Source organism: Octopus sinensis, linkage group LG1, assembly GCF_006345805.1.
Source record: "Octopus sinensis linkage group LG1, ASM634580v1, whole genome shotgun sequence".
NCBI classification, from domain to species: Eukaryota; Metazoa; Mollusca; class Cephalopoda; order Octopoda; family Octopodidae; genus Octopus; species Octopus sinensis.
The window spans coordinates 86,553,165-86,616,571 of NC_042997.1; the positions used below are offsets into that span (position 1 = coordinate 86,553,165).

Here is a 63,407-nt window from a genome sequence, read left to right on the forward strand (position 1 = left end):
AAGATATAATTTGGCTTTAAAAATACAGACAAGTTTGCCACACCTTTTTGGACACTCAAAGCATAAAAGAATAAAATACTAGAACGAATACCATGAGATAATTTGTCTAAAATTCTAACAAGATTTTAGACAAAATATCTCATGGTATTCATTCTAATATTTTATTCTTTTATGCTTTGAGTGTCCAAAAAGGTGTGGCAAACTTGTCTGTATCTGACAAGATGGCATCTTGAAAGGAGGCAACAGAAAATCACACCTGAATTTCTTTTTGCTTTGTCTTTTACTTGTTTCAGTCATTAGACTGTAGCCATGCTGGGGCACTACATGAAAGATTCAGTTTCTTTTGACGAGCTGCTAAGTAGTAGGGATATAAACAAACCCATATGGTTGTTAGTGAAGGGGGGACAAACACAAATATACACAACAAACACCCAAAACAGGCTTCTACACAGTTTCCATTGACCAAATTCACTTATGTGTTGGTTGGGGGTTAAAGTAGAAAACACATGGCTGCAAAGTTAGCTTCTTAACCAAACAGCTATGCCTATGCCTGCATGAATAGTCATACCAGTGTCTATACAATTATACCTGCCCACAAAAATTGTATGATAATTACATAGTATTTATCAAGGAAATCATCAGAGGATCATTTGTTGATATAATAATGCAGAAAGAAAACACATGCCTAAATTGCTGCACAGTGGGATTGAAGCAATAACCATATGATTGAGAAGTCAACTTCTTAAAAGGTAGTCATATTTCAATTTATTTAAGTTATAATTTCAGTATTTAAGAAAAAAAAAAAAAAAAACATTTTAAATGCTGAAGTATCTTTTATTTGATCAGTCAACTTGGTAGAAATAGCAGCCAAAAATATCTTTCAAATACACTTTGATGTCTCAAAAGTAAAATAAATATGGGAAAAAACATTGGGTAATGTGGTTCTTGATCATAGATCTGCTTGATCTGGAGCTAAGCAGGAACAATTGCAATCTTCCAACTCATTTAACATCTGCCTTCCATGCTGGCATAAGTGGGACAAATTATTTATTATTATTTACAAATGGCATGGGTGTGTGAATAAAAATGTCAAACTGTTACTTCCTGAGTAGGAGCTGATATCAATGAAACACAGCATGGTTAAGTGGTTAAAAAGTTAACTTCACAATCATGAGGTTATGGGTTTGACCCCACTATGTGACATCAAGGGTAAATGTCATTTATCATAGTCTTGAGGTGACCCAAGCCTTGTGAGTGAAATTGGGAAGATAGAAACTGTGTGAAAGCCTGTCAGGTAGACTGTACCAGTAATTTAACATGTTTCAACATTTTCATAGTCATACTGATTCTAACTGAGAATTATGTCAAGAGTATATGTATCTGTGGAATACTCAGCCACTTAAATGCTAATTCAATGAGTAGGCCATTCTGTTTGGTCAAACAACTACATGCTAATTGTTGAAATTAATGGAGAATTATTACCTGATGTCAGCTGTACAAGTTTCACCGTCTTTGGGTACTTAATTTGTTTCAGATTTTGTAGGGAAGAATTCTAGTCAGGAGAGGAACTCCAAACTGGAAAAAAAATATACTCCATATATTATCAGCAATTAACATCTGTTTTCCATGCTGGCATGGGTTGGAGGGTTTGACAAAGAGCTGATAAGGCTGGAAGCTGCACCAGGCTCCCTTGTCTGTTTTGGCATGGTTTCTACAGCTTGATGCCCTTCCTAATGCCAACTACTTTACAGAGTGTACTGGGTGCATTTTATGTAGCACCAGCACACACACAGGAGTGTATGTGTGTGTATGTAAATCTCGATTTTCTATCTTTCTGATTTTTTAGTAAATTAAATATATTAAATAAGGCACTGCAAGATGAACAAAAGATTCTCATCAGCAAAATGCTCAGGTTTTGAGAAATAACCACTCTCACTTCACACATTTCAATAAATATGATTCATCACAAAATGTTTTACAATTAATCCCAGAACACCTCTCCAGCTCTAAGCAACAAATTCGTTGATCTGAAGCAAATGAGCTTCCTTTCTTGGATTTCTCAACCCTTTCTCTTTAACTGACAAAATAATGACTGCCTGGCTAAAATGGAGTTTGACTAAATTGACAAGCTAATGGACATAACAAATGATGACAGGATGAAACTGATCCTTGCTTTAAAACAACACTTCATGTGGATGGAACCCTAAAATGATGGCAAATATAACAAATGAGCTACAAAGGCCCAACAAATGTTTCTGACCTTTCCAGTGGCATAACTTAGTTAGATATGTCTTTAATGCTGTAATGGATACATTGACTAAAAAAGGAGGATGTCTAAACATTTGTTAATCATGGAGATCTTTGAGCAAAACTAACTGGATTTGTTTCATGATTTTCTAGTTTAGTTATTCTGTGTGCAGACAAAAGTTGGCATCAAATTAAATGGAAGTTTTGTGCTGCAAGGATTTCAGTACTTCAATATTTTTTTCTTTGGGTGATAAAAATGCACTTTTGACTTGGCATGTAAACACACTCATTACTCTCTCGGAGTAGTTGGCATTAGGAAGGGCATCTAGCCATGCCAAATCAGACTGGAGTCTGGTGTAGCCTTCCAGTTTGCCAGCCCTGGTCAAACTGTCTAACCCATGCCAGTATGGACAATGGACGTTAAATGATGATGATGATGATGATGATGATGATAGTTGAATATTAAATAACATAGAAATTTTATGATCCGCTGAAATAAGGATTTTTTTCCCCCATTTAATAAAAGAATTAATTTTCTTTATCAAAGTTTCAATTATTACTACCAAAAAAAGTGTAGTGGTAAAAAAAATTATCGGATGGCAATTCAAGACAGGGAGAAAATGATAAAATCTGAGATTAGAAAAGGAATGTGGCCAGGGACTCTGAAAATCTCTAACCTAGTCACTTGAATGCCATAATCTCATTTTATAACCACTATTTTGTCCACTTAGTTGAAACAGACATAAAACACACATAAACATACTCCACTACATTGATCCCAAATTCTCTGCTGGATTGCTGTATAAATCTAGCACATCTGACATAGAAATTGAGTGTTAAAAGTTATGGCAGTAGATTTATGTCTTTCATTTACAGACATAAGATCTTATTTCGAGAGTTTTCAAAAACTTCCAACATGCTTTCCAGATCTTGTTCAGCATCCAAAACCTAGAAAAAAAAAATGAAGAAATATTTGTATTAATTGAAAACTGAAAAGTAAAGAAAGTTTATACAATAGGAAAAAACAATATAAACAGGTGTCTGAGTGAATGCATATATAAATGTGTGTGATTGTGGTAACCCAGTATGACTGCAATCCAATGCATGAAAAAAGTAAAAACAATTCACAGGATTATGTACACAGACACAGACACACACACACACAACATACGTACCAGGACTTCTGCATGTTTTCCATAACAACCACGTATGAGCCACTCTTCTTGTTGTTCATGTAAAGATTGGAGATATTCCTAGAAATGAATTTATAAATAAAAGATTAAGACACAAAAGTAAAAATATATAGATGTTAAATATGCATTGCAGAAACAGAATTGTCATAAATAAAAGGTTCTTCAGATTAATTTTTCAGAGAACTACTAAAAAGGTTACCTTTTCTTCACCTGGTTTTTCCCCCAAAGTTAGGAATGTTTAAATTAATTTGTATGACTATCCCTTTCTGTAAAGGAAAATGGTCTTTGACTAAAGAGTTGGTTGCTTAACCTGCAAGAATTATCAACCAAGTATATCGCTGCGTTTTATCCCCTCTTTTGCTCTTTTCTAATGAGTTGTAGTGCAATTGAACACTGTATACAATAAGTTCATTATTGCTATTACTACTATTAACTTAATTGTCAATTATATTTACTATTAAGGTGATGAGCTGGCAGAATCATTAGCATACCAGGCAAAATGCTTAGCAGTATTTCATCCAACTTTATGTTCTGAGTTCAAATTCTGCCAAGGTTAATTTTGCCTTTCACTATTATGGAGTCAATAAAATAAGTATTAGTTGAGTATTGAGATTGATAGTAATTGATTTACCCCCACCTCCAAAATTGCTAGCCTTGTGCTAGAATTTGAAATCAATTATCTTTACTATTCCATTGACCTGTACTTCAATTCCTGGGCCAGTCAAACAGTATATATGTTGGTTCAGGTGACATTACATGTAGGGGAACAACTAAAAAGATAATATCCCTGCTATGGACAATAAAATAAAATTTTAAAATCCACTCCTGGGAATGAATAAAGGGTTCAGTTAAAAATTCGGGGAACATTACTAAATTATGAAACATCTAAAAGTGGCTGGGACATACAACTGCTAAAATATTGTGACTGACTATAACAACCAAGATGAGAACACTACTCCAAATATGTCCATGTGTAAGAATAGAATCATCTTCTGCTAATATTAGTAAAACAGATAGAGATTTTAAAGTGCCAATCAGCCTATCAGTCAGAATCAGAAGTGACACAAATAATAAAAAATGAAAACATATTACTGAAATAAAATTACAAACCAAAGTTATATTTAGTTCCTCTTTTCTATTTCGTTTCTTAATTCTTTCAAGTGCTGTTTCTGGATGGCATCTAAGATAAACTGGAATAGCAAAAATGTTTAATAAAATTAAATGTTAAATACTGTAATAAACTAAAATTCTATGCAGAGTTTTTTAAAACTATTCTCACTACATTAACTATGGTAACAATGACTTTACTACAGGTCAGAGTTAGTTCACTGCAAACTAAAATATTGCCTTTCAAATCTGTTTTTCAATACAAAGGGGAAATGGTAAGATTGCAGGATTTGAATTTTAGAAAAAAACAACAAAACACCAGAGTAATGGACCAAATATCTTTATAACTCTAGGTTTTGATTTCAAAATCCAACTGAGGTCAACTTTGGATTTTTACTCCTCTTATCACACAAGACAAAATCAATATTGGTTGATGCAATCAACAGTAACACAGTATCTTTAACAGTTAACATGTAGTTATGCCAATGAATGGGCAGGGACAAGGTAGATAAAGTAGAGCTCTAACCAAAACACTTTTGAGCATCTATTTTGCAGTTCTTCATTTGAGATGATTGGATTCCATCTTTCTTTACTCCAGTGTCAATAAAACCAACTACTTATCATGTACTGGAGTTGAATCAACCAATACACCCACCCACCCATCAAATATGTGGCCTTGTCTCCAACTAAGAAATCATTATTAATTTCTCCACATGAAAGGAGGAAGAGGAGGAGGTTGTTATCATCATCATCATCATCATCATTTAATATTCACTTTTACATGCCTACATGGGTCAAGCAGAGTATATTTGAGGCAGATTTTATACAGCTGGATACCCTTCCTATCACCAACCCTCACCTGTTTCCAAGCAAGCTAATATTTCCCCATGGCCAGACATATTTTTCCAGAATATTGGGAAAGAATGACACTGCTTGTATGACAGTGACACTCATTTACAACAACTATCACACAATGCCAAGACAAGGATACATGTACATGCAATCAAACTATTATATATATATATATATATATATATAATATATATATATATATATGTAACAAGGATGTCCAGATATCAATAAATTACAGCCATTTAAAGCAGCTCCATTTAATTGATCAATGAAAACATTACATCAATTTGAAAGAAACTGCTCTCCTCAGTTGTAGATGACCATATAGATTTCCAACAAAAAGGATAAACCATTTTTAACAAATTTATATCAACACTAAAAACCAAAATAATTACATTGTTTCCTTATGTTATATTTGTGGCAGAATCTGCCACCTACTGGATATAGCAAACATACATTTCTAAATACCAATAAAGGAGATGTAAACCACAATGGAAAGCAACAAGTACAGCCAAACTGTGATAGTAGAAATGATTATGATATAGCTAACATGGTAACACTGTCAGAAAATGAAGTCAGAACTGCCATATATACAAATAAATATAAATGCTCATGCAGAGAGAAATCAAAATGCCCACTGACGAACCTCTGTATGAGTACAAATCTTGAGCATAAATGTACTGTGCACACAAGGGGAAGATCATATGTTTACATTGGGCAAATGGCCAATTGATTTAAGAATCATTATTGCAACGATGTTGCCAGCTTGAAGAGAATCAATAAGAGACATTTAACATCTTTGGCTGATTTTGTGTGGCAACTGAAGGAAGATAAAATTAAGCATAGCATAACTTGTCCATAGTATGGCACGTAAAACTATACAATATCATTTCCAGGAGATGCCATCTCTGCTCCAAGGAATCCCTGTCTATGCATGTAATTGGGAAGCAAGCTTCTTACTTCACGGTCATGCCTGAGCTATGTTTCACTACATATCTTTATGTTTCAAGCTAAAAATTTTACCAGTTTTTATTTTGTCTACTAGCTCAACATAGTCAGTTCACAAGTATTAGAAACATACAGAGATCAGTGCAACAGAATATATTCAATTCCCTAGAAATTTGTGATCATGTACCAAGTTATAAATCAGATACAATTAATTCTGTCAAAAGATTATAAGATCAGTACAAAAATATAATAACTTACTAATTCGATCAACATGAAAGTCAAGATGGTTGGTAGCCCAGTTAAACCACTCAGTTAAAACTTCATAGTCCACACTTGGCATTAAACCACTGTCAGAAAGAGAATTAACAAACATGAAACACAGCACAATGGTAACATTAAATAACAAGTTATTGTACTTATTGGTTTTACAGTGGTATTTGAATGGATTATTTCATATTCTTACTGATTAGCCTCATCCTTCATCAAGCAAATCTGATATTCTAGCCTTTATCACCCATCTTTTTCAATGACAAAATCAAATGTGTGGTTCCTATTCCAAGATGGCAGAGTGTGATCTAATGGTAATTTGACTGTTATTCATAGAAGAATGAGCAACCACAAAGAGTATTGCCTAATTCTCATTGTTGATGCTTAAAATGACAATAGGGTGTCTGGATCAGTAAAGCATTAAGTTGAATGACATACAAAAATCAATTTTTAATTCTACACAAGTTGATTTTGTCTATCTTCCTTCCAGGATCAATACAATAAGTATGAGATAGGTTTGTTAAAGCTGGTCAAACCACTACCATACACATCTACAACATCATAACACTGTGAGAAATAATTATTCATTGTCGTTCTTAAGGTGGAGGAATGACATAAACACTTCAACAACACAGGACCAAATGCTGTGCAGCTTTTAGTTTCTATCCTCCATTGTGGTTGTACTTGATTTCAGTCTTCATATATTAATAACATAAGTACTAGTAATATACTGAGCTCAACTGAACTGCAGTAGGTTCAATTTATATAAATTTATTCTTCAGCTGGGACTGATCAAAGAATAAATTTAATGTAAATGTAGACATTGGATACATAAGGTCTGGAAAAGAAAAAGGTGAGCTTTAACCCTTTGGTGTTCGCATTATTCTACCAAAATTAATGCTTTTTCATCCACATTGTCTTGAACTAATCATGCATTATCTTGTAGCTTTGAGATTTTGATGAGGTAGCTGTTAATTTTTAAAACGATATTGTAGGGTTGGTGTGAGAGACCAGATCTGGCCATTTTGAACATAAAACAGGCAGAATACTTTTGGCCAGATATGGCCGGTTTAAATGCTAAAGGGTTAAACCCACCACATCATTCATAAAGTGATTAGTAAGAGATATACATTCAAGTACCTTCATAAACCACAATTTTTTTTCACTATTTATCAAAATATCCCACCCATTTTATGTTCACATTTACATTTAATATTAGAGAAATGTAGGTGTAAGCTGAAAAAAAGTGTAGAGAGCTGAATCAAATCTTTATTATATTTAGTTTCATACTTCAATGCTCTGAGTTTAAACCTTGTTATAATTAGGTCTGTCTTTCATTCTGCCAAGATCAATAAAACAAATATTCATTATAAAATAGAATTCATTCCCAAGAAATGTAACTTTTTCGACTGATAACTGTCAATCTATTGCACCCAGTTCAAACATCTCAAAATGCAGTGAAGACAGTTGCAAACAAACTCCTTCATAATTTTGAATCTCTCTCTCTCTCACTTTTCACTGAACATCAGTATGGTTTCTGTAGTATCAAAGTAAGTGAAACTTGCTCTCGTTTGTCATATATCAGTAAGAATTTCAGTAAAAGTGGGAAAAGCAAATTACATTAGCAAAGCATCAAGCCATGTCTAGCATAAGAACTTTGTAGATAAGCTGTCTACCTATGGGCTTTATAAATCACACACCTCTTCAATCGGAAGTTTCCTAACAGATCACTCAGTTGCCACTGTCAGGGTTTACTCTGAAATATTCTGTCCCTTCTGGTGTACCCCAGAGTTCAGTTATATTGCCATTAGTTTTCTTTCTGTAAATTGACAACTCATTCGATCTTTCTTCTAATCACATACATACACATGCAGCTGATTTCACCTGTCATTTCTTTCTCAGTTTGTACAAAAGATTTAATCCATAATCGACCTCCTCATCTCATATCTTGTTCACAGTGTTTCCAGAATAATGTAAACCCATGATTCTTCAACAGAATACTTCAACACAAATACACAATTATGACACATACAAGGGAAAATGTCTTGCATTACATCCTCCATGCTTATAACCAAACAGCTAAAGCTTTCAGATTTACTTTAAATGACAATCCTTAGAATCTTTGATAATCTTTTAAAGCAATTTTACATATACAATATTGCCAAAACTATAAATAAACCTGGTTCCTTCGGGGATGGCAAAAATATTTCAGCTTGATCAGTTGGTAACCTTCTCCACAAAAGCAAGGTGCAACTCACAAGAAAGTTCTGTAACTGAACTCAACTATCTTACACAGCAATCAAAAGAAAACCATTTGACAAGCTTATTCAAACAGATGAGGATAAAAAAAGGGTTTCAAAGTAGAAAATGTTGCATGAACTACCTTTTGTACAAATTCTCTACAAAAACATATTTTGCACTATAAATAGACCTCTCCATCATTTGTACTGGTTTGGCCTGGAAAAAAAAATAGATGAATTACTTAGAAATGAAAATCTAAGTAATATATATAAAAAAAAAAACGTTTGCACAAAGAGCTTAGTTTAGCAAATATGCTTCAATTTTGTGGACAGATTTTAATCAGCAAAATAAAAGTGATTAATATTTATCTCTTGTACAGGTGCAAAAGACAAAGGCAAGTTTTATCATCAGAGGTATACATCAATGAAAGGTATAACCAATGAGTGATCAAACTTTCTGACTATTCGTTAGATAATGAAGTAGATAGTTTTTGTAAACCAGGTGACTAAATCCAGTAGTAGCTAGAGGAACAGAGAAGTGAAAGATATTCAAGGTGGAAATGTTTCTGCTTGTTTCCTTCCACATCTTTCTTTGTCTTCCTGATACTGAAAGTTAAGCATGAATGGTAAGGACAAGTGGTGTCACAGGACTGGAAGGAAACAATTACATGACAGTTAGCAAGGTAGGTTATTAAAAACTTTGTAACTTAAATATTAAGTTTGGCATCAAAAACTTGCAGCAAGTGTGAAGCATATTTAGTATTTACTTACAGATTTACTCATATGATTTTGTAGCATTGTGAGTTGGACATAAGACTGGAAAGTAAATCCCCAACGATAAGGGTCCTTGTACATCAGATCCTGAAAAGATGAGAATAAGAAATTACAAAATACTGCAAGTTATAAATGACTAAGTTATTTGGATGCCTGCCTACCTACTACCACAAGTTCATGGCAAATGCATTGGACACTCCTTTAACTCTTTAACATTTAAGCCAGCTATGTCCAGCCTTAATATTCTACTTGTTTTATGTTTAAATCAGCCAAATTTGGCCTATCACATGTATCCTACTATGTCATTCTAAAAAATAAACAATGAGGACATCAAAATCTTGAATCTACAATATAAACCATAATTAATTGAAAACAATGTGACTAAATAAGCATTACATGTGGCAGAGTAATCTGAATGCTAAAGGGTTAATAAACCCAGTTCATCTTGCCATAATTAGACATCTTGAAGTGAAAACACTTTAGTTCAGAAGCAGTATAAAGTAGCTTTCATTAGCCTGGAGTTCTGAACTTAAACTGTTCCAATAGGTATAACATGAGCCAAATATGCACCCTGTTGAAAAGGGGAAATGTCCCCCCTACCCCAACCCAGTCATTTTGTACAGATGAAATAAGAAGCTAAAACTGAAATATTTTAACACATAAGCTGCAAATGATGAAAAGTAGGTGGGGAAAGAAAAGAAATAATTTTTTAAAAATCCAATAAAAAGTAGAAAAGGAATTTAAAATTATGGATATATTCATTTTCTCTCAAAGAAGTGTTTCACACCAAAATGTATAATTTTCAACATATATCACTTCAAAAGACACTAAAATATTCCTTTATTCTTTTTTTTGCTTTCCTCATTCTCACTGCATACTTTTTAATGCTCACTACATTAAATGTATTAATACAGACATATTTATAGTTAAAGCTAAGGCAGCTGTCTATATCTGACTATAAGAGTACAAGAATACTTGCTCCATCAATATGGAAGTTCTTCAGATGCAACTTCTTCAGAGAACTGCAATAAATTTATTGTGCTACATATTACAGTCATTTGTCTATGTAAACATTATTTTATTATTACTTTTCAGTGGCTTAGTTCTACATACAGTATCGGAATCAAATTCAATGACTGGCATCCGTGCTAGTGAGCGCTAAGAGCACCATCCGAGCGTGATCGTTGCCACAGCAGCTAACTGGCTTCTGTGCCAGTGGAACATAAAAAGCACCATTTGAGTGTGACTGTTATCAGTATCACCTTACTGGCACGAGAAAAAACATTCGTGCAAGGTCATTGCCAGTGCTGCTGGACTGACTCCTGTGCAGGTGGTACATAAAAAACACCATTTGAGTGTGGCCGTTGCCAGTACCACCTGACTGGCCTCGTGCCGGTGGCATGTAAAAGCACCCACTATACTCTTGGAGTGGTTGGTATTAGGAAGGGCATCCAGCTGTAGAAACTGCCAGAAAGATTGGAGCCTGGTACAGCCATCTGGTTTGCCAGTCCTCAGTCAAATTGTCCAACCCATGCTAGCATGGAAAGCGGACGTTAAACGATGATGATGATGAAGTAGGGAGGTAGTCACCTTCAAATCAGAGGCCCTAATGCTTGGAAGAGTGTAGTCTCCACCAAAGGTACATAAAATTATGTGGTGATACACCAAACAAGATTTAACTCTACCACCCAATATACCTCTGTTCACTATACTTGTTGGCTGTTGATATTTGTTGCCAGTGAATGCACACTAACAAGAAATCTCTTCATAGTAGAATTTTAAATATTTATTGTAGAAAATTATCTTTTGTAAATAAAAGGAATGTTCAAGGAATAATACAACTATGTTTTTACAGAAATATTTTTTTTATGGTTATCTGAAAATTCACAGTCAAAGTAATGAAAAAGTTTGGACATATCCATTGAATATATATATATATATATATATATATATATATATATATACACTTTTGCTTGTTTCAGAGGCTGTGGCTGTACTGAGGTATCACCATTCATATATATATATATTGTTCATATATGTCAAAATGGATATTAATTTGACTAGATTTTCTTGAAATAAAAAACTTTCAAAGAAAAGTAAAGATATTGGTTAAAAGTTTAAACTTTACCAGCATATTATGACCATTTACATTCTGCCATTTCTTGACATGTTCAGAGATAATCTAAAAAAATAAATAAGAATAAAAAAGGATTTTTAAAAATCTAAAATTCCTTTTGTACACAAAAGTGTACAATATGTGTGTGTGAAGTGATACACACACAGAATTAATATGTAAATATTCCTATATATGTATATACTACACACACACATGGGTTGGACAAAATAATGGAAACACCTAGCATCATAGCATAATAATTTTGAAATATCCATAAAACCATCAAATGCTTGTTTATTTTTATGTTTTTTGATTTACTATTAGTGTTGCTTAATATGTTTTGCTAAAATTGCTGTTTCTTTTCCGATATCATCAGAAAAAGGTAAATAAAATTCATTAAAATGACAGATCTATCAAACTTTCAAAGAGGTCAAATTGTTGGTGCTTGTATGGCAGGTGCTAGCATAAAAAAAAAGCAGCTGCAATGTTTGGTGTATCAAGAAGTACTTTCTTGAAAGTAATGACAGCCTTTGAGAAAGAGGGAAAAACCTCCTTGTCAAAACAAAACTCTAGAGGAAAACCAAAACTTTCAGATACTCTTAGGCGAATTGTTAGAAAGGATCACAAAAGTACAGCTCCCAAAATTACTGCAGAGCTTAATGACCACCTCAAGAACCCAGTTTCCACAAAAGCTATTTGCTGGGAGTTGCACAAAGCTGGATTTCAGAGGAGGGCTGAAATCAGAAAACCACAACTTTCAAAAACAAAAGTTGCAAAGCATTTAGAGTTGAGTAAAAACCTATGGAATTGGTCCCTAGAGCAGTGGGAAAATTTTCTTTTCTTGGAAGAGTCATCCTTTACCTTATTTCTGACCACCGGCCGCGTATACATGTGGAGACAGCCAAAAGAAGCATTTGACCCTGACTGTCTTCTTTCAAATGTTAAACACGGAAGATGATCTGGGGAGGTTATATCTAGGAAATCCGCTGGCCCAGTGGTTACCTTACATGGCAGAATTAACAGTCAAGACTATTTAAACATTTTATCTGATCAAATTCCTCCTATGGTTGCAGAACTGCTTCTGGAGGGAAACGCAATCTTTCAGGATGATAATGCACCAATTCACACAGCTAAAGTTATTACTGAATGGCATGAGGTACATTCTCGTGAAGTTAAACATCTTACCTGGCCACCACATTCCCCAGATCTCAATATTATTGAACATTTATGGGGCATTTTAGAAAAACAGGTAAGGAGTCGATATCATCCGCCAAGAACTGAAGACTGTTTTAGCTGCAGAATGGACAAAAATTCCTTTGGAAGCAAGTCAAACTTTGTACATCTCCATACCTTGTAGAATTCAAGCTGTAATTACTGCCAAAGGCAGTACTACCCCATATTAAAATAAATTTGTTCAAACTTTTAACATGTTTCCATTATTTTGTCCAACCCCTGTATATATATATATATATATATATATATATATATATAAATTCTTCTTATCAGAAAAAGAGATGACACAGAAAAAACAATGGTTATGTTATAAACTTCATTAGCTTACAGCTGTTTCTGCTAAAAGATGCAATGGACTCATAGTTGAGTGCCTGAATACCATCCTTCAGCGTCATTGGAACCTCAAATTTGAAGTTCAATTTATTTGGGAAAGAAGAATTACATTTTTGCAAATTACAGGGAAGTCATTACCAATGAGATAATCATTACTGATGTATATACAAAAGTGTATGTCCAAAAAGCAATTAGATTTACAAGTAGAAAATGTAGAAAAAATATATGTACAAGGTCTGATCAATAAGTATCTGGACTGTTGCCATAGTAACAAAGCTAAAGCATGCAAAGTGAAGCTGCTCAGCAAAAATTGACCTTGAACTCTGTTGTGCATGTGCACTAAGTTTTAATGTTCCAGCTCACTTCGCTGTTTACAGCAGTGCTTGGTGTGTAGTGTGTGATCATCACATTGACCAAGACAGAGAAAGTTGTCATGGCAATACCTGCTCAGAGGCCTACACAATGTTGCAGAAAGTGTATAGAGGGGAGTGTATGAGCCACACACAAGTGTACAAGTGTTTCAGATGTTTCCAAGATGGCCGAAAAAATGTTGATATTAATGAAATCTCTTGGAGACCCACAACCAGCAGAACTGAGAAAATCATCACAGATGAGCATGCAGCTGTGAGGGGAAATCATCAAATCACCATCCAAGAGTTATCAGAGGATGTGCAGATTAGTTACACTTCAGTTCAGTCCATTATCACTGAAGATTTGGGTATGAGATGCATGTCTGCCAAGTTTGTGCCAAAACTGCTTTCAGCTAACCAAAAGGACACTCAGGTTTCAGTTGCACAAAATCTCCTTGATTGTGTCAAGAATGATGAGAACTTTTTGAAAATTTTGCGTAGGCCTCCGAGCAGATATCGCCAAGCTTTTGGCAAAACTTGATGCAAATTCTCTGCTCAACTTTCAGTCATGGTCAATGCGATGATTACATGCTATACACGTTCCTTCCAAGCACTGCTGTAAACAATGGAAGTGAGCTAGAACATTAAAACTTAGTGTGCATGCACAGCAAAGTTCAAGGTCAATATGTGCCAAGCAGCTTCACTCTGCATGCTTTAGCATCGTTACTATGGCAATAGTCTGGATACTTATTGATCAGACAACGTATATATACACACATGCACAAGCACTTGAAAAATGCATGCTCTACACAGACGAACATATACACATTACATAAACACACAGAAAAAAGAAAAACAATGGAGACAAACCAAGAGCGATCCACACTCATACACACACAGACATATATTCTTCTTGATGCCATGTAAAAAGCACACAGTCCACTCTATAAAGTGGTTAGTGTTATAAAGGGCATCCAGTTGTAAAAACCATACCAAACAGACAGTGAACCCTGGTGCAGTCTTCTGCCTAGCCAGCTCCTGTCAAACAATAAATTCTATGCCAGCATGGAAAATGGACATTAAATGATGATAATATCCTTTGTTTTTCACATAACATATCACTTTATTTTATGTCTTCGCAATTTTGTTTACAGCTGTTAGTTCATGTCAATTTTAACATGGAGTGCAAAAACGAACACTTTTGCCATATTTTGCTTCTTTATTTCCATAAAGGTAAGAAAGCTGCTGAGGCTCACAAAGAGATGTGTGAAGTTTATGGTGTTGATTGCTTAATAGAACGCACATGTCAGAAATGGTTTTAAAAATTCCGTTCTGGAGATTTTTCACTCAAAGATGACCAATGTTCTGGTTGACCTACTGAAGTTGATGATGACTGAATCAAAGCCATAATTGAATTTGATTGTCATATAATTGTGCAAGAGATTGCAGGGAGGTTAAATGTATCACACACAACAATTGAAAATCACTTAAAATGTCTTGGACTCATTAAGAAGCTTGATATTTGGGTTCTATGTAAATTGAAAGAGATTCACTTAACACAACAAATCAATATTTGCGATATGCCTCTCAAACACAAGGAAATCAACCATTTTTTGAAACGAATTATCACTGGTAATGAAAAATAAATTGTCTACAATAACATCAATCAAAACGATCATGGTCCATGTGTGTAGTAAAACAGAGTGATCTGCTTTAATGATGTATATCAAATCGCAACCAACAATTCAGTAAAACAAATAGTTGTCACTGCCCTCCTCCTCCTCCTCATTGTCTTCATCATCATCATGACGGTTATTATTATTATTATTTCATAAGGTGTCAAGTTGGCAGAATTGTTAGCACACCGAGCAAAATGCTTAGCGATATTTCATCATCTTTACATTCTGAGTTAAAATACAGTTGAGGTCAACTTTGCCTTTCAATCCCTTCAGGGTCAATAAACAAGTACCAGTTGAGGACTGGGGTTGATGTAATTGACTATCCCCCTCCCCAAAATTTCAAGCCTTGTGTCTACAGCAGAAAGGACTATTATTATTATTTCAATGTCTATTTTTCCATGCTTATATTAGTCAGATGAAAGTTCATGGAGGCTGAATGTTTATCTGGTTGCCAATTCACACTTATTTCCAAGTGAAGTAACATTTCCCCATATCTATCAAACAACAAACAGCTCAGACATACTCTCATGGAGCATTGTAAACAAAAGACAAAATTTATTCGAGCAGTGTCACTTTGTTTACAATCAGTGCACACATGTCAAGACAAGAGGAATACACACACACATATATGTATGTATGTATATATATATATATATATATATATATATATTATATATATATATATATATATATATATATATACACGCACACATACACACACACACACACATAGAAGGTTTCTTTACATGTATCAAATTTCATTTGTGATGTAACTGGTCAGTCTGTGGCTATGGTAGAGAACACCAGCCAACAGTGTCCATGCAATGAGAGCAAATTCCAAACCACGTCATTCTGAAGTCAACTTCTCAACCACACAACTATATTTGTATCAATTAAACAAATTGTTAGAAATTCTTTATATTCACACATACCTCTATTGTAGGGTCTTTAGCAAAAAAGTTAAGCATTTCTGATTTACCAGCACCAATGTTTCCTTCAACACAGATCTGTGAAAATGTTGAATAAAAAAAAAAAAAAAAAAAATTATTCATTATGTACGGTTACTGTTTACATCTCATTCAGAGACTTATTATTAATTTATATATTATTTTTGTTTAGTTGTAAGTATTTTTCTACGTTTTTATGGATCAGAGATCCTTTGCAGAAAGCAATTCTTGTTTATAATTGAGAGGTCGTCCAACCACACAACCTCCAAATAAGAGTGGTAGTTTGTCAGGCAGGTAAACTGGATCAAGCAGACGTTTCAAGTAGAGCTGTACATTGGTATAGATGCAGACTACCACTTACTTCCTTGGATCCAACTGTTTCACTGTGATACTCTGTATATAATTTATCTGGATTTAATTTTTGTGCTGAGAACATTTACACAGTGGGACTAGAGAATCGATGTAAATTGACAGTTGCCTCCCTTGTTAATTGCACGATTAAATTTTTTTAAATCTTTTAAAGGAAATAATTGAAAGTTGGAGAAAAAATTAAAAAAGGATCAGAATGATGCCAACTGAGAAAAATATAAGTGAAGATGCATCATCATCATCGTCATCGTCGTCATCATCATCATCGTTTAACATCCGCCTTTCGTGCTTGCATGGGTGGAACAAACATAGTTAATGTAATGAACTAGTAAATAATGTAAAATTACACCAGTAATGAAGAGAAAAAGTAATAAACTTAGAACAAATTTATATCAGAGAAAATGAAAGAACAATAACTGCTTGATTATTTATATGGCCATTTAATCATCAACATCGTTTAACGCCCGTTTTCCATGCTGGTATGGGTTGAACGGTTCGACTAGAGTCTGGGAAGCCAGGAGGCTGCATCAAGCTCCAATCTGATCTGGCAGTGTTTCTACGGCTGGATGCCCTTCCTAACGCCAACCACTCCATGAGTGTAATGGGAGCTTTTATGTGCCAGAGGCTGGCATCAACCCGTTTGGATGGGGCTTTTGCATGTCACCAGCACGGGAGCCAGTCAAGGCGGCGCAGGCATTAGCCACAATTGGATGGCGCTTTTTACGTGCCACTAGCACAGGTGGCCAGTCGGGGCGATGGGTCTGGCACTGACCACATTTAGATGGTGAGTCATTACAATATACAAGAAACATACAGCTACATTGAGTTGTTTGTTTATTTGTACACACATTGTCATTTGTTGACGCAATAACATATTCTCTGGTTCCACAGGTCATTGTGTGTTAGTAATCCAGTTTCATCTCGGTTACTACTAGAGAAAGACAAAATAAAAGAAACAAAGATACACAGAAATAATGCAAATTCTATGTTTGCACACACAGTGAGAAATTTTTGCTCTTCAGCCACTCAGGGGCCAGCCAAAAGAGGTTGACTGATATTTGCTTGTGTTTTTATAACTTGCTGGTAACTGAATTAGGTCAGCTAGAACAACAGAGTTCTTTCCTTATACTAGTTCTGATTGAGGAATGACTCAAGAAAGATCAAGGTCAGTACATTCCCATTAGTCTCTGAGTGCAAAAAGTTAAAACAAGAGACTGAGGATTTATTTGACAACATATAAAAATGTAGATTTGGTTTCAAATCCCAACTTAAACTTAATGATTAATTCTGAGTGACAATGATTTCAAAGTTACACATAAAGCTAGCCATTTTGAGGGGAGGAGGGATTAGCCAAAAACCATTGTCTCCACTACTTGACCAGTACAATATTTTATCAATCAGATAGATGAAAGGCTAAATTGACCTCTGCAGGATTTGAATTCAAGGTGTAAACAGTCTGGACAAATACTGCAAAGCAATTCTGACTTTCTGATAATTCTGGCAGCTCACCAACAATTTAAATCAATAAAAATTAGTTAATGCCAAGGGAAATATTATTGGCTCCATCTAAATATGCAATCAACTTAGCCATTTATACATTTGCCTGCAGTTTAACCTTAATCCTAACCCAGACCAAATCATTTCAAGGTATAGACTACAGATAAGTGAATGCAATATGTACTTTTGCAATATGGTATGATATGATCTGAGGGAGATTTGATTGCTTTTTCTAGCAATCTGAGAAACCACATAAAGATTCACTGCCTCACAGAGACAGAAAATGATGAATGTAATAATTTTCTGCTCTCTCAAACACAACACCAAACTTTCAGGAGTAAAGTTCCTTCCTGAGTTATATAAACTCATAGGGCCAGTCTCCCAGTTTCCATGGCATATATTCCCCACCTGGACGGGAAGCCAGTTTGCTACACGATTACTCACTTTTGCCAGCTGAGTGGACTGGAGCAATGTGAAATAAAGTGCTTTGCTCAAGAACACAACACATCGCCCAGTCCAGGAATTGAAACCACAATCTTACGAGCATGAGTCCAACACCCTAACCACTAAGCCAAATGCCTGCACCAGTAATAATAAACCGGTATCATTTATACTAATGTACAGGTACTTGTATTTCATCTAATTATTTATGTAAATTTAATATTTACTGGATTTAGAATGTGTTGACCAAAGTAGTTACCCTTTGTTCAAAAAATATCAGTAATCCATAAAAATATTGGGGGAAACGAAATTTCCGGAAAATCGCTGGTGTACTTGTATTGGTATGTCCCAATATGTATCTCTTCGCCAGACTACCATTTTGTTTCTTTTCTTTCTTTTTTATTTTGAGAACCCTTATAATAGACTACTACTCACATAAAACTCTCACATGACCACAGTCATAAATATAGCAGATGCCATAGCAAAATGAAAGTATATTATTAAATTTACTGTTATCGAAGTGATAATCAAGAATATTCTTAAATATATTTCTTTACTACCCACAAGGGGCCAACTAGTCACTTATATCTCAAGGAAGTGACTAAAATCATATCAGGAGTTGCTTCCCATGCTTACCAGACTAATCAAATATTAAGCAGTGTGTTCCTCATTGAATATACATTTCTAATAGGCTTTTGAGACTATTTTTATCTTATACTTTACTTGTTTCAGCCATTAGTCTGCGGCCATGATGGGGCACGGCCTTAAAGGATTTTTAGTCGAATGAATGGGCCCTAGTACTTATTTATTTATCTATTTTTCCTTTCGTGAAGTCTGGTACCTATTCTATTGGTTTCTTTTGCCAAACCATTAAGTTACGGGGATGGTAACACACTAACCCTGGTTATCAAGCAGTGGTGGTGGAACAGAGACGAAGGCACACACACACATACACACAAGCACACACACACACATACAATGGGCTTCTTTCAGTTTCCGTCAAATAAATCCACTCACAAGGCTTTGGTCAGCCCGACGCTATAGTAGAAGACACTTGCTCAAGGTGCCACACAGTGGGACTGAACCCAGAACCATGTGGTTGGGAAGCAAGCTTCTTTATTTCATAAAATTGGCTATGCAGCCTTACAAAGATGAAGAAGCTGCAGGCTGGATAAAGACATAATGATAATGGAATGAAAAAAATGGTTGGTGGGAGGAGCAGACAATGCCTGCCAATTGTCGCTTCTCACAAACGTTGTTCTTTTTTTTTCCAATAAAACAAAATGAGGTATTGAACCTCTTACCTTAGTTCAAAGAATGGATGCAATCACCCTTACAAATTGAGGCACTGAGCCTCTTACCAAAAATACAAATTCAAATTGAGGCACTAAGGCCTCTTACCTTTCCTCCCCAACCAGGCTGTATGCCTCCCGCAGGCAATCCTGCAGTTCCAAGTCGGGGCTCCAAAAAGCAAACCTATATTGGTTCTTTGGAAAGGAGTCCATCACTCTGAACATATCAAGTTCTTCTTAATATGGCCAGATTCCAGGCACAGGTGACACTTGATGGGGGGGGGGCATCTCTCAAGTATCACTGGGTATTGCAACCAGCCATTTTCAGAAAATCTAGAAATACCAGATCTTTAGTGACTTATTGGGACCACAGGGTCAAAATCGCTTTTGACCCCACCCAATCAGCCAATCAGGGTTCGCATTAGGCAAGAAGTTGAAAATTCTTTTGGCCCATGACACTCCATGGACCCTAAGTAAGGCTTGTGCAAAATTTGAATGAAATCAGTTGGGCAGTTCTCGAGTTTTAGTGATGCAGACAGACAGACAGACACACATTCTCTGTTTTATATATATATATATATATACAGATTATTTTCACTTTTCAAATATTGCTTTATTTAATTTTATTTGAAGGTAATAAATATTTTCTTTTTGAAAATTAGTATTCATTTCATCATTTTATATAATCAGTAAGAAATTTGATAAAAGTTAAATTATAGTTATAGAATGTATGCCATATTTCTTGATATTACCCATGGTGACAAAGGTATACTTCCAAAGTCATCTGTCATAGGATAAAAAACACTTCAGTACATCAAATATATTACATGAGAAAACCTGTAGTGTGGAAAATTAATGTAAAACTGTGGGCAAAATTTTTCGCTCCTATATTCAATGCACCTTCGACAGTGACATGTGTGCTGGTGACGCGTAAAAGCATCTGTTCTAGTGATACATTAATGGCATTCATGCTGGTGACATGTTAATATCACCCAGTACATTCTACAGTGGTTAGTGTTAGGAAGGACATCCTGCCATAGAAGCCAAGCCCAACCAAACTGAAGCCTGGTGCAACTCTGGTTCACCAGTTCCAGTCAATCTACCTAACGCATGCCAACATGGAAAACGAATGCTAAATAATGACAACAACAACAAATAACTTTTAGATGCTGAAGAGTTATGGATGTCATTTGTCTCACAAATGATGACACAACTATAATGAAAGAGACATACACCAATAACCTTGCCAAACTGGAGTGACTGAAGAATTTTTCACCATGATGAGGACTTCAAAATATGGAATAAGAGATGGCTGAAGTAATTGAAACAATGTAAAAGTCAAATTACTGGGAGAAATCTATAGGCTTTTTACCTACAGATGAATGCATTTAATTAAGGAAAGTAAGCCATTATATATTTATCAGGAAAAAAAATATCACATTTCTTTTATAATTAGTAATTGCTGCTTAATCCCAGGTCAACCAGCTTCTCAAAGGAATATGTGGAGCTTGCTATCAGATTTCAAAATCCACTCTACAAATCATAAGTAGGTTCACATAACTTTGCAGTACCCTCTCAAAAAACTCATCCATGTTAATGAAGTTAGCAGTAAAACAATGCCAGTTTTGCTGTTGATAAGCTTTGCAAGAACATTTGAACAGAAAGGGTCTCAGCCCTCTGAACCATGTTGAATGTCTACAGTGCCACTGTTCTGTCAACTTTGCTATATGCTAGTGATATATGGACTGTTGACAGCAAGTAGACCATTCCATCTTAAGTGTCTGAGAACAATGCTGCATAGTCATTGGTATGAAAATATCTCAGACACCAAAATCTTTAATTACACAGTATTGTTTAGCATTCACACTAACTTATGCAGACCTTGGCTTTACTGGTTTGATCACATTACCAGAATGGACAACAAATGCTTTCCAAAATATCTTTTCTACAGTTAACAAGAGAAGGGACTAAGAAATTCTAGAGCTGCTAGCACATAATGATGTAGCTCTAACTATGAATGTCCAATGTGTAAGAGAACATTTTAAGGTGTATTGAGTCTTCAAACCCATAAGTGATATCATATAAGACACTGGAGTAAAATCATTATTATTGTATTCTTTGATGTATACTTACAGATATCGTCTCCATACTGGAATGTTGGTGGCTTTGAAAATCTGAGAATTAAGAAATTAAAAAGTTAAGTATAGCTGAATAAATGAATAAGTTTAAAGTATAGTTTCCTTTACAATAATCGAGGTATTTAAAATGTCATTTTGTATAATAATAATAATAATGAAATTATTGTATACAGTGCTCAGGTGCACCACAACTTGTCAGAAAGTGCATATAAAGTACATGCAGTAATGTAAAAATGTCTGGAAAGCGAACAATGTATGAGTCAGACACATGCTTGTGTGTGTAAGGAGGGGAGAAAATCAGGTGTAGTGTTGGTGAATCTCAGAAAGCGTGGAAGTTTTGAAGGATGCAGTGCTCCGACAACTAACAACTGATGCCGGCAGTTTGTCCCATGCTTCAGCAACTCTCAGCGTGAAAAAATGTTTCCTGAAGTCATGGGAGCTGTGCTGTTTTCTGACTTTGTAAATATGTCCACGGGTGTTAGATGGGTGGAGTTTGAAAAGGTGCTCAGAGTTATTGTTTGTACGATGGTTGATAATTTTATGGGTGTCTGCCAAGTCAGCTGCCAGACGTCGGAGTTTCAATGTGTCCATGCCCAGGGAAGTAAGGCGTTCAGGATATGGCAAATGCCTGATTCATTTTAAGTTTGAAAAGGGCCACAATATATCAATCATCATTATTTTACATCTGTATTTCTATACATACACATGTGGAACAGATTTACATCTGTATTTCTATACATACACAGGTAGAACAGATTTTTCCAGCATAGCATCTGTGATCCTTTAATATCTTCTTTGTGAGGCTCAACTTCTTGAGATGAGCCTACACTGCTTTTTCCCCATGTCTTCTTCTTCCAAAGGTTTCCCCTACTTGGATCACTTGGCACTTCTTTATTTACCTATTATCCTTCATACACATCATGTGTTCATACCAGCACACTCTCCTCTCTCATATACGTCTCATCTAATTCTTCTTATACCCAGTTTTTTTCGGTTCATTCACTAACATAGCATCACACATCCAGTGGAGTATGCTGGCCTATTTTTCTTTCTATCTTTCACATTCAATGCCTATATTTTACTACCACACAATATTGCACATTATACACAAGCATTGTATACAATCTGCTTTTCACTCAGTGATAAAATCTCTTTGTCACCATAAGAGGTAGTATCTTGCTGAACATTCTCTACACTGTTCTTGCTGCCTTTGCTTTCAGAATACCGACATCCAGAGCTAATTCAGTCATCTAGGGAAGAAAGCAGTCAATAATATCTTGGGATCCTCGAAACACTTCAAAGCATTTATTTCATTGGTGGCTGTGCATCTGCAACACACGAAGTTCCTCTCCACCAAATTGTCTGTGATCCTACTGCACCTCTTGTGCACCCAAAATTTGTACTGTACTGAATCTCTACCTACTCCTTTTCTGCACATCAAGTACTGCCAGTATCAGATGGCTGTAGAGTCTTGTTTTTTGAGGGGTTTTTTTTAATATGAATAAAAGCTTTTGTCTCTGCTAGATTTAAGAACTTTCAACTTTAGGCTTTTTTTTTTGCATTTCTAATTTCTTTAATTCTTTCAACAGGTTCAGCTATAAGAACTAGGTCATAGGCAAACAAATGTTTCCACAGACAACCAGTCAAACTCCTCTGTTACTTCCTGGAGGGCATAATAAACAGAAGGCAGAGAACCAAACCTTTATGGACACCAACCAGCATATCACATTCCTTGCAGAACAGAACACAGCACCTTATCAAGTACTTCTCACAAATCATCAAATGCTCGGTTTAGTTGCTTGCTCTTTACTAAAAACTTCTGTAGTTTCTCTATAGGAAAAGGTGATACCCTCTCCTGACACAACTCTGAACCAATGTTCTTCATAATTAGTTGTGCTGTAACTCTTTCTGCCACATTCATAGACTGATCTATCAGTTTGATGCCTCTGTAATTTCTTCTTCCTAGAGCATGTACCCTTGTAGCAGTTAGTAAGGACACTGTTCTGCCAGTCACTGGGAATGAATACTTGCTGTACTACTTGACGGAAGAGTGCATTCTATTTCCTTAGATATTTTCAGCATCTTATCAACTGTCTTCTGTAATCTGAGTGCTTTCTCTGCCTTCACAGCATAAATCTTTTGGGTATCAACCCATCTGAAATTGTCTCTAACTCAATAAAACAAAACCTAGAGTTTTGAACAGATCATATTTAAATCAAAATCTTCAAAAATAGATTTATGTAAGATTTTTGTTAAGATCCAAGCACTGAATTGTTGATAATACTGTTTATTTGACCAAATTCCTGCTTATTTTCATGTTTGGTACTTATTCTATCAATCACTTTTTACCAAACTAGTAATTTACAGGGTTGTAAACAAACCAACATCGATTATCAAGCAGTGATGAGCAACAAACACAAGCACACATATATACAATGGGCTTCCACAGTTTCCATCTATCAAATTTACTCAAAAGGTATTGATTAACCTGGAGCATAGAAGACATTTCCCAAGTGGAACTGAACCCAAAACCCTGTTGCAACAAAGTGTACTTAACCACACACAATGTATGTGTGTTACATACATTGTTACAAGGGTACACATCTCTCTAAGTAGAGAAACTTACTTCTTGACTATTTTCAGGTGAAGCCATGGTGCTGTGGACGATAGAGCATCGCATTTGCCTATAACAGTTACATGAAGAATAACAAGTTTGTCACAGCAGCTCAGCATGAGTTTCAGCACCACTTCAACATTCACCAAAAGCAATAACACAATCTTATATTGGGTGAACGCATTTTGTACACAAGGTACACTAATGAATAGGAAACTGGTAGGGGTAGTGAAGAAGACATTTGTTCAAAATGCCACACAATGGGACTAAACTTGAAATCACATGGTTGCAAAGTGAGCTTCTTAATCACACAGCCATGCTTGCAATTCTTAAATGACACAAGGAAATTTCTAGGGATCCTTTTGCATGAAGGATATATATGTAAGTTAAACAGCAACACAAATGCGCATGCATACACACACATATGTGTGTATGATGTATTAATAGAGTCATTAGAACACCAGGAAAATTATTCATTAAGCTAAGGCAGTGAGCTAGCAGAATCGTTAGCACACTAGGAAAAATGTTTAGTGGCATTTCATTCATCTTTACATCCTGAGTTCAAATTCCACCAAGGTTGACTTTGCTTTTAATTTTTTCAAGGTCAAAAAAAAAAATAATAAGTACCAGTTGAGCACTGGGGCTGGTGTAATCAACTTAATCTCTCCCACAAAACTACAGGCCTTGTGTCAAAATTTGAAATCAATATTATTCACTATGCTAAGGTAGTGAGCTGGCAGAATTGTTAGCATGCTAGGAAAAATGCTTAGTGGCATTTCATATTTTTATCTTCTGAGTTCAACTTGCCTTTTTCCTTTCAGGGTTGATGAAGTAAGTATCAGTTGGACACTGAGATAGATATAATCGACTTACCCCTCTCCTGAAAGTGCTGGCCTTATGCCAAAATTTGAAACCAATATTATTTTTCCACAGGCAAGGAACGCAGGTACAAGATTTTCTGGGCAGGGAACACTGACGGGGTTGGTGGCGTGGGTATACTTATCGCTGAGAAATGGGTAGATAAAGTAATTGAGGTAATCAGAGTAAGTGACAGAATACTTAAGATTAGATTAGTGCTTCATCATAGTTTAGCAACCATTATATCAGCCTATGCTCCTCAGTCGGGGCTACCCGATGGACAGAAAGACCGATTCTATGACACTCTACTGCAGACTACCTCATTGGCGAACGACAGAGACCTTATCTTTGTGGCTGGTGACTTCAATGGTCACGTTGGACGACATGCTGGGGGCTTCCATGGCGTACATGGAGGCTATGGCTATGGCTCCCGCAACGAGGAGGGAACCAGGCTGCTGGAGTTCTGCGATGCAAATAATCTTATGATTTGCAACACTAACTTCAGGAAACCTACCAGCCACCTAGTCACTTACCAATCGGGCCAACATACCAGCCAAATTGACTACATCCTTACAAGGCAAAGGGAGAGATGGCTGCTTATAAATGCCAAAACCTTCCCAGGTGAAGAATGTACCCCACAACATAGACTGGTAGTTAGTGACTTTAGGATCAGGACTAGGAGGACAACCAGAAGACGACAAATATGGAGAAGAAGGATCTGGAAGCTTAAAGATCCTGCAAATGGACAGAGATTTAGGGACATATTACTTGAAGCCTCTGACGAAGTAGAAGGGGATAGAGCATCACAGGGGGTAGAAGACAGCTGGACGTTTCTAAGGGACAACCTGCTGAGAGCCACTGACCAGATCTGTGGCTGGTGCAAAGTCCCCTCTCGACCTAGAATAACGTGGTGGTGGAACAATATTGTAGACAGGGCTATTAGAGAAAAGAAACAGGCTTGGAAGGTCTGGAAAAATGGGGGTAGCAGGGAATTGTATCAGACTGCCAAAAGAGAAGCTAGGAGACAGGTTTATTTAGCCAGAGGGGAAGCAGATAAGAAAAAATTTGCCAATGTTCTGCGCCGTGAGGACCAAAGACTGGAGGTGTTTCATGTTGCAAGACAGTGTTTGAGAGAGAATCGTGATGTGGTAGGAGAGAAGTGTGTTCGCATGGAAGATGGTTCACTTGCGCTAAATGAGGATGCGAAGAGAGAGGTTTGGAGATGCCACTATGAAAGGTTGCTGAATGAAGAAAATGAATGGGATAAAGAGAGTCTGCCGAATGTTGACCCAACAGAGGGACCAGCTATCCGAGTTGATAGTTCTGTGGTAGCTAAGGCAATTAGAAGCATGAAGACAGGGAAAGCCCCAGGCCCATCAGGAATCACTGCAGAGATGCTCAAAATGTCTGGTAGTGTCGGCTATAGCCTAGTCACCCATATAGTTAATCAGGTGATACACAAAGGGGTCATACCCAATGACTGGTGTAGCAGTATAATAGTCAACTGCTACAAAGGTAAAGGTGATGCCCTAGATACAAATAACTACAGAGGTATCAAGCTGTTGGACCAGGTGATGAAGGTTACGGAGAGGGTCATAGCCCAACTAATTAGAGAGAGAGTTAGTTTAGATGAGATGCAGTTTGGGTTTGTGCCAGGGAAAAGTACTACTGATGCTATATTCCTGGTAAGGCAGCTGCAGGAGAAATACCTAGCCAAAGATAAGCCCCTGTACCTGGCTTTTGTTGACATGGAGAAAGCCTTCGACAGGGTCCCCCGATCCCTTATCTGGTGGGCAATGAGAAAACTAGGGATAGATGAATGGTTAGTGAGAGCTGTGCGGGCCATGTATAGGGACGCCGCTAGTAGGGTGAGGGTTGGAAATGAGTACAGTGAAGAATTCCGGGTAGAGGTAGGGGTCCACCAAGGCTCAGTACTCAGCCCCCTCCTATTTATCATAGTCCTCCAGGCAATAACGGAGGAATTCAAGACAGGATGCCCTTGGGAGCTCCTCTATGCTGATGACCTTGCTCTAATTGCTGAGTCGCTATCAGAACTGGAGGAGAAGTTTCAGGTGTGGAAACAAGGATTAGAATCGAAGGGCCTCAGAGTCAATCTAGCTAAAACCAAAGTCGTAATCAGTAGGAAGGTAGACAAATCACAAACACCTTCAGGTAGATGGCCCTGCTCGATCTGTAGAAAAGGTGTAGGTAGAAACTCTATAAGATGCACCAAGTGTAAGCTATGGACACATAAGAGATGCAGCAATGTCAAAGGAAGGCTAACTAGGAAGATGGTTTTTGTATGTGGCAGATGCTCAGGAACAATAAACACTGAAAATGCTCTGAGACCAACTTCCGTCACTTTCCAGGGAGAAAAACTAGAAATAGTTGATAGTTTCCGTTACCTAGGTGACCAAGTCAGCAGCGGGGGTGGGTGTGCTGAAAGTGTAACTGCTAGAGTAAGAATAGCTTGGGCAAAGTTCAGAGAGCTCTTACCTCTGCTGGTGACAAAAGGCCTCTCGCACAGAGTGAAAGGCAGACTGTATGATGCGTGTGTACGAACAGCCATGCTACATGGCAGTGAAACATGGGCCGTGACTGCTGAGGATATGCGTAAGCTCGCTAGAAATGAAGCCAGTATGCTCCGATGGATGTGTAATGCCGGTACTCACACTCGGCAGAGTGTAAGTACCTTGAGAGAAAAGCTGGACCTAAGAAGCATCAGTTGTGGTGTGCAAGAGAGACGTTTGCGCTGGTATGGTCATGTGGCGAGAATGGATGAAGATAGTTGTGTGAAAAAGTGCCACACCCTAGCGGTTGAGGGAACCTGTGGAAGAGGCAGACCCAGGAAAACCTGGGACGAGGTGGTGAAGCACGACCTTCGAACTTTAGGTCTCACTGAGGAAATGACTAGAGACCGAGACCTCTGGAAGTGTGCTGTGCGCGAGAAGACCCGGCAGGACAAGTGAGTCCACAACCCGTGGCCTTCTACATGGGATGGAGCCAGCCTACGTATGCATACCTTCCCTTCTTGGGACACAAAACTCTACTTGTGAAGACGTGTTGAGGCAAGTGAGGATCAGAATCGAAATCGATCAATGGAAATTGCGGATGTGCTACCAGTGCCGGTGGCATGTCGAAACTCTGCTTGTGAAGACCCATTGAGGCAAGTGAGGATCAGAATCGAAATCGATCAATGGAAATTGCAGATGTGTTACCAGTGCCGGTGGCATGTAAGAGAACTTTCCGTTTCGCGACCGTTGCCAGCACCGCCCCGTTTCGTGTCCGTTGCCAGCCTCGCCTGGCCCTCGTGCCGGTGGCACATAAAAAGCACCATCCGTTCGTGGCCGTTTGCCAGCTCTGTCTGGCACCAGTGCGGGTGGCACGTAAAAAGCACCCACTACACTCACGGAGTGGTTGGCGTTAGGAAGGGCATCCAGCCGTAGAAACACTGCCAGATTTGACTGGGCCTGATGAAGCCTTCTGGCTTCACAGACCCCAGTAGAACCGTCCAACCCATGCTAGCATGGAAAACGGACGCTAAATGATGATGATGATGATGATGAAGTTAACAAATTACTTTGGTGCAAATAGTGAAATCTTGAATACTTATCATTGAGAGTTCAATTTACAAAAAAACTGTCTGCTGTAATTTTAAGGTGGCGAGCTAGCATGCAAGGCAAAATGCTTAGCAGCATTTCGTCTGCCTTCACATTCTGAGTTCAAATTGTTGAAGTTGACTTTGCTTTTCATTCTCTTGGGGGTTGATAAAATAAGTACCAGTTGAGTACTGGGGTCTTGCCTTACTCCTCCCACAAAAGTGCTGGTCTTGTGCCAAAACTTGAAACTAATGTTATTTATTAATCTGTCTGCATATTGAGTTGAAATCTTACCTGGGTCAGGTTGCTTTTAATCCTTTCAGAGTCAAACTACCTGATACTTTGGCACCATATGGTTAGATTGGCTGAATTGTTAGGGATTCAGGCAAGATGCCTTACTGCATATGTTTCAAGTGTAACAACTAAGGCAAATCAAAAATGGTGCTGGGAAGAGTCATGAAGTAAGTTTCCCCATTTGGAGAGACATCAATAAAATTTTATACAAATACCTTTCAAAAAGCATAGATTATGATTACAAAGAAATTTGTAGGCAAACATTTTTGCAAGGGTGCCAGGGGAGGAGTTTCTGAAGAACAGTTTTGGATCAGACAGCCCATTTAAGTTGGAATTTCTGTTTTGATGGGGATTTTTTCCACTATTTTTTCACTACAGCTTTCAAAATGATCCAAAAATTTTTGTAGTTAGGGTTAGGGTTAGGAAAAAAAGCAAAAATGAAGAAGGTTGGGGGGGGGGACGAAATTTCAAAATGCCGATTTTTGGTAATTTTCCGGAATCTCCATATCCGAAAACGAGGGTTTTGGGGGGAAAAAAAGGAGGGGGGAGTGGAAGGAAGTCTTTCCAATGTGCCTCCCATCATTCTGAAAACTGGAAAAGGTTCCCGTCAAAATTCCTACGTATGTGGGCCGTCTGATCAGAAGCTCCTCCTCCGCCACCTAACAAAAAAGTGGTCTAATCGTAATCTATGCCGTTTGAAAGTTATTTGTATAAAATTTCATTGAAAGATACCCATTCTCCGGAAAGTAACGAGGGGGAAAAAGTCGTGTCCTGTGAATTTTCCGAAACCCCTCCTACCACCTCCTCGGATAAATATTTTGCACCAAATCTCTACATACATTCAATTTACCGATCTAAGCGGTATTTGTTAAAAATTTCGTTAAAAAGTATCCATTTATCTGGAAATTATGAGGCAACAAAGACGGTGAGGTACACATCTGTAGTTATGCCCAATACTCCGCCCCCAATGATGATGCACCTAAGGGTGTTCCATAGATGAGATTAAGGGAAAAAAAGTTCGGACTGTCCGTATTTTAAATCTGAGTTATATATATATATATATATATATATATATATATATAATATATATATATATAAAGGAGCTCCTTTAGAAACGCACCCCTCCAAGAAAATGAAATGCAATTATAAAAAAAAAGTTATGAAAATATATACAAAATAAATTATGTATGCAAAAAATTAGAAAGATTCATCCATTTTTAAATATTTCATACTAAATATAAAACAAACAGAAAACGGGCACTGGTGAATATAAACAAACATGATGGACGGATACAAGGGTAGGTAATTTACTTTTACCAGTCAAGTAATTATTAACGATTCTAGGAGCCCGACAATATCCTTTGAAAATCCTTGATTGTTTTTAATCAGATTTTTTTCTTACTGTGCACACTTGTTAGGGTTAGGTGGTGTGCACTCGCTTTACCTTCACCCATTCTATGATGTTGTGATATACGACAGAAATAATTATAAAACAATAGAGTAAATATGTCTAAGACGTATGCAAGTTTTGTTATTTTTATTTTCGCTTTCAGTCTACAGAGGAAATGAACATACTAGCACCATAGCCCGGCGTTATCAGGGTATATACGAAACTTTGTTGATAAGCATCTATGGATGTCCGAATAGTTCGTTGGTCTGGAGTTTCGGCAGATCGGATCATGGCTTTGTAAGCGGCGTCAGCAGCTTGGCGGGCTCTCTTCTGTTGAGGTGTTTCGGCAGATCGAGCCATGGCTGTGTTTGCGGCGTTAGCAGCTTGGCGAGCTCTCCTCTGTTGTGGTGTTTTGGCAGATCGAGCCATGGCTTTGTTTGCGGCGTCAGCAGCTTGGCGAGTTCTCCTCTGCTGTGGGGTTTCGGCAGATCGTGTCCTGGCGGTGCTAGCGGCGTTAGCCGCATTCCGAATGGCCCTTTGTTCGGGGTTCTCGCGAGCTCTGCGGATGGCAGCACAAAGAGAAGCCCGCATGTTTTGGCTGAACCGTTGCTCTTTCGTCAACCTCGAGCGGAGGGAAGATCTGTACGCTGCGGCCCTTGCAAGTCGGGTAGAACGGTCGCTAGTAGTTTCAGATGCCTGAGCAGCGGCAGAACGGGAAGCATTTTTCGAGAGGCGCAAGGCGGTTTCCTCGTGGGTCTCGCGTGCCCTTCTAGCCCTGGCAGCCGATGCCTTGGCCGTCCGAGGGCTGAGGAGGGTCCTTCTCTTCTTGGGTGGAATTTTGGTGGATAGCAATGTGTTTGGCAAAGGTGTAATAAAAAGGAACACGTGGGGTAAGTATCCCAAAATGTATTAAAATGTACAAAAACGGGAAAAAAGCGGGTCAGAGTGAGGGTACAACCTGACAGACACACAGACAGACAAACTGTCTTTTATATAGAGAGAGATAACTCACTATTTGGCCTCTCGTATCTTTAATAATATGACTGGTAAAAGCAAATTACCTCCCCTTGTATCGCCCAATATGTTTGTTTATATTCGCGAGTGCCCATTTTCCGTTGTTTTATTTTTTAGTATAAAATATTTAAAAATGGATGAATCATTTATTTTATATATATTTTCCATTTTCATAACTTTTATAAAATGGCATTTCTTTTTCTTGGAGAGGTGCGTTTCTAAAGAAGCGTCAATTTCCGTGAGCATAAATCCTTAAATCCTTAAAAATGTTTTAGCCCGAAGGCCGCGGCCATGCTGGGCACCACCGCTGACAAAACTTCGAGGTACTTGTCTATTGTCGTGGTCCCGGTTTCTCACACGCGAATTCGCGCGTGCGCGCGCGCCAGACGTAGGTACTCGATACTCGAGATCCTACGAGGTGACATGCGCAGTGCAGAATTCGCGCATGCGCGTTACCCCCCCCTAAAAAAAGGTGTTGGATTTCACTAAAAATATATATGTGTGTGTGTGTGTGTGTGTGTATATATAACATTTTCAATTTTACACAAAAAAATTACATAGTCGCTTTCCTCGCGGATTTACAGATAAATGAATTAATTACTATTTTACAGAATAAAATAATGAATTAATTATAAATTAAATAATTCTTGAAAATTAATTAATATTAATAATATTTTTTGAACAAAGTAAATAATTTATAAAACTTGGTTAATAATTTTTTTTACACAAACGCGAACGTATATAATTTGTGAAACTTTTTTTTTTTTTACAGACGTATATAATTTGGTAAACTTAATGAATTAATTTCTTCTCATCATCATCATCGTTTAACGTCCGTTCTCCATGCCAGCATGGGTTGGACGGTTCGTCCGGGGATCTGGGAAGCCAGAAGGCTGCACCAGACTCCAGTCTTATTTGGCAATGTTTCTACAGCTGGATGACCTGTTTCAATTAGAAAAGCAACATTTCTAGAAAATAGTAAATTGAAGTGTGAACACAGCACCTTACAGAGTATAAGTATATGACATTTATCTGGCAATGTTTCTACAGCTGGATGCCCTGTTTCAATTAGAAAAGCAACATATAAGTATATGACATTTATCTGGCAATGTTTCTACAGATGGATGCCCTGTTTCAATTAGAAAAGCAACATATAAGTATATGACATTTATCTGGCAATGTTTCTACAGCTGGATGCCCTTTTTCTTTTTTTTAAATTCAAATATACTACAATCATTATCATATCGAAATATACTAGTAACTCCATCAGATTAGTCTTATGTAAGCAACCAATCATTGAAATCTTGTGTAACCTTTTTACAGAGCTATGCTGAATCAAACAAGACTCTTTACACAGTTACATATTTTGAATATACAAAAATTATTATTTGTTTCTTTGAAAAAATTTACGATGTTCGTGATATTATATATATATAGTTTACTATCTCATTTTAAACTTATGGCTGTAATTCGAAAAAGGACCACCGACACAGATCCGAGCCATAAGATCGAACCCGGATAAAAGCGGTTGCGCACTTTTCTTAACCACAGACATACATACTTTACAGAGGTAAGCAGAATGCTTAGCGGCATTTCGTCTGTCTTTATGTTCTGAGTTCAAATTCCGCCGAGGTCGACTTCGCCTTTCATCCATTCGAGGTCGATAAATTAAGTACCAGTTGCGTACTGGGTCGTTCTAATCGACTGGCCCCCTCCTCCAAAACTTCGGGCTTTGGGTAGAAAAGAATTTGTCACCGTAATATGAAACCTCACCACTCGTTTCCTTTTAATTACAGCAGTAGCGTGCGATGATATACATATTTGGCTGTTATATCTAGCAGGTCGAACGACACGCAAGAGTCTCTCTCGTTCGTACATGTTATTTTATATTTTCAACAAAAACAAGTGGTTAATATTAAATTTAAACTTAATATTAACCGAACAAATTATAATGCATATTATCTACTGACGATATTTCTTTTTTTTTTTTTCTTTAATTTCAAAAATATACACGAATGGAAATAGTGAAAATATATTGCTTACTCCTGATGTATCCAGAGCGCAAAATTTTCGCTGATCGCAAATACAAGCGACAAGCTGAGATATGTTTTGCAAACATTATTTATGCTTAATATGTTACTGCTTGTGCTAATGTTGTTATTTCTCTCTTAAATACAATGTTGAATAAATAAAATGAAAGAAAATTCCATATTCCAGTCGAACAGCTCCACGATATTCAAAATCTAAAATAGTCAACACGTCACTTCCTGTTTGTGCTAATAACAGATGCCGAAAGGTCAAGAGATTTGTTTTCCCTAGTTTCGAAGATTTCAGGATACAGTATCTTAAGTTTCAGTCAGGTTAAGCTTGCAGTGGAAATGAAAGCTCCTTTATATATATATATATATGAAGCAAAAATGAAAGTAATTGAAATATGAAAAAAAAAAATAAGGCATCCCTGCGTAGTAAGCTTATTTCCCAATCATGTGGTTTCGGGTTCACTCCATCTGCGTGGTACCTTAGGCAAGTATCTTTTAATACATCCCTGGGCTGATCAAAGTCTTGAGAGTGGATTTGGCTGACGGACACTGAAAGTAGACCGTTGTGTCTATCTATTTATCTATCTATCTATCTATCTATTTGCATACATATAAATAAATAAATTAATTAAAGATGGAGATGGAAATAGCACAGAAGTAAGCCTAAAACATTTCAATTTAAGAGGGAAATTAATATAAATGATTCTAAAAATTGCATAAAGAAAATATTTTCACTTTGACCGGCAGATTTAAAATATAATTTCTTTGGAACTAAACGCTTTTAAACTTCGTATACTGGTAGAATATGTTACATAAAACATCTTTTTCTCTTGGCTTTCATGAGAAAATTCTGTAGTTTGTAAGCTATTTGTTGTTAAATTTCTTGCATTTCGGCAATTTCATCCAATCAATGACGTCTATTGAGGTGAATACAATTACTGCTGTTGTTTGTCAACAGTTTTGATGGATTTCATCTTATCAAACAGCAGTAAAAACTTATAAAAATTTGAAAAACAGTTTATCTCCAGTCTGGGAGTCAAGAGAAGACTTCAACAAAAAATCTCCAGACATGTTCTTGACTCCCAAATTTTTATGGATATTTGATAAGATGAGATTCATTGAAACCGGTAATATTTTATTTATATAATTTTTAAAATCATTTTTATTAAATTTCTTCTTAAATTGAAATGTCTCAGACTTACTTCTGTGTTATTTTTACCTTCATCTTTTATATATAAAAATTTGAGTTTTATAGTACTTTAAATTTTTTTTCAACTATATATATACAGTTGAAAAAAGATTAGAGATTGGGACCGATACGATAATAAGGGAATTTTTTAGAAATTTCTGTCGGCTTACTTCGAGACATATGCATATAGTGATAAATTATATGGTTATGGACGATTTGTCTATTTTTGGCGTTAGAATTTTTTCTTTTTGCCCTTGTTTATAAGTTGTTTATAAATTTAACCTTTAAAGGTATTTTTTAATATGCTGGCCATTGATAGAATTTTTTCCGAAAAATTTTATCTTATATTAGATGTAAAATGAATAGTGTTCACTTCCGGACTCTCTCACTCTATGAGAGCTTTCAGTCCGATCGCATGTGTCTCGAGGTGTGCTGGAGAATTTCTATTTTGGATATATTTAGGATACTTAAGTGTGCTCATAACTTAGTGTTTGCTTCTTCCATGGGTATAGGTAAGTATTTTATTTATTTCAGCGTATTTATCGCTGATGAGGAGAAAATTCTTATGAATTAACTCTGAAATTGGGACCGATACAATAATAACGGAATTTTTAGAAATTTCTATCGGCTTGCTTTCGAGACGCGTGCTTATAGTGATGAATTATATGGTTATTGACGATTTGTTTATTTTCGGCATATTTGGCATTGGAATTTTTTCTTTTGCCCTTGTTTATAAGTTGTATATATATATATATATATATATATGTATGTATATATATACACATATATATCATCATCGTTTAACATCTGCTTTCGGTTGGATGATTTGATTGAGGACTGGCAAACCAGATGGCTGCACCAGGCTCCAATCTGATCTGCCAGAGTTTCTACAGCTGGATATCCTTCCTAAAGTCAACCACTCCGAGAGTGTAGAGGGTGCTTTTACGTTCCACCGGCACAACGACCAGTCAGGCGGTACTAGCAACAGCCATGCTCAAATGGTGTTTTTTTACATGCAAACTGCACAGGAGCCAGTCCAACGACCTCGCTCGAATGGTTTTTCACATGTCACTGGCACAAGTGCCAGTAAGGCGATGCTGGTAATGATCACATTCAAATGGTATGGCACAGAAGCTAGTTAGCTGCTCTGGCAACGATCGCGCTTGGATGATGCTCTTAGCACCACACTAGCACAGATGCCAGACATCGAATTTGATTTCGATTTCATATATATATATATATATATATACCTTTTGTTTCAGTCGTTTGAATGTGGCCATGCTGGGGCACCGCCTTGGAGGGTTTTGGTCAGACAAATCGACCCCAGGACTAAATTTTTTAAGCCTAGAACTTATTCTATCATTGCTTTTGCCAAACCGCTATGTTATGGTGAGGTAAGAATGCCAACACTGGTTGCCAAGTGGTGGTGGGGGACAATCATAAATGCACACGGGTTTGTTTTCCTGCCACTTGATTAAGATGATAAAGATTACAAATAAAATAATCATTTCTCCTTTTAAGAAAACACACAAAAAAAATCACGTCAAAAATGCTTACACTTCAAAGAGTTGTCATCTGTCCTTTTTGCTTTCTTTTTTCTCCCCTTAATCATTTATACAACTTTTGGAGTGCCATGGACTTGAAAGATAAAAATTCTCCCTATATTTTTATGAGATATTTATGAACCACAGGTTCTCTTTTACTCTCTCTCTCTCTCTCTCTCTCTCTCTCTCTCTCTCTCTCTCTCTCTCTCTCTCTTTTACTTGTTTCAGTCATTTGACTCCAGCCATGCTGGAGCACTGCCTTTAGTCGAGCAAATTGACCCCAGGACTTATTCTGTGGAACCTAGTACTTATTCTATTGGTCTCTTTTGTTGAACCACTAAGTTACAGGGATGTAAACACACCACCATCGGTTGTCAAGTGATGTTGGGGGACAAACACAGACACACAAACAAACACACACACACACACACACAGACACATATATATAGATATACGACAGGCTTCTTTCAGTTTCTGTCTACCAAATTCACTCACAAGTCTTTGATCGGCCCGAGGCTATAGTAGAAGACACTTGCCCAAGGTGCCACACAGTGGAAATGAACCCAGAACCATGTGGTTGGTAAGCAAGCTACTTACCACACAGCCACTCCTGTGATACTTGATTTTTTTAAATAAAATTACTATTTTATTTAAAACTAGCAATTCACCCTGCTTTACCTGGGTGTTATAACCTACAGCCACACTGTATTATCTGTTCCTTTCTTATGGGCAGAATTGGCACATGAAGAGTATGAAGCAAACAACTATTCTTTATAAACATGTTTTTTGGTCATTTTCTGATGAACAACACTGAAGTATCCATCTACCAAATTCAGTCACAAGTCTGTGGTTGGCCTAGGGCTATAATAGAAAGCACTTGCCCAAGGTACCATGCAGAGGGACTGAACAAGTGGTTGGGAAGCAAGCTTCTCAACCACACAGTCATTCTTGCACTTAATATCTCTGAGGGTGTGTGTGTGTGTGTTTACATTTGTTGTTAAATCAAGTACTGTATCCCACTATGTCTCAAAGTTAGCAGTTCATCAAGCAGAAATCTATAAAATAAATGCCAGATTGAAATACGTACTGAGGTCAATATGATCAATAAAATTTTTGAAGGTGAACCCCATCATGGCGACAGTGGAAAGTCTAAACCCAGTAAAATAATAATTAAAGACTTAATGGGTTCAAATTTAAGGTAATGGATTACTAACCACAAGGTAATGCATTCAAAACTTCATATTGAACTTCCACTCTATACGATAACACTATATGTATATCTCAGTCTACTTGACTTTGTAATTTGAAGTTGAATGGTTAGCAGTAAGAAAGATGTCCAGATTTCTTTAAAAATTATTGAGTAAAATATTCTGAGAAAAAGTTCTTTTGTCACCATAACAAAACACACACACATACACAGGTGTCTTTGTGGTAACTTGAGTTACTACAAATAGCAGCCAAATCTCTCTTAAAACACACTCTTTCATCAAAAGGAAAACACAGATTTACAGGATTTCTGGAAAAAAAAAAGTATGTATGGGTCTGCTACATTAGAGGCAACTCTAGGCTAGACAAAACACAAACAAACATACTTCATATTGAAAGATTATCTACTAAATAATACTAATAGAGTTGATGGTATATCTTTGAAGTTTCATTCCCTGGTGAAACTCCAGGTATTTTAAACATTTTCTCATTATGCTCTATGTAAGACAAAAATTGTTCTGGCAGAGTTGCCTCCCTTAGCTAAAAGACCGTAAAATTATGTGACCCGACCTCATTTTCAAGGTTACTTTTTGTAAAAATGAGTTGTGCAAAAAACGTACTTTATTTGGTAACCAAAAGATTACTGAATCTTTTGATACCTTATACATCAAAATCGGCAACTTAGTTTTCGAATCCATAGGGAACACACACACACACTCACACCCCATGCTTGCGTACACACACACACACACAAACACACATTATATAAGACAAAATATTACTGTATTTTCTGGTGTATAAGCTGCTATTTTTTACCTGGGAAATTTAGTGTGTGGCTTATAGAAAGATGTGCCTATTGTGTATTTTTTATAAGTTTCAGGAGGAAAATAATTTGTATATGATGATCAAATGATTCCACTGATTTTTTTCAGAGATAAGGTTGATCACTGAACAACGTGAAAGACTACTGCTACAGTACATTGGTGCCTGGAAGAAAACAAAGCATATTTGTTTTGTTTTACCTTCATGTTTTGATAATGTTATTTTTAATCAAATAAAGACTTTTGCATTGACGAAATGTGTTTGTTGTTGATTATAGTAAGATAAAATCATAACAATAATGATACATCTCATAGTTATAAAATAAGGCATTTTGAAACTACATACACGTCAACAACAAAAAAGCTAGCTTTTAAATACCAGTGTGCTTTAAACACTGGTGCGCTTTATGTGTGGATAAAACCAAAATTTCCCCCAATGTGAGGCAATTATTGAAATCTATTAAAAATTCTCCTCTATGGCAGAATTTCATCTAATACAGATTAAGCCAAAACATCAGGACAACAGCAGATCAAAGGAAATTTGCAGCATGGCTCTTGCATCTTGGCAACGGAACATATGCAGCTCCAGAAGATCCTAATCTTGCAGTTGATGACATATAAGGGTCTCAGATTTCATGCGTTGATGGCTCTCTGGTGGATGATATCTTCAGCAATAGATCTGAGGAACAAAGAAAAAGCAGAGTAATTCTTTCACCAAAGAACTCAGACTGCCTCCTGATCAATGAAGAAGTTTTGAGACAACTTCCAGGTGACTGCCGCACCTATTATAGTACAGATAAAGTTTTGACAGATGATCCTGCTAAGGCTGAGCGCTATCCTCTTGAATTTCTAAATGTTTTGACACCATCAGTAATACCTCCTCATAAATTGAGTTTAAGACCTGGCTCAATAGTAATGCTTCTTCATAACATTTCTACCCAAAATGGACTCTGCTGTGGTACAAGACTGGAAGTGGTAGCCATGCATCAACATTCAATCAAGGCTTCCTTGATTAGCGGCTCACTAATTGGCAGATGTGTCCTCATCCCCAGAATAAAGCTGGTTCCAAGCGACCCTAACTTGCCATTCACCTTGGAGAGAACCCAGTTTCTTGTCCGTTTGTCATATGCCATGACTATTAACAAATCACAGGGGCAGACATTTGAGAAGGTGGGATTGCTCTTACCTCAGCCACTGTTCAGTCATGTGCTGTTGTATGTGGCATACTCTAGAGCTCGCAAACTCTCAGATGTAAGGGTTAAGGTGGTGGAGACAGACAAACAAGGAAGAAGAGAGTGAACCGTTATTAAAAACATTGTCTGCAGAGAGGTCCTGACTTGAAGGAGAGGAGTGTTTTCAGAAATTCTGGAGACCCTTGCAGGCATTAGGTATGTTGTTGGTTTATATGTATACATACATACATATATATATATATATATATAATACATACATATATATATATATATATATATATATTACGGAGATGTACTTGCATAGCAAGTGACCTGATCTGAGATTGTGTGCTGAAACAAATACAATTTCAACATGGAAGGTGTTTATAAACCATTTAAAAACACACAAAAACCATTAGATTCACTTCAACATTTAAATTTAATTTGTTAAAATATTTTTGTTGCTTTGAGACCATGACCTGATCACTGACAAAATTCCATGCAGCATGGAAGTGAATCTAATGGTTTTTGTATGTTTTTAAATGGCTTATAAACACCTTTCACACTGCAATTGTTTCTGCATATATATATATATAATACATACATATATATATATATATATATATATATATTACGGAGATGTACTTGCATAGCAAGTGACCTGATCTGAGATTGTGTGCTGAAACAATACAATTTCAACATGGAAGGTGTTTATAAACCATTTAAAAACACACAAAAACCATTAGATTCACTTCAACATTTAAATTTAATTTGTTAAAATATTTTTGTTGCTTTGAGACCATGACCTGATCACTGACAAAATTCCATGCAGCATGGAAGTGAATCTAATGGTTTTTGTATGTTTTTAAATGGCTTATAAACACCTTTCACACTGCAATTGTTTCTGCATATATATATATATATATAAATTAAATGAATATTTTTCAAAAGAGGGAACTATAAATATGTGACATGTATTATATAGTTTTTGTACATATATAAGTCTATTGCTTTCTTTATTCATATTGGAGGAAACTAGCATGGCTCTATGTTGGGAGCGGGGAGTACCATGGACTAATTGGCATTGGCAATCTTTGCACACATGGTGGACACTTCCAAGTATATCTATGTGTTGTTTATTTTCCTAGCTTATGAGTATTGTATGTTAAAGAAGGATAGAATTAATAGCTAAACTTTATGTATTTGTAAACAGAACTGTACAAATATATGCAATTTTAGTATTTGCTGCCTAAGTATCTCATTCTATTATATATGTAGAGATTTTAATTACTCCTTTCTTCAATGCCTTATTTTTTTACATACATACACATATAGAAAAAGTTTATTATTTACTCAACATTCTATTAATCGGTTTGTGGAAACTCCACAGGTCCTGTTAATTATAAATAAACCATGGGGTTGATGTGAGTGACTCAACACTTGATGATCTGCCCCAGCCTAACCACAGTCCAATGGTTGATTGGCCAAAACAAGGAAAAGGATAAAAATAAATATAAAAAATTTACATTCTAGACTTTTCAGAATGCAAAGTTTATTTCCGTCTATTCTAAAACAGAGCCAAGATCAGCCAACCAAAACAAAATCCTTTTCCTAGTAATGTAAAATAATCTTACTGGTTAATTCTTATCAATAGCAGTTTTGTTTTATATTTCAAATTATAATGTTTAGATCTCCTTTACGAAACCCAACACTTAAATGGAATATGAATAGTAAAGTGCATACTTAGATTAAAGCAAATTTTTCCCTAACTAAACTTCAAAGGAAAGCTCTCAAGTTTATAAGTATCTCCACTTATTTCCACAAATTGAGACTTTCAATGTTCAGATCTATTTTTATTTTTTATTTTCTTCTTTTTGTTTTTTTTTACTCATTGCACCAGCTTTTGTTTTTCAGAATTTAATAAAGTTTCAGTTGTCTTGGGTTGAAGCACCTGATACAAATTACATCGTGCCATAGTTTCCAGGAATTCTGTTACTTCACTTTTCATAGAAAACAAAATTATCAAAGTAATTCATTTCCAAATGATTTTCTTAACTACATGAAATAATTTTATGGATTTAATAATATTTAACCCTTTAGTGTTCAGATCATTCTGTCAAATGTAATGCTTATTTATTTACGTTGATTTGAATTAATCATGCATTATCTTGCAGCTTCAAGATTACAATGATGTGATTGTTACCTTTGCCAAGGAAGGAGGTTATGTTTTGATTGGTGTTGGTTTGTCCATCTTTGTGCAAAATAACTCAAAAAGTTGTGAACAGTATTCGATGAAACTTGCAGACAAAGTTGGTAAGGACACAAAGAACAGGTGATGAAATTTTGGTAGTGATCCGTGAATTTTTATGGATTCTTGAAGGACTTGTAACAGGATGGGTTATCGATTCACTGAAAGGGTGTCGATCCGATCCAGTCACATACAATTTTTGTAAGACAATACAGACGAAGTTAGGTTGTAGGTAAAAGACAGCAGTTCGTTTATTTATTGCGATGGCGTATGTGTGTCTGATGGGAGAAGGACAGCCTCTGATGTACAGCTTCTTGTTCGTTTTGTTGAAGAGGTTCAATGGTCGTTGGCGGCTAAGTCGGTGAGTTTATCAGAGCCTGCGAAATGTACGTCCGATCGCGTTGGCTGACTTGCCAGAGAGAATGATTTGAGTTTGGCGGGCCTGAGGGAACGTTTTCCCGCACATGCGCATGGGGAAGACTTCCGGTGGCCACCCGGAAGTAGTCCCATTCTGCGCATGCGCGCTGAGCCCTACACATTAGCATCACTACAAAGGCTCCCCCTCGAGTGCGAAAGTACGACAACAAGAAAATTTGTGGTGGTGCTGCAGAAAAACAGATGGCTTGCCGATCCCCCAGAAGACTTGGTACATAATATCATACAAAACAAGAAAAATTTTATAAGAAAGTTAAATGTAGATTGTCTTTGAAAGTTTCTTGGGCCAATGCACTGTTCTGCCCGATCGTGTAACATACGGTGTGCTCGGGGCACCCGTTGACGGCGAGGGTGGTGTTGTAGGAGCCGGTGAAGGCAAAGGCGTCTGTGCAGGTGAAGGTGTTTGTGCAGGTGAAGGCGGTTGTGCAGGTGAAGGTGTTGTTAAAGGTGCATAGGTGGGTGTGTCAAGGTTGTCATCAAAAGATGGAGGCGTCTCAAAATGTGCTTTTTTTAAACGGTCTCCGAGCGACCATTTATTTCAATCGTGAAAACCTTTGGTGTGCGAGAAAGCACACGGAAAGGTCCTTTATAGGGAGAAACAAGTGGGCCCTTCACAGAGTCGTCTCGAACAAAAACATGCGACCAAGTGTTCATATCCGGTGGAAGATGGGATGGTGGAGATTGCTTTCTGGGAACCATGGGTGGAAGGTTCGAAAAATATGCACGCAGTCTGGTGACATAGGTCACCGGATCATGGGGCTGGGAAGTGTCTGGCACCAACATCATGCCAGGCAATGCCAGTGTGGTACCATACAGCAGCTCTGCAGCAGAAAACCCCAGGTCTGCCTTGACAGCAGTCCGACAGCCGAGAAGCACAATGGGCAGAAATTCAATCCAGGACTGTGGGTCTGAAGAGGCACGAAGAGCGGCCTTGAGCTGTCTATGGAACCGCTCAACTAATCCATTAGACGCTGGATGGTAGCTTGTAGTGTGGATATGGTGCATACCCAAAACTGACGTCCACGATCAGTTGTCAATCGGGACGGGACTCCGAAGCGAGAAATCCAGTTTGAAACAATAGCTCACGCAACAGTCTCAGCAGAAATGTCTGCTATCGGAATGGCTTCTGGCCAGCGGGAGAAGCGATCGACACAAGTTAACAGATAAGAGAACCCGCGACTCACAGGCCATGGTCCAACCAGATCGATGTGGACATGGCGAAAACGGGCCTCCGTGGGGGGAAATTGTCCAAGCGGGGCACGAGCATGCCGTTGAATCTTGGACCGTTGACAATTGGAGCAGGTGCGTGTCCAAGAAGTAATAGTGCGACGCATATTCGGCCAGAAAAACCGAGCAGTGATTAGTTTAAGGATGGCAGCGATGCCAGGATGTGATAAGGAGTGCAGTGCTTCAAACACTGAGTGTTGATGGTTCTCAGGCACCAGTGGCCTGGGAGAACTAGTGGAAGTATCACAAAGAATGATGCCTTCGGCTGACGGAAGCGGAAGGTAGGAAAACTGGCAACAGGAGAACTTGGGAGAAGTTAAGTCTAATGACGCCAAAGGTGGCTGCTCCTGCGAGATGGCAGCAGGAGACGAAAGGGCGCAAACTGGAAGGCGAGAGAGAGCGTCAGCAGGAACGTTCTCTTTTCCAGGTATGTGTCGAATGTTGCTAGTGAATTGAGAGATAAAATCCAGGTGCCGAAAAGCACGGGGTGAGAGTTTGTCCGTTTTTTAACACAGGGCAAACATAAGAGGCTTGTGATCCGTATAGATCACAAAATCTCGCCCTTCAAGTTGATGCTGGAAATGACGAACCGATAGATAGATCGCTAGGAGCTCACGATCAAAGGTGCTGTATCGTCGTTCAGCTGGTTGCAGTTGATGGGAAAAGAAAGCTAGAGGTCGCATATGATCATCCACTGTGTGTTGTAACACAGCGCCAATCGCAGTGTCCGATGCGTCTACAGTCAAAGAGAGAGAAGCACCAGGAACTGGATGTGCAAGTAAAGAAACAGAAGCCAGCTCCTTCTTAATGGACTCAAAGGCTGTCACTGCCTCAACAGAGAGGGTGACTTGACTGTCCTTTCTAGGAGAGTCCTTTAATAGCCTGGTGAGAGGTAGTAGCTTATCTGCACAACCGGGAATAAAACGTCTGTAGAAATTGATCATCCCTAGATAATGCCTGAGCTGGCGCAAGGAAGTGGGGGGTGCGATGCGTTGAATGGCATCGACTTTTGACGAGAGAGGGCTGATTCCACTCGAATCAATATGATGGCCTAGAAAATCTAGGGAAGAGCGTCCGAAAACACACTTGTCGGGATTTATATGTATACTATAAGCGCGAAGATGCTGAAAAAGCTGAGAAAGGTGCTGGAGATGATTTTCACGTGTGTCGCTCGCAATGAGTATATCATCGACATAGGCAAACACAAAATCAAGACCGCGGACAACCTCATCAATGAAACGCTGGAAAGTGCTAGTAGCATTCCGCAAACCGAAACTCATATACAAAAACTCAAAACACCCAAAGGGGGTAGTGATCGCAGTTTTCGGAACGTCGGCTGGGTTGACCGGTATTTGATGGTAAGCGCGTATAAGGTCGACCTTCGAAAAAATGGTACAACCATGGAGATTTGCCGTAAAGTCCTGGAGATTTCGGATCGGATATCGGTCGGCTATTGTTACGGCATTGAGGCGTCGATAGTCTCCAACCGGGCGAAAATCAGACTCGCCCTTTCGCGCCAAATGAAGGGGAGATGCCCATGGGCTGGTGGAGGGGCGTATAAGGCCAAGTTGAAGCATGTGCTCAAACTCGGCCCTGGCCGTTTTTAGTCGGTCTGGCGCAAGGCGCCGTGGGCGCGAAAATACAGGCGGCCCAGTGGTGGTGATAAAATGGAGGGTCTAGTGGGTAGGCTTTTCCGGTTTAAAGGCAATGTCCACTAGCTACGGAAATGAAACCAAAAGAGAGTGAAAAGGGTCTCCAGAGGTGGCAACAAAGAATGTCGGGCTAAGGACCGCAGTGGTGGAACTCCCAGTCGGTGTAGAGAGCGACGTCGTGCTATCAAGAAGCCTCCGACGCCCGACATCCACCAATAGATTAAACCTATCCAGAAAATCAGCGCCGAGAATAGGATGTGGGATGTCAGCGATGACGAAAACCCATTGAAAATCTCGACGAAGGTTGATGTCGAGGCGCAGCGAAATCTGACCGTAAGTGGATATGGGAGATGAGTCAATAGCATGCAAGACAATTGAAGAGCGCTTGGGCTTGTCTGCAGCCAGACGAAGAGGCCAGATGCTGCAACACGAGCCGGTGTCCACCATGAAGAATTTCTTCGACACCAGATCTTTTACAAAGAATGCACGATGTTTGGGAAACGAGATGGAAGAAGGTGACGTGCTCACCTCCTCCGGATTTAGTTTTCCGAGGGCTTGAAAGTGCACGGCTGGGTACACCGATCTGCCTTTTCGGCATACTTTGAATGGTACCAGCACCAGCCGGAACGAGAAACAGAATTACTCCGACTACGGGAAATAGAGCTACTGCGACTACGACTGCGAGGTTGGCACCCGATCGCACGGCACAGATCATCGATTCTCTGCGTAAGTGCATCGATCTTCTCGGCTAGTTGATCGTTCGTCTGAGGTGTCGGAGGGGGCTCTGTACATGCGTACAGGCCCCGCGATGGAGATGGTAGCGAAAATTCAAATGTTTGTGAATGAGGCAAACTTGATGCAGCCATGTTTTTGTCGGAAGGATCGTCTGTCAGGAAGGGGCAGAAGGTATGATTGAGAAATGGAGAGAGAACACGTGGAACCAACAAAGCAAATCAAAATTGTGTTTTTGTGTACTGGTGTGTGTACCTCGTGGGTAGTAAAACAAGTGTGTGTGTGCACAAAGGGAAACAAAGTACAGAAAAGGAAAGAAAAAAATAATGATGTGTGTGTGTTTTCTTTTTTTTTTTTTTCAGTGTACTGAGTGCGTGCGATGAATAAGCTTCTGTTTGTACCCACCTCGCCGTTCTGAAAGAAGAGAAAAATTGAAAAAATGAATGTTCAGTGCTTTATCTGGCAAAAACCTGTTCGCTGCGTCTTCTGTTCTTTTTTTTTTTTCAACTTGGGGTCACCAATTGTAACAGGATGGGTTATCGATTCACTGAAACGGTGTCGATCCGATCCAGTCGCATACAATTTTTGTAAGACAATACAGACGAAGTCAGGTTGTAGGTAAAAGACAGCAGTTCGTTTATTTATTGCGATGGCGTACGTGTGTCTGATGGGAGAAGGACAGCCTCTGATGTACAGCTTCTTGTTCGTTTTGTTGAAGAGGTTCGATGGCCGTTGGCGGCTAAGTCGGTGAGTTTATCAGAGCCTGCGAAATGTACGTCCGATCGCGTTGGCTGACTTGCCAGAGAGAATGATTTGAGTTTGGCAGGCCTGAGGGAACGTTTTCCCGCACATGCGCATGGGGAAGACTTCCGGTGGCCACCCGGAAGTAGTCCCATTCTGCGCATGCGCGCTGAACCCTACACAGTAGCATCAATACAGACTTTTCATTTGTTATATTTACTTTACATGAAGTATTACAATGTTATGTTCTTTGATTATCTCTCTTGAAAACACATTCATCATTTCCACTTAACCTATGGTGGTGTTGCTATTTCCAAAGTTTATTTTCGTTTCTCTATTAGTAATTTTACTCGCGCATCTATCTTAAAATGAGCTGCTTGGCGGAGGTCTGCAGAGGATGACATGACAAGCCTTGACTATTGGGATCGACTCAAAAATCTCAGGTTTTGCTCCCTCCACTGCCATTGTGAAACTAGCTTCCTGTTGTCATAGATGTATTATAACTGCTTCAGATGATTCCTGTTTTTAAAGAGCTTTTTTTAAAATCATATGGCTGTTATTTTTTTTAAACCCCGCCAAGGATGTTATGTTTTTGCTGGCATTGGTTTGGGAAATTGGGTGATTTTCAGCATGCATGTATATGGGTGGAAATGAGCTGCTTGGTAGAAGTCTGTGCTCTCCAAGTGCTTTTCTAGTTTATTTTTAGAATGCCATTGTAGATTAGGTATGAGAGGCCAGATATAGCCAGTTTGAACATAAAATGGGTAGAATATTTGGGCCAGATATGGATGCATTAAATGCTAAAGGGTTATCAGGATATCTTATCCTTTGTAATTAGACTCTTTTGCAACAGAGTTTCAAATCTCAGAAACTATTTTACTTTGTATATATTGCTAATACATTATATTTTGTAAATTTAATATTACACTTTCAGTACACTAGCATCATTTGTTCTAACTGACAGTCACAGGTTCATTGCATTTAAGACAGCAAACATAAAAATGGATGTCTTTGCAATTCCTGTAGAGCAAATACTCCAGTGCAGCTTCATATATGAAGTTTGCTTTCTTTGTCCATCTACCTGTGATCACACTACAACTCGTGTGTATCCATAGCTTATATTAGGTACTGTGCATGGAGTTTATACGTACTCCTTTTCTGCATATCAAGCAAGGTAATTTCCTTAAAGATTTTAGTATCGTATCTTCTTTCTTATTTATTAAAACCTTAGTATTTGCTAAATTTACTGTGAGGCCTCTCAAATCTAGTTTTAGCTGCCATGCTTGGAATTTCCTCTTTAATTCCTCTATAGATATTTAGCCATTAGAACTAGATCATCAGCATAAAGGAGTTCTCATAGACAGTCAGTCTTAAACTTCTTAATGATGGCTGTAGGAATATGATGAAAAGGAGGGGACTAAGGATTCCTACCTTCATGCTAACCCTTTATCATTTAAACTTACCATATCTGGCCCAAATATTCTACCCATTTTATGTTCAGATTGTCCAGATCTGGCCTCTCCCATCTATCCTACAATGGTATTCTAAAAATAAACAATCAATCATCAAAATCTTGGAACTACAAGATAATTCATGATGAAGTCAAAACAATATGAATAAATAATCATTACATTTGACATGCTAAAGAGTTAAATTTGTCACTGAAATCATTGCTGACTGTCACTTTACTTACTGCATCTTTGTATACAGCTTGTACAAATGGTCATCACAAGCCAGTAGCTTTGTTTTATATTTCAAATTATAATTTTTGAATCCTTTACAGAACCCAACCTTTAAATGGGATATGAACAGTAAAGTACTAGCATACTTAGATTAAAGCAACCTTTTCCCTAAACTAAGCTTCTAAGAAAAGCTCTCAAGTTTATAATTATATCCACTTGTTGATATCCAAATTGAGACTTGCTGCCAACCTGATCCATAACTACATCCTCCAGCTTCCCATCTAACATATTCATGATTGATTTTTGCCTCCACCCATTTTCACCACTCATTGCAGCTACTTCTAACCATCTGCCATATTTGCTTTTCACATACCTATCAATTTACTTACCCATCCATACCACTTCTCTCTATTCACCTTCCTGTAATTTAAGGGTCTACTTTGAAACACCTTTACCATCCTTCTAATCTTCCAACTGGGATAACCATGTATTTCTCCTACAGCAAGACACCTGCTCCTGTTCCCCCATCATACTTTAACACCTCATCACCTGGTATAAAGCCACCTCTGTCAGTATTACTCTCCACCACCCTCAGTTGAGGGGTCTTGTCTTGACTTGTGAGTTTCGTGAGAACCTCGCTACTGTTGGTTCCAAATAAAAAGCATTCAGTACATCCTGTAAAGTAGTTGGCATCCAACTGTAGAAATCATGCCAAAGCAGATATTGGAGCTTGGAGTAGTCCTCTGGCTTGCCAGCCCCAGCCAAACCATCCAACCCATGCCAGCATGGGAACCATATTAAATAATGATTAGAAGTCAAGGTTATTTGAATACATCAAAATTCAGTAAGAATACCATCCACATACATACATCATCATCAACTTTAAGTCCACTTTTTCATGCTTTCATGAGTCAGAATGAATTTGCTGAGGTAGATTTTTTACAGCTGGTACCCTTTCCTGTTGCCAATCCTTACCTGGTTCTAAGGATGGTAGTACTTCACTATGGTCAGGCACATTTCCATTAAAAAAATTGGAAACAAATACTGCTTGTATGATAGTGTCACTTGTTTACAACTCACATGATATATGAAGACATGCATGTACATACTCATGTACACACACGCATGCATGCATGTGCACACGTGCACACACATACACACACACACATACACACACACACATACACACACACACACACACACACTAAAAAATAAATAAACTCTATAACAGAAAGTTACAGGTACATGGTCTGCTACAATCAATTTTGGTCAGTGAGATAGAGGTGGGACAGTGTATAAAACATTAAATAAATTGAAATTTTGAAATATTATATTTCTGCAGAATTCTAATTTCCTATGTTTAAAACATATTATTCAGAAAGAAAAAAAATAATTGGAAATAGTTAAAAATGAATAAGTTACGAACAGGAGAGGATAAAAATTATAATTTTTGAAAAATAATTTGAGTTGTAACATGTTATGATTAAAACAAAGAAATCCAAAGAAATTTTTAACCAATTGTCTTTCTGGGAAACTTTTCTCAAGGACTTCAACACTATTATTTTAAAATAATTTTGTTTTATTTTTTAGGTCTGAGACTTGTTTTAATAATTATTATCATCCTTTATGAAGCCCAACCTATAAAGTACTCATCTTTAAACTTATTTCACTCTTAAATATAAATAGTGAATTAAGTGCTATTGTACTTAGAGAATCATTTAATAAAGTGCAAACATCTTAGTCCGGTTTAGATTTATTTGATAGTTCATGTTGGAGCTTGTTCTTTGGTTAATATTGTTTTTGTTAACATATGAGGGTGTGCAAAAAAGTTCCTGGCTTTAGGTAAAAGAAACTACAGAAGGATCAGTTAATTATGATTTTATTCAGCACATTCCCCTCTTAGATTTACACACTTATTGCAGCAGTCCTTAGGTTCTTTTAAGCCCTGTAAAAGAACTCAGAAGGTTGGGCCTCCGATTAGACCTTTCCTGTTACCCTTAAAGCCAGAACTTTTCAACATCCTCTTGTATGTGCAGTGTCTTCTATTAAAAGATACATGATCAAGAAGTGTTTCATAATACAATATTTAAACAAAGGTATTTGATAATGGAACAAAATCGATGTGAGCTATATTACATAATGCCATTTATACAATAGCAGAGTAATAGACCAGTGGCATAGTATGAGGTTTTCCAACCCTCTTGCTTAAACCCATAGCACTTAAACATTTTTCCAGTCTTGTGTTTAAACACCTAGATCTGGCCTCTCACCTTACAATGTCATTCTAAAAATAAACAATCACATCATTAAAATCTTGAAGCTACAAGATAACAAAACAATGTGAATAAATAAGCGATTTCAAATTTTGGCACACGGCAAACAATTTTGGAGGAGGATATAAGTCAATTACGTAGACTCCTGCACTCAACTGGTACTTATTTTATCGACCTTGAAAGGATGAAATGCAAAGTTGACTTTGGTGGAATTTGAACACAGAATGTAAGGACAGACAAAATGCTGCTAAGTGTTTCACTTGACATGCTAATGATTCTGCCAGCTCACTGCCTTAATCTTTTAGCTTTCAGACTATTCTGTCAAATGTAATGCTTATTTATTCACATTGCCTTGAATTTATCATGCATTATCTTTTAGTTTTGAGATTTCAATGATGTTATCATGTAGATTTTAGAACGGCATTGTAGTATAGGTCTGAGGGGCTGAACCCAGTCAATTTGAATGTAAAACAGGCAGAATATTTTGGGCTGGATAAGGCTGGTTTAAATGCTAAAGGGCTAAATAAACATTATATTTGATAAAGTAATCTGAATACTAAAGAGTTAAATGTCAGCATAATTTTAACTACACCAAATACATGTATGTAAAGTGGTTGCCTTGTGTGAGCCATTGACCCACCCCCATGCTATGTCACTGTAGTGGCCATGTCTCAGTCACCTTGTGTATAATTTTATTTTCAAAAATTTCTTCAGATTCTTATGCTTTCAACAACAGAGATTACAATTTTTTCTAAAAGAACAGCTTTCCAAAACTTTAATTTCTCATCCATCACTAAATTTTTTGTTTATGATTTTTTAATTTAATTTTTTTTTTCACATTAAATACAAATTACAATTCTAAAAAAAAGATTTTTTTCAAAATATCATTTTTTTTCTTTAGAAAAAGAAATACCCACTTCCACAATCCCCCTTCTGAATATCCAGACCTACTTGACATCAACCATCCTGTAGTTTTTAATCCCAATTGTTTGTACCTGAAATCCAAAGAAATTTTTACCACATTACTATTGTTTTTAAATTCATGTTTTTAAATTCATTGATTCGATAGGAAAAAGTTTGGAAAAAAAAATATTTTGTGTTGGTATTGAAATAAAAATGACATTTCAGTTTGTGTTTAAAAGAAAAGGAGGGGAAGACTTGTGAGGGTGATCATTATCATGAGGGCAGTGGAGGGGGGGGACTTCCAAAATGATGGATTTCCATGGATTTCTAAAACATTTTTTCTTCAAATTCATGCTTTTCCCAAATTCATTTTTTCTGTTGCTGACACAGTTTTGCATTTTTATAAAATTTTGTTCCAGTTGTTTTCAAATTTTGTGTCCTGATTTTGTTTTGTATGCTAATTATGAAAATGAAATTCATTTTTGCCATAAATTAATAAATAAAAACTTGATTGCTTTTAAAGTTTGCAGATTTTGGGTAATTTTAGCGAAACAAAAGCCACAGACACATTGGTGCTTCTTTCTATAGTAACGAGTAGAGCCTATTTTCTGGACCATTGTACTTCATTTTTGAGAAATGGATAATTTTGGTTGCTGTCCTTTCACTACTTCATTTTCATGATTTTGAATTGTGTGTTCTCCCGGACCTTTTTAACATAAGTACAAGTATGACTGTAGCCAACTCATTTAACCTTTTGAGTATGATGGAAACCATGAAGAATGCAGTTTCTTACTTGCAAGAGAAGGGTGTTATTCTTAAAAGGAAATTGTGTAGAGACCCACTGCCACATGTATGTTCTTTTAGCCTATGCAATTTCTTTGACAAGTCAAGCCCTAACTCTAACCCTAACCCATAATCCTAACCCTAAATCTTAACCTTAATCCTAACCCTAGCCCTAATCCAAACCCTAATCATAAACCTTAATCCTAACATACAGTTTGCTTTTCTTATAATTTTTCTCTAAAAAATTTAATTGAGGATTTTTCTCCTTTTAAATTATTTACATATCTGATTGTCACACGACTTTATTCATTAAAACTTTAAAATTTCTTACAACTTTTGTTGTCATAATGTTTTATTTTCATTTTGTTTAAAAATTCATCATCGTAATGTGTTTTGCTTTCATTTTGTGACAGACAGCTATCTAGCAGAAACTGCCAGCTTCCAAATCCTGTTTTTTGATTGGGTAAAATTATCAACCACTGTAACATTTAAAAAATGTTTTTTTCCAAAAACAAATGCATAACAAAATAGGATTCAGTATGAAAACTTACAGCCAATATGCCAAATTTGAAACTGTTCATTTAATTCTAAAATTTCAAACTGACAGCCATGCGTATTTTTTTGTTGTTTTTCTCTCTAGTTTCAGCTCAGAGCTGCGGCCATGCTGATACACCAACTTCTTGAATTTGGATTTCAGAAATTATTTTGAAATTATAAACATTAACAGATGTATTCCCCGCTACTCCCTTAATTCCAAAACTTTCCACTGTTTTACGATTTTTTTTTTAATTGTTGGGCTTCGCAATGGAATTAATATCATTTATCCAATAAAAGAATTTTAAAAAATGTTTTACCCCACATTCCAATTCCAAAACTTTCCATTATCGAGTCTTGCATATTTGTGTAAGAGAAAAACATTTACTAACAGAAAATTATGTTATTAAAATAAATTATCTCTAAAATACCTTTAAATTATTACCACTTCCAGTGTTTATGGCTTTTGATGAGAAACAAGTTGCATGTGACCCTTCTTTCTCATTTTCAGTGAAACCCTTCTTTGCCGGGAAAATTGGAAGAATGACATAATACGCACTCTCTCTTTATTTCTAGCGAAACAGACCCTTGTTTTTTTAGAAATGAAGAGTGACCCCTAGCGAGAAGATCACAATTAAATTGAAATTTGGATTGTATACTTCATGGGCAAGTTTTAATACTTTATCCGCAATAATGTATAGGTATGCCACAGATAGTTTATTTTCATAATATAATTCTCTGTTAGTAAATGTTTTTCTCACAAAAATTTAAAGATATGTTAGAAATAATTTATTTTAACAACATAATTTTCTGCTAGTAAATGATTTTCTCTTATACTAACATGCAAAAATTTGGATTTCGAAGTATTTAAAAAATTATTTGGAAAGAGAAATGAATGGCAGAATCAGACTGTCTATAATTTAAAACCCAAAAAAAAAAAGAAAAAAAAATTAAAAAACTGTGGAAAGTTTTAGAATTAAGGGGGTGGGGGAGTATTTAAAAAATTTATTGGATAATTTGTGGCTCCCACCTTTTTTTTCCGACATTTATTTGGATTTATATGTTTTTGAGATTAGGAGATTTGGATTTTGCCCCAAAAACATATTTTCAAAATTTTAATTTCCCTCTCCCCTCTCCAATTTTTTAAAGTTTTAACTTTTTTCAAAATTTTTTCTTTTTTGTAATCCATGTTCAAATACACTGAGATTACAAATCTTTAAGAATTAAAAAAAAAATTTTTTCTTAAAGAAGCACTCAAATCTTCACCCTCAATTTCCACCGCTCATCACCTCCCCACTTTCAAAAAGCTAAAAACTCTGAATATTTCACTTTTAGCTTTTTAGAAAGTAGGGAAGTTTTTTCCAGGAATTATGTCATTTAGTTGTTTGTTTCTGGCATGTCAGGCTTTCTGATATTTTTGATGTCTGCTATTTCAGTAGAATTCTACGCATGCGTGAAACATTAGACAGAAGTGAAACATTCTGGGTTTTTAGTTTTTTTGAAAGTGGAGAGGTGATGGGTGGGTGAGATGTGCCAATAAATTTATAAAATTAAATGAAAAAAACACATCTTTCGACAGGATTTTTTAGCGAATTTTCCGGAACAAAGTAATTAAAGCATTAGATAATGAAAGTGATACGATTTGTCTTAAGTTTTATTATTCGTAAAAGATTGGGTTTATGTGGATGAGAAAGAATGAGAGAGAAAGGGAGAGTGTGTTTGTGTGTACCTGTATATATGTATATATGGAAAAATAGAATGAGCAAGTTTTAAAAACTTTCCTGGTAGCGTGTTTTTGTGCGTGCACAAGTAAGTGTGTATGTATGGGTGAGTATGCTCACAAGAAAATAATACATGATTGATATAACAAAAAAATGATATTTCAACAAAATGAGGCCCTGAATAAACAAAGGCACACAATTACACACATATGGAATCACAAGTGACATGTTCTTCCACTACACGCATGCAAGTTATCCACATGCATGGCACATAGGTACAGCACACCCACACTTCTGCATATGCCAGCCTATTCACCAATAAAAAAGCCTGAGAGCTGTCTTGGCTTAAACAAAAAGAGTCTTGTCACTTAAGGGAAAAAGAAAAAGCTATCAAAGAAACTTATATATCCATATAGACACACAACAATCTATCTTATCTTAATTGATGTCGCTAGGGTGTGTATGATTTGATGAAAATTCAACTATTTATATCTGAAGCGGACCTCATTGGCATCAAGCAAACTTTATTGTTGTCTTCATATTTCAGTCATAGGTGGACAAAACTATAATAAAAAGCTTTCCAGATGTTACGATACTGTTATTTGTATATGAGGAAGTATATTATTTAGTATAGGCATTCTTTAAGGCAGTAATGTCTATTTCATGAGAATTTTTTGTTACTATTTTTCAGCAGGTTGCGTGACTAGTTGCTAGTTATGTTCTGAACAAAATTATCAATGACGATTTCTCTCACTCTTTCCTTATATTCCTTCACCTACTTTCTCCTTTCTTCTCTTCCATTTTTTTTTTAAGATTTCCTTTAGGTAGCTAAATTTACAAGTTACTTTCTTCCATGAAGTGGTCGCATTTAGCGAATGGTGAGTTTCGACAGGAGTAACTAATGCTAAGCAGTAAGCTGGCAGAATAATTAGCATGCCGGACAAACTGTGGCAAGACTTCCGCCCGTCCCCCCACCAAAACCACTCTTTAAAAAAATTTTTTTGTTTTTGACACAAACATACCTTTTCGGCTACTGGGAATACGAATCTGCCAAAAAATTGGATAAAATTGGCATTTTTAAATTACCACCCCTACCCCTTTCTTTCATTTTTTACTTTTTTCAGAATTTTTTTTTTTAAATATGCAGAAAAATATGAAAATTATGATTCTGAAAAAAACTTTCCAAAAAAGTTTGTAAAATTTTTTTTAAGAATTTTTTTCTTCAAAATATGCAGAAAAATATGGACATTACGATTCGGACAAAAATTTCAAAACATTTCTGTATTTACAGTTAGTGTTAGGGTTATGGTTTTAGGGTTAGTGTTGGGAAAAAAAGTAAAAATTGAAGAATTTGGGGGGAGGGGGGAATTTAACAATGCCAATTTTTGGTAAATTTCTGGCACCTCTGTATCCGAAAACGGGGTTTTTGGGAAAAAAATTTTTTTAAATAAACAAATTTGGGAGAAAATGGTGGCGGGTATGGGTGGAAGTCTTTCCCAAAATGTTTAGTAACATTTTGTCTGTCTTCAAGTTCTGAGTTCAAATTCCGCTGAGGTGATTTTAGTTTTTTGTCCTTTTAAAGTCAATGAAATAAGTATCAGTTGAGCACTGGGGTCGATCCAATAGGCTATCTTCTCTCCCAAATTCCAGGCCTTGTGCCTATAGTAGAAAAGATTATTATTTAAGTAACAGAAAAATTGCCTTGGTATGTTCGATGGTAAAAGTATTAGATATTAAGATCTTTTTGCAAAATTTACAATACATCTGTCCTGTTATTTGCTTGAAATCTAGAACTTGTAAAAGAAAGGTGTAAAATTATATAAAACACAAACCCATTATTCGTTATTAGCAATAGAAGCAGTATTAGTTTAAAATAACAATTTATATCACATTTTAAAGCAGGTATATTATTGAAAGCCTGAAAGCTGCAGTTTTTGTCTCAAGAAACCTTCTCTTATTGACATTTAATGTTAAAAAAACCACCAAAATAAAAGCCTAAATATACCAGCAGACGACAATAAACGTCTGCCAACAGTGGTGATGCTACATAGTGGGTAGGTGGGGCACAAGGAAGAGTATTACTGCATTTTTAAATTTGAGGCAAAATATATTTTTACAAATAGGCATAGGAATGGCTGTGTGGTAAGTAGCTTGCTTACCAACCACACGGTTCCGAGTTCAGTCCCACTGTGTGGCACCTTGGGCAAGTGTCTTCTACTATAGCCTCGGGCTGACCAAAGCCTTGTGAGTGGATTTGGTAGGCGGAAACTGAAAGAAGCCTATCGTATATATGTATATATATATATGTATGTGTGTGTATGTGTTTGTGTGTCTGTGTTTGTCCCCCCCCCCAACATCGCTTGACAACTGATGCTGGTATGTTTATGTCCCCATAACTTAGCGGTTCGGCAAAAGAGATCAATAGAATAAGTACTAGGCTTACAAAGAATAAGTCCTGGGGTTGATTTGCTCGACTAAAGGTGGTGCTCCAGCATGGCCACAGTCAAATGACTGAAACAAGTAAAAGAGTAAATGCTTACTACCTTACATATATCAGCTAAACAAATGACCTGTTCTAAATGCATTAAAAACATTATAACATAATCTGAACACTATATCAGAATATTATCGTCATTCTCATTGAGCATATAAAAGACAAATTTGGTTGGAGCAAAATGAGTATGCCAAGACAGGGTAAATTTGGCTCTTTAATCCTCCGGAATAACATTTGAAAACAGGCTCATACATATCAATATCCATCCTTAGACATCAGGAAGATCAGAAATGGAAAAAAAAAATTTAATATCTAAGTCAAATGAAAGAGACTCAGGGGAAAATAGCACATAAATAAGAAATTAACGAAACTTGACTAGATAAAAAAAAAAACTGAACATAAAATTTTCTCTGTAACTTCTTCATGATCTGCTGGAGTGTATCTCCTTGTGATATGTTAACATGTAGTTAAAAAGAACAGATAATTGAAGTTAGTCATTACTCATTTTACCCCATTTTAGACATTTTTTTTGAACTTGAAAATTATCAAATAAGATATTAGTGTGGGAAAAATTGACTTGGAATCCAACAGAGAAAAGAATATTGATGGAGAAACACTAAAAATTATCCAGCCTCAATTACAATTGGGGCATAAAATTAGCAGCTTCAATTACAATTGGGATAAAGTTACAGAAAAAATTCTTGAAAATAAAAGTACTGATGATACAGCATTGGTAGCGGATTTGGAAGAGCAACTGAGGAGACTGGTGGTAGAGTTTGGAAGATTGTGTGAGAAGAGGAAACTGAAAGTGATGAGATGTTCGAGAGATGGAATGGCTGGTAGGATGGATGTGAGTATAAATGGTAAGATGTTTCAGACTCTCTCAATTCAACAACAACAACAACAACAACTATGCTAACCAATTTTTACTTGTAAATATGATGTAGCAATACAAAATGATGATACAATACATGCAATGTAATCATTTTAAACAGTTAAGAAGAAAGTAATGAGAAACCATTACTCTCTTCTCATTTTACCCCAGTTACTAATTTTGCCCCTCCCCCTCCGACTTACTTATTTCTGCCAATGATGATGTCAGGTGTTTATTTATAGTTTATTGTGAAGAGATCATACACAAGGCAATCTTGCAATCGAAATGACCCGCAAACAGACTTAAAGCTCTGAATGTATCACATTTGGTCAGGTCAACAACAATAGTCGACGAAACAAAAGTTAGTTAGTTAGTTAGTAAGGTGAAAGTGTGCCTATGTACTGACTCGACCTGCTAGAAATAGCAACCAACTCTCCTGAAAGGGAGGGAGGTGTATTGGACCTTTATGGACTAGAGAAGTCATATGACCATGTAGATAGGGATGCAATGTGGTAGATGTTGCGGTTGTATGGAGTAGATGGTAGATTGTTGAGAGCTGTACAGAGTTTTTATAGAGAAAGTAGGGTGTGCGTTAGGGTGGGTGGTGAAATAAGTGAGTGGTTTGATGTGAAGGTGGGGTTAAGACAGGGTTGTGTGATATACCTGTGAATGTTTAATTTATATATGAATGGTGTGGTGAGACAGGTAAATACTAGAGCCTTTGGTAGGAGAGCCCAAATGGTGGGAGAAAATGGCACATGAGTTAGTCGTTGTTTGCTGATGATACAGCATTGGTAGTGGATTTGGAAGAGCAACTGAGGAGACTGGTGGTAGAGTTTGGAAGATTGTGTGAGAAGAGGAAACTGAAAGTGATGAGATGTTCGAGAGATGGAATGGCTGGTAGGATGGATGTGAGTATAAATGGTAAGATGTTAGAGGAGGTGAGTATTTTTAAGTTTCTGGGATCACATGTGACAGTGTGAAGGCAAGCAGGAATGAAGAAAAACTAACAGCAGCAGTAATTTTCTTCAGCTGAATACACGTCATTGATTGGTTAAAATTACCCAAATACAACAACTCTAACATGAAATAACTTCTAAAATACAAAATTTTTTCAAAAACTTTAAGAGTAAACCCTGTTCTATGTGACACATTCTACGAGTATCTGAAGTTTTAAAGTGTTCAGTTAAAAAAAAATCCATTAAAAAATCTGTCTGTCAAATTGAATAGATGTACCGTATCTTTATTTATTAGTTTATTAATTTTTAGGCATGAAAGTGCTTATTTTACCAGAGAAATCATTAAAATCTAAAAAAATATAAATACCTATCAACTGCAGAAACCTGTGATATACTGAGGAGTCTGCGATACAAATTTACATATATTAGCCAGAAAAATCTGCAATGTACTGAGGGTGTGATAGGTGAGCCGCAATATGGTAAGTGGTTATTGTATGAATGCATGTATGTGTATACACACACACACACATATATATAGCCACTACACATTCTTTATTTTCTCTCCGTGTTTCTTTCTGTGTTCCTTTCTGAGGAAGAGTGTGGGCTTGAAATGCTAAAGACTTTTTCACTTCCCGAGTGTTATACTAATACATCTGTTTGTTGTCTTCACCACCTGTCGTCATCTTTTGTTTTTTTGTGAATTCTCCCTATATATATATGTATACATATATGTATATATGCATACATGTGTATATATCTATGTGTACGCGTCTTTGTGTTTGTCCTCCACTACCGATTGACAACCGCTTAATGGTTCGGCAAAAGATCGATAGAACAAGTACTAGGCTTAAAAAAATAAGTCCTGGAGTCAATTTGTTCACCTAAAACACTTCAAAGCGGTGCCCCAGCATGGCACAGTCAGATGACTAAAACAAGTAAAAGATAAAAGATACAAGATGAAAGAGAAAGTTGTGGTTTTCAAGCCAAGAAAATGACTATCACAGATGTATCCTACAAATTCAATCTCTAAATTGAGTAATGGTTACATATGAGATTTTCCAAGCGTGTAGAAGATATAACTTGACAGAGTTGCTGTTGTGTAAACTCTAATGATAAAAAACTGTTTCTTGGTTGGTCACCTTTATTCCTTAACAGGACAAATTTAAAGAAGGATTATTACATATACACACATCAGTGCTACTGAAACTGACAAAGACTAGTTTTCATCTTCCAATATTACAGGATTATTTTGTCATTCTTTTCTTCTTTAACTTGTTTCAGTCAGTACACTGCAGCTGTTCTGGTGGTGGTGGTGGTGGGGGCATCACCTAAAAGGGTTTTAGTCAAATGAATAGACTCCAATTAGTCATGGAACTTATTCTGTCCGTTTCTTTTGCCTAATTGTTAGGGGACGTAAACCAATGCTAGTTTTTACTGGCGGGGAGTGTAAACGCAAACACACACACACACACATATATATATACACATACTCAAGTTTTGAAAACTATTTTTTGTTTGTATCGCAAATACATACATAGATACACACATATATATGTATATTTATACATGGTGGGCTTCTGCATAGTTTCCATTTACAAAATTCTCTTACATGGCATTGATCAGTCTGGGACTGTAGTAGATATTTACCCTAGGTATCATGTAGTGGGACTGAACCTGAAACCTCGTGGTTGTGAATCGAACTTCTTTACCATGCAACCAAGGCACAAGGAAAGTGGTTTTCGAGGGGAGTGGGTCATTGTCTTCAATGTTTGACTTGTATGTTCTTTTATACATTCTGGAGGGACAGAAAGCAAAGTTGACCTAACCAAAGCAAATATTACACTTGTTTAAAGAGTTGGAAACCATTTTAATTTTATAAAACCTCGCAATTTGTCAGCCAGTTTTTCAGTTGTCACAGCCCATTCACCCATCCATGAGAAACACTGCATTTAACTCACTCTGTTAATGGCATTGAAAGAGAGTGCATCCACTCTTCAAGTTTCTGGAATCTCCTAAAGAAGGCCTTTGGCTAGTGAAGAATAATTCTATTAGACCTAAGCGGCAAAGGTAAAGAATGTGTACACCCAACATTTTCCGTGTCGTTTTTTTGCAAAAATTTTTTTGGATTTCTATGTTTTTGATGATACAGGAGAATATGATTTTGCCCAAAAATCACGTTTTCAAAATTTTTGTTTTCCCCCACTTCACCCCACCCCAATTTCTTAATTTTTGACTTTCTCGAATTGTTTTTTTAAAATTTTTCTTAAAGAAACACTCAAATCCCCTTCTCCAACCTCCACCCATCACCCCTGAATGTTTTACTTTTAGCTTTTGTGAAAGCGAGGAAGTTTTTCCAGAAATTATGTCGTTTAGCTGTTGTTTCTACCATGTCGGGATTTCTGGTGGTGGTCTGATATTTTTGTCGTCTGCTATTTCAGTAAAATTCTGCACATGTGTGAAACATCAATCGAAAGTGAAACATTCTGGGTTTTTATTGTTTTGAAAGCGAGGAGGTGATGCGTGGGGAGGTATTGAGTGTTTCGTAAAGAAACATTAAAAGTAAAAAAAAAAAATTCCCAGATTTATAATCTCTATTTTCTATGTGGATTAAAAAAAAAAAATTCGGAAAAAGTTAGCAGTTAAGAAATTGGGGTGGCAAAACTAAAATTTTGAAATTGTGGTTTTTGGGCAAAACCGTATTCTCCTATATAGAAAACATAGCAACCCAACAAAAATTTTTTGAAAAAAGAAAAAAAAAAGAACAAAAGAAACAAAAAGTACTGAAGATGTTGGGTGTATACATTCTTTACTTTCGCCCACCTTAAGCAGCAGTTAAGTGCGGTTCGATTACTAGCGTTGCGTGCAAAAGAACCAAATGTCTCCTTGCTCGACCGGCTAGAAGTAGTAGCGATTTCCCCTTTAAACTAGATATTACGAAATTAGAAAAGGAAGGACACATTAGATAATCGAGTCATGGATACATCGTCTGCAAGTAAGGTGAGATGGTCATCACTGGGACGTTTTAAGCATAGATTTATTCAACCAGAGCTGACCTGGGGCTAAAAACAATAACAACGAGGTTTATTATTGCTGATACAAACATATGTGTTATGTGTTATACACATGTGCATACACGCTCGCCTATACCTACTATATCCGTGCATGGCGGAGTGGTTACGAAGTTCACTTCGTAATTAAGAAGCCCCACCACCCCGAGTTTGAACTTACTGCGTGGAACCTTAGGTAAGTATCTTTTTACCATATATTCGAGTTGATCAAGTCCCTTCTGAGTGAAATTGTTGATAAAACCTTCAGAAAGACTATCTAAAGTTCGAAAAACCAGCCTCGGCACACACTGCATCTCACTGATTTTGTATGGTAATTACGTTAGGAGTACACATGTCTGTGGAATACTTAGCCACTTAAACTATAATTCAGTAAGTATGTAGTTCAGTTAATCAAACATATGGAACTTTTATCATCGTAACCGACTGAGATCCAATAACTTGACTTCGTACTTATGTAAAACACTTGCAAACTCATACACATGTACGTATGTATGAATATATGTAAACAGAGACACACATAAACAAACATGTGACTATATATATATATACACCCCTAAACGTTTACACAAACGTACGCATACGAAAATATATAAAACGGAAAAAAAAAAAAAGATTGTGTCAACAAAAGAACTTTGTTTGTTTTCCAGGAAAAGTAAACTCTCGTCATAGATTAAATGAGAAGGAACAATTAAAGTCATAAAGGGGTTAGACGAGAAAAAGATAAGAGAAACGTGACAGTTATACTTAAAAAAGGTCGAGAAGAGGATATTAGGTCAGGAAATCCGGGTACTACGTTTTAATCGCTGTCTATTTTATAAGCGGTGTTAAGTGAAATAATTTCATTTCAAGAGGAAAGAATGTCTGCTGTTGCTCGTCTTGCGGGCAAAGTTGCCGTTGTTACTGCTTCCAGTGATGGGTAAGTTTCCGAATTATTTACCTATGTAAAACCGTTGAATATCGCGTTTCATGTTACAGTGAACGACCCACCAGCAACTGTATGGTCGCGACAACATTCGGGAGAAAAGCTTTCCTCTCCTGTATCGAAAGCACCGAAACAGGTATCGATTGTCGCTGATTAAGATTTTCTCCGCTTTACCAATCATTCATTCACGTTTGTTTGTGTTGTTATTGTTTAACACAATCAAAGACATTCCAGTTTTGTTCTTTTTCACCTGCAGTATTTCGAGAACAACGTTATCAAATGTGTCCTTTTTTCTTTAAGATAATAGTTGTGATTTGATGGAAATTTATATATATATATATATATATATATATATTATATATATATATATATATATATATATGGAAATACATATAT

The 63,407-nt window shown here is 36.8% G+C and overlaps 2 protein-coding genes across 5 annotated transcripts in view; one reads left to right on the top strand and one right to left on the bottom strand.

The window, feature by feature from the left end:
- Nucleotides 1–1,901: 1,901 nt before the first annotated feature.
- On the bottom strand, nt 1,902–34,041 carry LOC115213232 (thymidine kinase 2, mitochondrial). 3 transcript variants are annotated; one of them, XM_029782169.2, is made up of 10 exons: nt 33,836–34,040; nt 22,019–22,059; nt 16,272–16,346; nt 11,757–11,810; nt 9,626–9,715; nt 8,998–9,071; nt 6,606–6,694; nt 4,551–4,630; nt 3,423–3,500; nt 1,902–3,195 (listed from the first exon to the last, which is right to left on the bottom strand). In XM_029782169.2, exons 1-10 carry the CDS (start codon nt 33,909–33,911, stop codon nt 3,118–3,120), a joined length of 735 nt encoding a protein of 244 aa, XP_029638029.1. In that variant the 5' UTR covers nt 33,912–34,040; the 3' UTR covers nt 1,902–3,117. The 3 variants fall into 3 exon arrangements, with proteins under 3 accessions (XP_029638029.1, XP_036358524.1, XP_036358528.1); XM_036502631.1 differs by lacking the exon at nt 11,757–11,810 and having other exon boundaries at nt 33,836–34,041; XM_036502635.1 differs by lacking the exon at nt 9,626–9,715 and having other exon boundaries at nt 33,836–34,041.
- Nucleotides 34,042–61,870: 27,829 nt separating this feature from the next.
- The window catches only part of LOC115214531 (dehydrogenase/reductase SDR family member 4), a 22,831-nt gene continuing 21,294 nt past the window's right edge, over nt 61,871–63,407 (top strand). The window contains exon 1 of one of the 2 annotated variants that reach the window (XM_029783735.2): nt 61,871–62,264. In XM_029783735.2, coding sequence (XP_029639595.1) covers nt 62,125–62,264 — 140 coding nt within the window. In that variant the 5' untranslated portion in view covers nt 61,871–62,124. Of the gene's footprint in view, nt 62,265–62,678; nt 63,006–63,407 lie in introns of those variants that run through there. The other variant, XM_029783745.2, reaches the window with a different exon arrangement.

Coding starts and splice junctions, on each gene's coding strand:
- LOC115213232 (XM_029782169.2), bottom strand. CDS start 33,911: ATGTTTGCAAAACATATCTCAGCTTGTCGCTTGTATTTGCGATCAGCG. Junction 11,811..16,271: donor CTAAAGACCCTACAATAGAG/GTATGTGTGAAT, acceptor TTATTTTTTTAG/ATTATCTCTGAACATGTCAA. Junction 9,716..11,756: donor TAAATGGTCATAATATGCTG/GTAAAGTTTAAA, acceptor TCATCTTTTCAG/GATCTGATGTACAAGGACCC.